This window comes from Pezoporus wallicus, unplaced genomic scaffold, assembly GCF_028554395.1.
Source record: "Pezoporus wallicus isolate ANWC-B61680 ecotype Strahan unplaced genomic scaffold, APGP_CSIRO_Pwel_v1 contig_8047, whole genome shotgun sequence".
NCBI classification, from domain to species: Eukaryota; Metazoa; Chordata; class Aves; order Psittaciformes; family Psittacidae; genus Pezoporus; species Pezoporus wallicus.
The window spans coordinates 2,803,145-2,875,233 of NW_026639548.1; the positions used below are offsets into that span (position 1 = coordinate 2,803,145).

Here is a 72,089-nt window from a genome sequence, read left to right on the forward strand (position 1 = left end):
AGTTCAAGCTCCTTTAATACAGTGAAAGTGTCCATTGTGGTTAGAAAGAATAAAAAAATAACACCATAAAATCACTACTACTTCTTAAATTCTGGAGAATGCACCTACCCATGAGAAAGTGCTAAATGCAAACAACCCTCAATAAACAACAGAAAGTGTAGAAAAATGCAGTTTAATCTAAATCTTCTTGGTGATAAACCCTTCATCTCACTTCATACACAAAAGGGAGTAAGAGGAAAGAAAAAAGACAAAAAAGGCTTGCTCAGAGGGAGGGATAATATTTTAAGAAGTCATTAAAGTAACAACCTTCTCAAAGAGAATAAATCTGCAAAGCAGCAGCAAAACAAGCTGCCCAGTCTATTTTATCAAAGAGTTGGGCTTTTTTCCTATTACATGACAAACAACTGGCATCCAATCTGCCAATTATTTAACTATGGTGAGACTTTTAACTCCATTTAGAAGGGGAAAATATAGCTGCTGTAAATTTAACACTGCAAAACAATCCACAGCAGCTGCCTGCGTAATTTACTTTATGTCCTTTTTTTACCTCTGTCTCTACTAGTACCGTTTCGTCAACACATACAGAGAAAATGCTACCTTTCTTGCACTGGTTGAAAGTTATTTTTGTCAGTCAAAACATTACAAATAACCTTGAAATAATTAGGTAAATGGCAGATAACATGATTCCACATTACCATTTAGATGGCTTTTTTTCATCGTCATTTACGTGGACAATGAAATTTCTCTGCATCAGACGCAGTATTATATTCTTTGTAAGAGTGTAAACTGCTAATTATGACTGGCCAAAAATTGAAAAGAAACCCGATTATTGTTTCAATGGTTTAAATCTCTTGCATTCCAAGTGAGTGAGTGGCATACCGACAGCCATTTTGACCATCGTGTTACACAAAGCTTGAGTTACATGAAAACACTGGTTTTCATCCCCTTGCTTTGAACGAGATTATGCATTGGAGTTATTAATCTGTGCAGTTAAATTACCAACTAGTCTGTAAGAATAAACTTCACCACATTAATTTCTCTAATCCATCTCCAACCTCCACCTACTCTCTATAAAATTTGAGAAAATTAGGACATGAGTCACTATAACCATAATATTTCTGATGACAGATCAGAGTTTTTCAGAGGTCATTAAAAGCTCTGATTCAACTCACTGTGGAATTGGTAACTGCCAATGAGAGCACCACTGAATATACCAACTATTATAAATTCTCACAGTTAAAGCAGGCTTGGGGAAAAGTTCACACATGCCTTTCTGCACTCATTTTAAGATCATTTAAATTAAAAAGAAATAATTGTCTTGGTGTACAACAAAGAACGTACAATAAACAAACATTCAATTACAGTGAGGCCACAAGCCTTCTGAAAAGTGTTAACTGGTATATGTCAGTAAAGCATAAGCTAGTAAACATCTTTCTCAACTGTATGAAAGATGTTAAACAAGAAGAATGCCGGATTTCTGTAAAGTATGTCATTAAATGACCACAAAATATATTGTCTTTTCTGTAGCTAACTAGGGAGAATAAGGCACATTAAGACAAACAGGCCACTGACCATTAGTGACTGGCTTCAAAGGATCAACTCCTGAAACAGGGGCTCAGAGATCTTTCTAAATGATGCACAGAAAATCATGTCCCTTGTCCCCAAACTATCCACTACTAATATCCAAGCAAACAAAGCATTTTTCTTAAGATCATTCCAAGCATGAAGGAAGATGAAAAGTATTTGGTCAAGCAGGCTAGACCAGCTGTTACTTTAAAAAGCAGAAATTACTGAAGGAAATTCATTTGTAACAGAAGTCAACTGCAAACAGTTAAGGACTCCACAAAAACTCTAGCTAATGAAAGAGGTTTCCTTCTTTATTATTGTGTAATACTTCTTTCACAGAAACATGGTATTTACAAATATACACATATAGACTGCTGATCATAAAATGTTACTGAAGAATTAGTCAAAAAATCAATTTACAAAAACCAAAAACTTCCCAAAGATATTCTGGCTGAAAAAGTTTAATGAAATTTCAAGGAGACGCGTCTGTACAGAAAGATAGGTTTTAGCTCCCCAAGTTCTGGTAATAGTAGACGAGTTGTGAACCGAGTGAGCTAAGCTCAGGTGTACATTTGAGATGAGGCAGTTTTTTCAATATTGTTTTTCAAACAATTCTTTAATGGTCAGTTCAACAGGTCTCAGGAGGCACTAGTTTGTATGTTTTTGGAAGCTGCAAGCATTGCTCTCACTTTGGCCATAAGATCCTGTAGAAAATAAAAGGAAAATGATCAGACATGTCTGAGCTTCAAACAGAGCTAAAGCATGTGATAGCAAAAAACATGAATGAAAAGGTTAGCTTACACTCCATATTCTAACATAGAACAGTTAAAGTCATGATCATCAGATATTAACGGCTCCTAGGCTGAATCAGTGAAATAATCAGAGAAAAGTTCCTATGCCAGCAACTGAAGTCTGGGTTTACTACGATGCTACAAAGTGCTCTACATAAATATTTAGAGCAGTTCCCCTACAATGAAACACAGAAATGGAAGGAAACTATGACTGTATCTTTGCAAAACCTGTAGTGAACACACAGCTACTAAGGTTTAAAGAAAAGGAGAAAGAGCCAGTAAGAAGAGAGTGCTAACAATTACTCTGTAACAGAAAGCTTTTTACTGTTTGTTTTGCAAACCTGCATAAAAAATTTACATAGCAGCAGTATTTTTGCATTTGACAGACTGACTGAAATATCAAGTCTGCTGTGAAACCAAATAGCAAGTCTCAGTCTTGTCTGCGTATCCAGTGGAAACAGCATTACAAAAGGAAATGAAATTTCATGTAAATGGCACCGAATAATTGGGCTGCAGAAAACGATCACAAAATGAAGTGTATTGGTAATGAATTAAAGTTACTTAAAACATTTCTTCACAAATGCAGTATGAAAGAATTAGAATCCTTAGGTCCTTTAAAGCATTTAAAGCTCTCAAAAGTCTTCATAGGGGAATTCAGCATCATTATTCCACTTTACAGATAGAAGGATCTGAATGAAAAATAGATACTAAATTGATTATGGTCAGCCAGCACACTGACAGCAAAATGATCTTAGTAATGATTAGGTAAATTGCATTTGTTTGGGCCCTTAAAGATAAAAAGATGCTTAACTACTCTATGTTGGAAAATATCTTGCAGATTCACAAGAATGTCATTCTTCTTACTTTTTGCAAGTAGTAACTAAGAACTGCATTTTAATATCGTAATCTTTCCTCCTCTTACAGCTGTACTTCAAGCAAGCCAACTAATATCGAACTAGGAAATGCTATGCCATAAGCACTATTTAATCCAAGAAATGCATGAATCAGTTACCTTTGTCTGAAAGGTATATATTTTTAAAGGGTGAAGTGTTTACTCTACTTTGAAGACCATAAAGTAGTTCATATCCCACTTCTCACAGCAAGAATTCCCATGAATTCGTTTGGTAGCCTAAGAAGTGCTCTGGAATTAGTACTTCATTTTCTTTCTCTATTGCCTATACTTGGTATTTTTCTATCTTCCTGAATATGCTTGGTTTGGGTTTCTCATTAAAAAAAATGGATCAAATACGGTATATAAGATACTAGTCTACCAGTTTAGTTCACTAGTGGAACTAAAAGCTTGAACAATATTATTTTATTTAAAGAATAATCTATCCATTGGAAAAAATAAGAATATAAAAAACATTTCTTGATTTGATATTGTAAAGTTTCCAAAGCTTAATTAAGAGCTTTCCGCCTCTAAACTTGGCATACTCTATTGAAAAAAAGTTAAATATATGCATGAAGGCTCTAAGAGGATGAGTGAAATTAAAAATTTTAAAGAGTGGTACCATGTGGTAGCTTTTAAAATAGGAATGGAATTCTTTTGACGGAGGCTGGGTATCTTAAAACTGCATTAGGGAAGCTGAATGAGCTGAATGCACTTAGATTGCTATACAGCATATACAGGCACTTACTTATTATGCCATGATTCACAGCAAACTTGAATATATCAACAAAATCATAACAATTGTTCAGAGACATAAACAGCAACAAGGGTGAGATAAGTGAGTTGAAGATGCTGCTTAAACGTAGCCTTTGCCAAGTTATTCCTCCTTCCTTCCTTCTTCCATGAAACTTGTTAAGAGCCCTACATGGTAAGATGGGGTATTGTAGCATAATGCGACTTTCATAACAGTGGATATACTGTGGCATAATGAATTAAGCTTGGTCTTCAGAGGCTTGATTAAATTTGAAAGGACAGCAGCTACAGAAGCAACAAAATTGTTCTTCCCATAAGCAAACAGATTAAGAATGACAATGAACATGTCTCTACATCACATGCAAAGCTCGGAATGGTAGAAGGTAGTAAGAAAACAACATGATGGACACACTTAATTAGGTAACATACTCTGAATTTTTTATTTGTACCTGAGTGATTTTACTCTGCACTGAAGACACAATTGCTGAAGAGATTTGGCCATCTTTTTCCTGAGAAACTCCCCTAAAAATAAAGTAAAATTAGAATTAAGAATTCATAGTAAACATTTAAAAAATACATTTTACTCATGATTTTTATACGAGAGACACTTCATACAAGTATCTCATAAGTCAACAGTTCTCCCATTCAACTAGAAGCCATGACAAGCCACGGTCAGAAAAGCCACTCACACAACTGATGCAGAGAAGTCTGGGTAACAGCCTAGGAATTTAACACGACTGTTCCATATTGTGTAAGAATAATCTAATTATGAATCTCGCACAGACATCACAATTCCATTAAAACTCTACTTCTCCAATCCCAATTTCTAACTTGGAATTCAGTTGCACAATTTTATGCACCAGTTTTACTGTAAGAGTATGTAGAGCATTTACTCTAGTAAGCAACAGAAATCCAATGTCTTCATTAGACTGATGCACATAGTGCTGTCCTCCCAGAGTCTTCCACTTTTAATAGGCATACATTACACACAGACAAAGCTCCTCACCATGTTAGATCAAAAGACACAGAAAAGAAATATCAGCATTGCTGTAATACAGTTGAGGAGTATATTACCTGGAGCGTTCCTGGCTGGATTCCCTGCTCTCCACAGGAGAGACACTAGTTGAATGTACAGAATTTTTGTGTGTGGATGGTTTGCCTGGTGACATGGATGGTGAAGGAGACCTAGCTTTGGACTTGGTACGTGATCTAGACCGCCTCTTCTTCTTCTTTTCATGGGGACTTCTGCAAGAAGAAAATATTCTATTGAAGGATATTTTAGCAATAGTACACTTGCCCAATTGAAGTCACTTGTCGCCCTTCTAAAAGCTTACCTAGCCCTTTTCCACACAATACTTCTCATGCATTCAGCAAGCATTAGTTTTACCCCAATACTTCTATGGTTGTGCAAAATACTCTCTCAGAAGCTCTTTTTAACATATTACATTAGGCAACTACTAACACCTCAGGCTCTCACTTGGAATGGTGCTTCATGGATACACAGGAATTACTGGACAGTATTTGACAATTTGAAGGATGACAATGAAAAATGTTTCATTGGAGATTTGCAGAATAACTTTGCTAGAGGGAATTTCTTTTCCAAACAACATCAGACACTTAAAATATAATGAGTAATGTAAGAATTTATATCCCTTATGATTTTCCTAGCTCATAAATGAGCTAAACCATGGAATCATAACCATGCAAAAGTTATACAAGGCAAATCCATGGTTTGTTTGTTAAAAGAAATGGCCTCCTTGTGATCCAATCTAATGTAGCCAATGGCAGGCTCAAAATTAAAAACAAGGTATTGTATGCCACTCAAACAAACCTGGACCTAGCAACACGTCTTAAGTGCAAACAGTTTATGAACTCGAAAGTAGACAGATGTTTGTCATGATGAGAGCTGTAACAAAGGGCTTATGGGTATCTGATGTTTTCATTATTGATAGAAGAGGAAAACAGAGGTAGCCTCTTCACATGCAGTATTAAGCTCAAAGAGAACTCAATTAGTAATATACTAGAGACAGAACTATCAAAATCTTTATACATGGTTATGAATTTACAGCCATCTGATTTACACACCAATATTGATATTACTGTAATTAGAACTACTGGAGTAATGACTTAATTAGAGTTAGGCAACACCTCATTGTAGATATATCTCTCTAGCATGTACTGCTAGAAGTCTCTTCAGAAAAATGCTGAAGCTTCTAGAACCTCTTAAAAGACGGTAAAACTCTGAGCCATCTTTTAAGCATCACATTATTGCTTCCTTTATTTTGATTTTATTTGGAATTTGCTACTTTAAAAGCAGCTACACTGTAACATTAAATTCCCGTATCAATATTCAACACCTCTGATGCTTAGAATTTATCATACAAAAATCTGGTCTTTATATAGTATTAAATGTTCAAGACCTATAATTGAAAAACCTCCTTAAACTTTTCTTGCAAAAATAATCATTAAGTGGCAAAAGAAAAACCCCACAGCTCCACTGGCCTCAACATTTTTACAACTATACAAAAAACATCAGTTACAAAGTCAGTTTTTCCTTGGCAAGCAGATTACATACTGTAATTGTCCAGTTCTTAAAACATTACAATGTAATCAAGCTGTGAACATATTTCATAATTAACTCTTGAAAATCTCAAACATGCATCATGCAAGAATATTTTACAGTTGCCTTTTTCAGTATTTTTCATCTCAGATTATGAAGAACAAATGTGGTAACAGCTGAATGAATGTGTCCACCCATTTTTCTATTTTTAGAACATCCCATTTGCTAAAATCAGGCTTATCTTTTAAATATCTTTCTAGGTACAAAAGCTAGCATGAAAGAACTGTGCATATTCCCTGTGGAAAGTAATTCACTGCAGTCAGATTAAAACACTCATTTACACTGGACTTCTTTTTAAAGTGACTGTGATAGCAACTGAGGTACAGGATAAGCAGAACAAAAGACAATTGTATTTATTCTGAAGCACACCTCACTCTACAAGCAGTGAGCCAGTAATTCCCAAACAAGACAAAGCATAGCTTCCTAGTTCTTACATATTTCCTTCTGGAAACATACCTAAGGGTTTACAAGCAATGCTAGCTATTCAGCACCATGACTGACATCAGATTAATGTCCCAAGCAAACTTATAACATTGCAGTATTCAGGAATTCTAACTTTCAGTCCTCTTGACAGTACCGGATTCTAAAGCTTGCCTACTACTTAGTGTAATGATGGTTAATAAAACCCACTCAGCTGACTGCTGCCATGTAAAACTGAAATCTGCTCTCACCTACTAGGCAAAATATACACTATTCACTCATAGAAAGCTCAAATAAACCAATTAGCTTCTAACAGACCTCGAACCCAACCTCTGCTTCCATCACACCATTGTGAAGAATCTGTTCCATAACTGAACAAGTCCACCACGTTTTTGCACAAAAAAAATTAACATGTCAGTCATAAGAGGGCTAAAACAGTAGGTTTTCTGAAGTCAGAGCTGCAAAATATTCTCATCCATGTGTAACTACAATATTCTTTCTTCAGTCCATGATTTTTTGCACTTACTGTCATATTTTGTTGTGAAGTGTAGGCCTAACAGAAGTTTACCATTTCCACTTCCATAAACTTATACAAGCTTTCCACCTATACAAACAATTTCCACTTTATACAAATATTGTTTAAGGAGGAATCCAGTTTGTTTCACAATTACCATCATAATTTATCATTAGTGGCATAACTGTAAAGATAATTTATAGCTTAAGATGCTCAATGGTCAAGCAGCAGAAACACCAACACTGCACTGAAAATAGCACAGGGCTGGGAAAAAATTCCTGTGTGTGTTTATAGGAAAACATTTTAAACCTCCATATATTTTCTGCTTAACCAAATCTGCATGCTGAATTCCACAGAAGCCTTTATTATCTCTAGTTGATGAATGTGAAAAACGGAATCAGTTGAAGTATACTGATGAAGCTCTCAATTATGCATACCATGCATCAATTAATTAGAAACTGTCAAGACATGGAAAGTTACCTCAGGAAACAATAGACATTTTAAAATAATTGTAAGGTTGGAAGTGTTTGCTTCTTATTCCACAGGAAATAGGGAGAAACAGGTTAAGACTTAATCTTCGCCAATTAGAAGAAAAAATTGGTATGCTCAGTTTAGTAATTCAGCGTGCTGGGGTTTGTGTACACTTTAGGTGGACATATACAAGCATGAAAAATTTTCACTTCCTTGCATGTTGAAGGTGTAACATGCCACAAAATAGTAGAGACACAAAACATTTCAGAGCCTTCTGGGCACACACTTTCCTTCTGCAACTGGTTAGCTTAAATAATATTTGGTATGCCATTTTGATTACAATAGGTTCAGAGATACCATATGCAAGGTGCTCTCAAGAAGACACCTCTTGATTCATGTTTCACATTCCACTTTGTTAGTAAAATAATTGCTAAATGTAAAGCATACTGTTTGCTAAACTGGAGTTTCCCCTTATTTGTGCAGGTATGACGAGATGTCAAGCAATGCCAGTAGGAATAACATAAAACCACTATATGACCTCTCTGCAGAGGCCATTTGGTTCACACAGGCAGAGCATATGAAAATAACTCAAAAAGAGGGAAATACAAGAATCCAAATAAAAGATGAACTCTCACAGCTAGGAGACAGTAGCATATTAAAGTTCACTGGTTGGGTTGTACATTTAGTGTTTAAATATATGCAAGAATTCGAGAAGGACAATGAGAGTTTCTATTATTTTTTTTTCTCCCCAGAAATATCTGTTTATTAGAATAAAGCCCAGAACATAAGGAAATGTGAAGTTCTACCCAGAGAGGTTACAACACATCAGGCAATGTGTATGGTCCTTATGATGCCAGGACGTAACCTTTTCCAGGAGCAGGTATACTTACTTGGAACGTGGGCGTTTCCTACTATTTCCAGGACTGTTACTAATGCGATAAGCTGTTGGAACGCTTCTTTCATCTCTCCGCCTTTCTGGTGTGTGAGCCCTTCTCCTAGGTGACCTTGATCGCGACCTGAGCAGGAAAAAAGAATACATAAGTTTGCTTTTTGCTACTTCTTTCACTACTTTTATTTCAGTGGAATTGTGCTGTCAGCAATTGCAAATAGAACACCTTTCAAATACCTATTTTACATCAACATGGGGTATTTAGTGTCCAAGACTTGTCAGCTGCATAAAAATTTCTTACCCGTTCAAGGCATTTAGGATGTAGTTATCCATTGCTTTTCACTCCCAACAGGCGGGGAACCGTTCATTTTTTGCTATAGCAAAAACATTTATATTTTGCTATTTTATGTCAACTTCTGCAGTAGTAGGTGGAAAGGTTTTACTTTAGCCCTGTCACCTTTTGTGGCAACAGAATTTGTTAACATTGGTATGCAGAAGACCAATTTGGCTCAAAGCCTGAGACTGTCAGGCCTGACCCTGTCTTCTCAAATTAGTGGTATGTTTTTAGAACTGCTGCATCACTAAGATAAATACAAGTTTTTGTTTTTGGCACATCTCCATCACTGACAAGTCCAGGAAATTTTATCCCAGATGCTGCAGAATGATCCTAGCACAGCCAGTATTTTCACTTGTGCAAGTGACCAACAACCCATGATCAGTGTTGTTTGGCACTAGCAATTTGACTTGAAATACTTTTCCTAGAAAAGTGAGAAAAAGAGATCAAGAGAGGAAAGAATAAAGCATGCCCAGTTAAGATCAGAGATCAACTTAAGCGCTTAACTCCTTTTCTCTATGATTTGGTATTAAGTGGATGTGCAAGTAAAATCCAAGTATTTCTTAACAAAATAAATGGAGTGAGAAAAGTCCGGACAGATGCAGGGGAAGGGGAGATCATAAAGAGGGTGACTCAGGGACCCAGCTTAGAATAAAAGAAAAAAAATCCCAAACCAACCCCAAATCTACCCCCAAATTCCTGACAGTAACAGTTAGTCTTGTTCTCACTAAAATATATAGTTCTAATAATTTTACTTCTATTTGCTTAAAGTCTTTCTTTTTTATTTACTATAGGCATGTCATTCCATGTATACAAGCACTGATGTTCTCGAAAATACCTAATTTGCTGTGATGACTAAAAGATAAGTCATTTGTGAAATCACTGCTCTTTTGCAGACCCACACCATATATATAACATATATACATACACACACTCCTGAACCATTTCTCTTACACCTACAACAAAAGAGATCAACTGAAAATGAAAAAAATTAATCACAATGACAGTTAAAGTGTTGCAAATTAACTGCTTTGTCACTTAGAAATCTGATCTTTACCAGGCCATTCAGAAGAATTAAAAAGGAAAAAACCAACAGATGATAAAGTTTGGGGTCAGTCAGACACCTTGACATTTTACCAGGATTTCCCTCAAAAGAGCTCCAGCAGTCAAATCTTTTCGCTGTCGAAGTTGCCTGATAATTTTCCCGCTCTGTTGCTGCTGCCACTGATGAGCTGCTCAGAGTCGGCTCCATGCTCAGTGTCCCTGTGGATGCTGTGAGTCTGTGATACGGAGGCACACACTTCACATTGAGAATAAAATATCCTAGTTTTGGTATTAACTAGACTCCTGAAAAGGCTCGGTCCCTTAACCAAAAGCTGAACGTTAGTGAAACATGCCTATATGGACCAGCCTAAAAAAAAGTCCAATCAGAAAGAAAAAGTCATTAGCTTCATTTTCATGAACTGAAGTTTGTGGTTCTACAACATCACCAAATGTTAAGAACTGTGGCCATTAGGTTCAAACAATTAAAAGCAGCTTAACAATTTTACCGCAATACATCAGTTATTGCTTTCATTAGACTGTTATTTCAAAAGGCACTCTATTCCTTTTAAAGCCAGTATCACTTCTGTTTAGTAGGGTCCCAACAGTTCAAGGGGCTACAAAGCTTGGCATGTCTCATTACAAAACAGGAATTAAACTACGTTAATGGACACTGCCTCAGCAATGACAAAATCAGCTTGGAAGGAGAAAAAAACCCAAACAACCTTTTTTTTTCTTTTACAAACCGCAAGTACTTCCAAGTCTCTTAAACACCTAACATTGAGGCAAAAAGTAGCACACAAACACACACACACACTTGTACTCTATCCAAACCTACTGAACAGTAACCAGTTAATAAAGTATGCAACTACTAAGTACTGCTTATAACTCACTGACTGGATAAATTCTGTGGCTTAGTACTCCTGTAGTACTAGACAGTGTAAACTAAAAAACAGTATCAAAGAGAAGTTTAAATGTTCTGTCTCTATCAAGTTTCATTTAATTAAATCACTACGTAACGAGTACCTCTGCTTCCCCTCCACTCCTCTTACATACACAAATCATACTCACACAAATACATAATTAGCTTAGATCATGTAGCACAAAGATCTACTTGTAGTTCAGATGAATATCATAATTCTTTGCATTTACTGCCAGCCAACTGTGAAACCTCACTTCTCAGCCAGAATATCATTACTGAAGACTCCAGTGACTGACAACCTACACCAAGAGCATCACTCTCAGGTGCATTTCACAAACTTTTTAGTGGTGCTTTGAAATCAATTAGGAACAAAGATACTGGTAAAACATTTACTAGAGGTGACCGAAAGGTTCCAAAGACTGCTTGCTTTCCAATCAGATTTAACAAATGTGCCCCATCTTTGACGCTGAGTACTTATTTGTAATAACTAATTATCTCTTTGAGACTAACAGCTCCACAGCAATCCACGCTGCAACACCTTACAGCACTTCTGGGCATGGTTTACTGTTTCCATGACTTTTGTTAAGCTTTAATCTGTCAAGTTGGTCTAGAATTCAAACTGCACAATACTAGGTGCTGGATGGGACTAACTTTGGTATAGAAACTTTGTTCCAGGCAAATAACATGCAGATATAAAGAGAAATGCTGTTAGCACACCACATGCCGCAATTAAGACAATTTATCTAGGTTCCTTATGTAGCTGCAGTGTTTTAAACTTGTTGCTGCAAAACAGGTTTGGTTGTGCTACCCAGAAACATGCTTTGAATCAACTTCATGTTATTGGAACAGAATTTTTCTACAATAGAGCTGAAAAGGCATTAGAAAGAATTTAAAAAGAAAATGCAACAGTACAAATATTGCATCTTACCACAAAAGACTATTTTTAAATGAAGCGGAGCCTCTAGACCTCTAACAATGCAAAAACAAGTGATAAACTGTATAAAATGGTATATAGACAAGTATATTGCAACGTTCATCTGCAGGATTTCTATGCAAAATAAGCATTTTGGAGAAAAGACAGTATTAGGATACACAGTCCAAAAATGAAGAGCTTGAAAAGTATACTGAACAGCCCCTAAATAGAGAGCAAAGAAAGTTATTGCAAATTTCTACATTTATCTTCACTTCCCACTTCTCATTCTCTGTTAACTTGTCATGATAAGTTATATGGTAAAGGTGCTTTTTAATCTTACTTTTTGAGGGAATTTATACCATTAAATAGTAATTACTCAAAAGTCTTTTAAAAGAGAAGCTCTACTAATGTTTATATGGAAACCTCACAAAATCTAAGGCTTCAAGACAGTTCCCCAAATACAGGGTATGCGTTGAGTAGTCATTATTACAATTTAGAGATAATTCATTATAATCTAAATATAAGATAGTCTAATGAAAAATTATTAAATAAACATAACTCCTCTTTTGGCTGTCACAGTTCATTCAAATCTAATAGTTTAAATAACTTCCAATGCGAAATACTTATCTTCACTGTGCAGGTACTTCAAACCTAATAAGCTACTCTCTAATAAAGTTATGAAAGTTTATTAAAAAAAAAAGATCCTGTGTTTATTTATTTCCAGGAACTGGAGCAGTAATTACCACAGAAATGGAAAATCCTTTTTTTTTTATTTCAGTCCACTCCTGAGGTAAAATAAAGCAGCATTAATCACTTTATACTGAGATTCATAGGTTAGAATATACATTTTGAACAGAATAAAATAAGGCAATAAAATCTCAAACATACAACATGAGACTAAGATACTCAAATAAAGCAGTTACTCAAAAGAGGGTGTTCCAGTATTATTTAGCATCAATATCCACACAATGAAGACTATCTCTTATCACCATTCATTTAATACCGGATGAACATATAGACCTCTACAAATAGTTTACACTTTATCCCAGGAAGGTATGTCCTTTTACATAACCATTCAATAGTAAGCTGTAACATCCAACGTTTTTGGGAATCTAGGGAAAAAGATACTGGTTTAGGTGAAGCACTGGGGAAACTGAAGAGGAAAGAAATGTGAAAGGCGTCATGTTTTGAGCGAGACAAGACAATCCATGGAAATAATTTTCTCTGAATCCACACTAAATATATAAATACATAGAAAAAAGAAAGGAAACCAGTCATATCTTCTAGCTAGACAACAACTTTGACCTTTTCTGGCAATTACTAAGACAAGGCATTATTTTTGTCTAAACACATGTGAGACAAAACATGTCCGTATCTAACTAGGTTATGAATCAGCCTCCCACTCGTGATTACTCTCCAAATTCTCTGGTTTCAGGAGCAAGAGCTTTAATTTCAGAAATACAGTGAGTAAGTTAAGGCGTAGCAAACACCTTCAATAAAGCAAGCCTTCAATCATCACCATTTCTTGTACAATGTGAGACCATGTGGGCCCTAATTAGAAAGTCAGGGCTAGAAAAGACCTCAAGAAATAAAGACTATTCAATGTTCTCCAAACTATAATTCTTCAGACAGAAATTTCCCACAATGGAGTGTTCCGAGCTGTATTAACTGCCTTTACCACTGAGACACTATGAAAAGCTTTCTAGTCTGTTAGCAATTTAAATCCATTACTTATTGTCCAAACTCCAAGGACTGAAGAAGAACGTTCATTTCCCTCTTTTTTGGTATACATGAAGATTTATTTCATCTTCCTTCAGTCTTTCCAAACAGTCATTCCAATTCTCTCAATTCTCTCAATTCTTGATGATTCCCTCTAAACATCCTCCAGCTGGTCTAATTCCTTCTAAAGGATGCACAAAACTGGACACAGTACTCTAGCTGAAGCCAAATAGAACATCTTCCAGATGAGGAGACACTTGACGCATCCCGCCTTAGACTTGATTGTCTTTACTGACTACATTAAACCAATACAGTCACTGTATTAAGTATCAGTTGCAGGAGAAAGATATTCTTTACAGTTGAACTATAAGAGCTCCTTGGTCAAAGTTTAGATTTAGCCATGTTCTTGTGAAATGCTATAGAGAGGAAGGTACATTTAGATTTCTAACAGGTCTCCCACCTAATATAATTACCACTAATTGCATTTCTTATGGCCTGCAAAAAGCTCAAAGGGAACAGGCACTCATTCAGCACTGATGATACTGTCTTAAGTTCCCAGAAACAACAGGTTTCTGAATGGGAGAGACACCCTCCAGACACCTCCATTTCAACCAGTACTTACAGAACAGAAAGGCTGAATGGAAAGCCCTTTCCCATTCAGGTCTAACTTCTGTCAAGTTTTAAAATGTGCAAAATATGTGCAAGACGTGCCGAGTTTTTCTGAAGCAATTTCAAAACACAGCTACCCAGCATGAAGCTTTATTGGATTCTCAGGTTGTAGAATTCAAGAGCTGCTCAAGGAAATACCCAATCAGGCTTAATCAGGTGCTCACAATGTTAAGGCTTTTATACGTCTGTTGTTTGGCCTGTGCTAGAAGGCACGCTCAAGGTGGCACATGAAAATTAGCTCCAGTTGATTAACTGTTCTTGGAGATTTTTGTGTACTTTTTTCACCAGCTGGGCAGCAAAAGAACCCAAAACTCAAACCCATCTATAATGAGACTATCCACTGTGTACACGATAGACTTCAGAAGACTGTTGTCTTTTCACCAGCAGAACCAAATGTACACAAGCTGGTGGAAATACTCAGGCTTCTAAAGGACCATACATCTTACCTCCCTGAAGTCACTGAAAACATATCAATCTGAACTTAAAAGTTCCCATTAATCTGGTCACTGCCCAATGCAGACTCATGCAACATGCAGGATTATCTTTATCCTGTTGAGCTGGATACCCAGTTATTAATAAGCATCTTCTCAGGTGATTCTTTCCCTTTTTCAAGGTACCACAGAAGATTACTGTTCGATTTGGGGTTTTCTTGCATTACAATGAATGATGCTTCTCTTTACTTTTACCATGTATTAGTAAAATCATGGATAAATATATGCAATATAGTTTAGATGAAGTGACATGGGGGAGAATTAAGTGAAAATACGGCTTGACTGGAAATTGAAAAGATGAGTGATTCACCTGAGGAGACTTTTTTTCTAAGGAATCCTTAACTCTGAGAAGACTTACATTCACTACTTAAACAAGGAAAGCTTCGTTCAGTGTCATTCCCTTTATACAGTGGTAAGCACAGAAGAGAATGACACAGTACTTTGGAATGTGCCTTATAACAGAGCATCATGATAATCTATTGTCAAAGGCAGTCAAATAAGCGGCACGCCCAACTGATCTTTTCAGCCCAAGTTATGTTCATTTAATTCCCTGAATCTCTAAACAGCCGAGATGTTTTCTGCAACAGTACTGTATTTAACCTTAAAATAAAGGGTTGTAATGCATTAACACCTACTCATATTAGTGTAGTTAGAAACTTCATCAACAAACAAAAAATGCACAAGATGAGAAGTTCTGTCACATCACCATAAAGGGCTAGAAGCTGTTTTTCAGGAAGCAGCATATGTCAGGCATGGCTACAAAGATAAAGAAACGTATGATTTTGCCTACATCACATGCATATATAACTGCAGCCATATTTATATACACAACTCATTTGAACAAGTTACTTCAACACTGCTCTGTAGCATGATCCAGAGAATACAACCTCAACAATAAGCCCTTCCTACTGACCACAGTAATTGCTGTATAGCAGGGATTCAGATATGACAATTTTACCCACAATAAACTCTAAGTTGCCTAGACTCAAATGTCTTAGATGTAATTAACAGTATTAATGTGACACAATATATATCGTTTTATAGCTGGTTAACTACTATAGTGCATTTAATCTCAATAAAGATTAAATACAGTTAACTGCACTGGGCTACATTCATTCTACGGTCTCCCTTACTCATAAACTCTGTTTTCACTCTTCTTGGATTCTTGTCATCTCTCTCCAGCCATTCATCCATCATTTTTCACATGCTGCCCAAATGCTTGCTTTCCTTCCAAGCTTTGCTGTTCAACCACGCTGTTCTCTACCTCTATTTCTTACTTTAATAATGTCTGGTTACTTTACTCCAGCAAAAGCCACAGACTTATTAGCAAGTTCTCTTAATGCTGTAATTGCATTCCTACACATTATTGCCAGGTATTTCACAGACCAGAGTGAAAAAGCATTTACTGGTACAAATTTCACACTATGTAATTAGAAATCAATGACTCATTATCTCATTAAAACTATTTTCAAAGACCTTCCACATCTGATGATATTTACATACTGTCTTCAAGGTGACTAGACCCTTTGTAATGGGCAAGAAGACACACAAATAATGGAAGAAGTGAAAATAAAATTGTGTTAGCCCACAGAGAACTTGAAAGAATATGTTTGGTTTCCAAACCCACCTTGAATGCCTGACAGTTCTATAGGCAGTGGGAAGTGAGTGCTTTGCTTTTGAATGTGATCTAGATCTGGACTTAGACGATGAATGATACTTGAATGGTGATCGAGATCTTGTCCGAGATCTTTTCTTGTGTTTTTTCCTTTTCTTTTCTTTTTCTTCATCCCTAGGAAGATCTCTGCTTTTGCTTGAAGGCCTTTCTGCTTGTTTAACTTCGAAGGTGGGTAATGTTCTGACTGCAGTCACAGGACATGGTATACTGTTGACACTCTGAAATCAAAGGAAAACAAAGAACAGTGTTCAGTTTTCAAAGCTGCACACATATTTTTAACCTGAGAAAGTCCTGTAAGTGTTGACAACACGTAACCATCTCTAGTCCTTTATACAGGGGCTACATCTACTCCTGTGCATGCCAAATACATGCATGTTCTGGCAAAGAAAGAAAGATATCCTGCTTGGTAGTAGTTGGTAGGTAGAAATGTCGGGTAACGAGTACAACAGCAAGGAAAATAACTAAACTATCACATTATATTTTTTGACTCATGAAAGTGAGAAACGCATCCATCTTAAGAACATAGTTGCTAAATCAATAACAATCTAACCTCCTACAGATGCTATAAAACCTCACAATGCTGCATCAGTATCACGTAAAATATGCGTAAATAAGGCTGATGCATTCAAAAATGTGCGTCTAGTAGTATTTAATGGAGGCCTACACAGTTCCCTAAAGATACATATACAAAGTGGGATATGCATGCTGAGACTGTCAGCTTAACTAGGACATAGTTCTGAAGTTTTCATCTTTAGTTTTTGGAAGAAATGTATTCTAAAAATGGGTACTATCAGATACATTTGCATCTATTTATCCTGTTTATTTAAAAATGCTAAACCTGAAGATACAATCAGAACCTCCTGACATTCAAAGTTAAGTTTTCATGTCACTCACATGCCTGAACTGTGCTGTTTAGATGACAAGCTCAAGGAAAACAGCAAAATTAATTCACGTTGATACGAACTGCTTCTGCACTTGCTGAAATAAGTATTTTGAATGTAAAGGGTTGGGAAGATTTCAAAACCAGGTCCATGCACAATTCATGCTCAGTAATTCTGACTGCAGTCAGTTAAGCAAAACATACCATACTCCAAAGCATTTTCAAATTATCAGCTTTTACTGGAGAGGATTCTGCTCAATGCCTTGTTTAGAACAATTCAAGTCAGGTACTACAGATACGCTCATTTCCAAGCCTGTCATTCCCACAGCTGCCATTTCAAGGCAACTGGAGAAATCAGTTTCTCTCTGTCATCGTTTCTGCTCCACCTGTCTGACACTTTCACCGTTTGATATGAGGATGCGTAGTGTGATCAGAATAAAAAGTGATACACTAAAACCTGAAATAACCAGATTCGAAACAGGTGATCTTTTCCTTTCCTTTTACCATTCTCTTACTGTGAATACGTCAAGGCAATAACTGACCACATCTGACTAGTTGGAAATCCACCTTTGCTGCAAGTTAAGAGAGCCAGGACACTTTTCTGAGCTGTAACCAGTAACTGCTATCACAAAATTTACAAAAATAGAAATAAAGCACTATACTAAAGTAGTTTACTTGAAGGATTATACACACTTCATAGCATGATCATAGAGGCCCGTTTCCTGTTTCACTAACCTCACAACCCATGTGTAATCCAGACCTCTCATTTTCAAACTTCAGTTTCCTAAGGACCACTGCAGCTGACTTTTCTTCCTTCACAATGTTATTCACCTCTTTATACAATATCCTGGTCTTCACTCCGAACACTACTGAATATGTAATAGACCAGTTTGCCCTGAAGTAGACACCCCTAATAGCTTGAAACAAAATAGCTGTAGGCAAAGTGAAGTTAAGAGGAAAACAAGAGAGAGAAGAAAAAAACGCAACGGTTTTCAGTGCCCAAGTTCATTTGGCTGCATAAAACAGAAGTTATCATACCACTGCCAGAAAGGAAAATAATAAATGAGTGACACGTTTACTTTCAGCTCACATACGGAGATTCTCTCAGCAATCAGAACAAAGGACCCCACCGTGCTAAGCTCCCCTGTGTATCCACCAAAAGCACTGGATGCTGAACTCGTGGGCCCTCTTTGACTTTCATGATGCTTACACTGAAGAGTGACAGCACTGTCCAGATACCCCTGAGAAAAGTATAGCTGCAGACTGGCTGGCTGTAGATTCAGACTTCACTATTTCAGGTTACCAATGAATCAGGTTTGGAAAGCCATACAGAAGTAACTTCATCTCCAGGTGAGCATGCAGATTCTGGAGCGAGATACAACAACTACAACACAGGGAAGTCACCTACCTGTCTAAACCTACTCAACACACTACTGAGACCAGGAGCTCAGGTGAGAGTTGTCAGGTTGCAACTGTGAACAAATGCGCCGATTCCTGCAATGACAACTCTGGTTGCCTTTAAGCAAAAACCAAATCGCCACCAAAACGATCCACCACCAGAGCACAGCACAGAGCTCAATGAGAGAACTTAACCTCAGGGAGTTGCCAAGCCACAGAGAAATTTCCAGGTGTATAAATAATAGTGCTGAATACAAATACTTGGGAAAAAATAAATTTGTCTTACTCTCTGGCAAACAGAAGGAGCTGCAAGTGGTTTGTGTTTTACTAGTGAAAGCTGATCTAGGCAAGCTAAGGGAATGGGAATTCAATTGGAGGCATGAATGCAGGGTGGAAGGGGCGGGGAATAAGAAATAAAGAAAATGAAAGCAAGCAGAGATACTGGGAGATTACTGAGCATTTCCAAAAGGCAGAAAGACTGTGTTCCTGACCAGGGTCTGCAAGTCTGCAGGCCAGCAGGGACACATTTTTGGAAAGCATGGCAATATTCTGGTTACCTGCTGGATTTTATTATGCATTGCAAGGGATGAGAGATTTAAATATTTTGAGAGCTCTTCTAGGAAGTTGCACTGCAAACATTCAGTTAGCATTTACTGAATCACACTTCTTTGTCCATTTTAGGTAACAGCACATTTTTTTTGGCCCTTATTAAATGCTACACTGTCAGACAATTTCACTGGCAGAGTTGTTCTCCAGCATTTTGTTCGCATGACTGAAGCAAACCCCGTTAAAATAATGCTTCCTACAGTAAACACTTGGTATAAAAAATGTTTCAGAGATACCCTTTTGGAAAACAAAGATGATTCCACAGTGCCTGTTTAGCAGGAATGGGTTATGAAAGAGCTCTATCAGGATGAATTTATAGCTATATGAGAACAGAAATGAGCACTTCAGTTCATTAAAAGGTATTTGCATATTCACGGTATTCATAAGACCAGAAAACACATTAGTTATTCTGGGGTTACACTACTTAATCAATACACAAAGCCAACACTAGAAGTGAACCAAAAGACACTTACTGCAATAGAACAAAACACAACCTTTGTTCCTGGTCCAAATAAAATCTACTGGTAAAGAACATTATCAATAACATTACTAACACTTCTACAACTGGCCAGTATTGCTTTTGTTCTGAACAGCTGAACTTTGCAGAAATTTGAATCCTGTGTGAGATCAAAACTGGATAGAGTGAAGGATGTCAGAACTGAGTTAATCAACAATTCTTTTACTTTCCTAAAACCGGAAAATACTCCAGATTCTTTTCTACCACTGCAAGTTTTTTACCACAGGTTCCCCAAAGCTTATGGTGAAGTGTTCCCTGGCTCAGCATTAATAAGCAATTCTCTACCAGCAATGGAAATGTATGATTGCTCTGTGCATGAAAACAAACAGTTACTGTTTTTAGAAGAGTTTGTCAGTCCTAACCTCAAAAATCAGCACAAAGTGATTAAACAGAAGCGATGAAAATGTTTCCTATACACAAAGTTCTTACAGAACAAATGCAATACTCAAAGGCTCAACAGTTACATCAGGGTTTAGCTGATGCACTGGAACACAGCTATTAGCAGTACAGGGACTACAGTAAATTCTTCAAAACCAGAGAGAATTCTGCATTCTTGCTTTTGAAGGGCCAACTGTAAAGAAATTAGTGCCTGTGAATCTGTTTGCTGTATGGATCCATATACCTTTGTATCTTGAGTACTCTGAAGACTAAACACCAAGGTATAGGATACTCTTAGCACCCTCATCTATATAAATTAAGATGGCAGTTCCTGACATTTACCTTTTTTCCTCCCTATTAAATATTAAAGTATTTACAGTATGAGGAATGCCAGTGAGCTATCCCCCTCAAACACCCCATTAGTATGTGACGTTTCATGTTTTTATCTGCTTTTGAAAAGCAAGATAAAGGAAATTTAAGAACACACACACACCCTTCCATGCTAAACAGATGGTACAGACACCTGTACCTTAAAAAAAGTAAAATAGAAACTAAATGGCCCTGAAATATTCTAAAGGAGCTTTTTTCTTTAAATCCTTAGTGGATGGTTTTCATTAGACAATTACATTTTGCTCACAAATTAACATTAACAGAATATGCAATTGTGAAATTCTGTTATACACTATAGAAGAGATTCAGAGCAGCCCTGCAGAGAAGGACTTGGGGGTGTTGGTCAATGAGAAACTGAACACGAGCCAGCAGCGTGCGCTTGCAGCCCAGAAAGCCAACCATATCCTGGGCTGCATCAAAAGGAGCGTGACCAGCAGGTCGAAGGAGGTGATCCTGCCCCTCTACTCTGCTCTCTGAGACCTCACCTGGAGTATTGTGTGCAGTTCTGGTGTCCTCAACATAAAAAGGACATGGAACTGTTGGAACAAGTCCAGAGAAGGGCCACAAGGATGATCAGGGGACTGGAGCACCTCCTGTATGAAGACAGGCTGAGGAAGTTGGGGCTGTTCAGCCTGGAGAAGAGAAGGCTGCGTGGAGACCTCATAGCAGCCTTCCAGTATCTGAAGGGGGCCTATAGGGATGCTGGGGAGGGACTCTTCATTAGGGACTGTAGTGATAGGACAAGGGGTAATGGGTTAAAACTTAAACAGGGGAAGTTCAGATTGGATATAAGGAGGAAGTTCTTTCCTGTTAGGGTGGTGAGGCACTGGAATGAGGCACTAGGGAAGTTGTGAATGCTCCATCCCTGGCAGTGTTCAAGGCCAGGTTGGACAGAGCCTTGGGTGATATAGTTTACCGTGAGGTGTCCCTGCCCATGGCAGGGGGATTGGAACTAGATGATCTTGAGGTCCTTTCCAACCCTAACTATTCTATGATTCTATGATTATCCCAGAGGCATGCAGCAATATTTACAGTCCACTGCTAAAAAAGTAGGATCAATTACAGCTGTGAGAATGAAAGCCGTACACTACCTATAGCTGTTGATAACCCCGTTATGCTTGCCAAAACTTGAATAGCATCTCATTTTTAAACATGGCACACTTCTATTTCACTTGTAAACAGACTGCTTTCCACAGAGAAAAATAACTTGTTATATACAGGACAAAAGTAAGGGCAAGTCATCTAAAGAAACAATGAAATAGGACTTCAGAAGAGGGAAGATGAAAGAGACAAAATAAGGGAAGTTTTGGTTTGCGCTATATTCAGAAGCACAATAGCAGATGACATTTGGAACAAGCCATTAAAATAAGAGTTACTTTCAAATCATGTGCTTGTCTGTTCTTGCAGCATTGTGATTGAGGATTTCTCTCCTTGTTTAAATTGGATACTAAGGTTTATACAGGTAACAGTTTGGGTATAACCAATTGTCCTCTACATGCATACCAAAGTACCCTCGCTCCTAAAGCATTTCTGACACAGGCTAAAATATGAGAGATGAGCACAATAACCTGTATTAGAAACCCATCAGACACACTATTAGTTAAATCATGCCCTATAGACAAAAATTGAACTGTACTATGGTTACAGAACACTTGCCACTACAACAGCTTCTCTAAAGAAGTTGAACAGACTGTGCCTTGTCTGGCCAGCCACCACTGATGGCACCTTCTCCCATTTCTGGCAGGTATTACCAGCACCAGTAGATTCTGGGAGACACTTTATCAATTAAATCCATTTAATGGTCACTGAGGACCAACTTCTTTGACAAAAAATGCATGTCTGCAGGCCTTCCTGTGACAGGGGCAGCAGGGAGGAGACTTCACCTACACAAATGACACTTGCCAAAACTTTTTGCTGGAAGCAATGATTTTGCAGCTTAGATTTTCCCTTTGCGAGACTCCTATAACCTGCTACCATTATCAAGCACTTGATGTGTTAACAAAAACATTAAGTGTTCACCAGCAAGACATTGAACCACGCCAATTTCCTTCTGTGAGGCTTGGCTGCGCACAGATGGAGAAACACTGCTCTGTAACAGATTCTTTTCCTTTCTCTTTTCAACCTTTTTCTCTCAGATGCACCTAAGAACAACACTGCTCAGATGGACATGGTTGGGGATAACTAAAAGATCTGAACTGGCACATCTGCAGACAAACAACATTTTAAGTCCTGAAAAAGGTGGCAAAAATGTGACATGCCTACAATACCAAGTGTACCGTACCTAGGATGACAACCAAGCGTGATGCTTGTATTTAGAACTCAACTCATGCCAATAGCCAATGATATGCTGAAAAAACCTAACAAACAACCCCACTCCCCAAAACAAACTCAAATCCCAAACATACCATCTTAACATGAGATCTCCCAGTATCTGGTCTACTTAAATCAAGGTTTGGTATATATATATATAAGAATGTGCAAAACTAGCCCTTATTCTACTTATATAATAGGTAAAAACATATATCTTATTTTTTTATTTTAAATTTAATAATTTTGGAATAAGAGTTTAATTTCATATTAAGAAAACACCTTATCTGTTTAAAAATAAGAAGGCACTTTGACGCAGCACTCCAGATAACCTGGTGTACTCCAGCTCTGCAGATCTACAACTTCAGTTGTTAAAACTACAGGTTGATTGCTGCTGTAGGACAAAGAACCTATGCTCACTGCAGAGGGACTGAAACTTCCCTTTACTGACACTACCTGATAGATATCCCAGTTGGTGTGATTCTCTTGTTACAAGACTGTCTATGTGAATTATACATGTAAATGCAAGAAGTGAGATGCCACCCAAGTACCGCTTACCCGTATCCTGTAAAAGGGCAGACTTCACAAGCTAAAATGTTACCGGAACAGCATCTCTTTTGGAAACTGAGCTAAGCTATGTGTTTCCCAAGTCTTTCCACATTTTCCAAGTTTTGAGGAAATACTACGCAGAAAACTGTACAATTGCAATGCAAGTAAGAACAGTGAGAAACTATTTGTGAAAAGTTATGCTGCTCCATTGCTCAAGCTCATTTTTCAACCTTTTGTTCCTCTTGCTTGATTTCACTTCAAGGAAAAGCAGGAAACCATACAGAAGAAGCAATTCAGCTATGGAAAAAGTAGACCTGACTATTTTTAAGATTCAGCTGAAGCCAAAAAAGCTTAAAAGCACTACAGTCTGTGGTACTGTCTTTACATATAGTTAGTGGAATCAATTTTGCTCAAAGGTATAATGTGTACCCAGCACCAGCATTTCTTTCAAGAAATGCCTGGTATCAGGAAAATCTGACAGAGGTCAGAAAAGCTTTGCTCATTTAATGCATTCCTACATAGTGTGGTAAGCAGGTTTTCAGCACGAACATACACTGTCTGTACACATAAACAGCATTACTAGTCTTTACACAGCTATTAGGCAGGGGCAATGTCATGGGAATTACGCATCTCCCATGGAAATTTTCAGCTCCAATTCAAGCTTTATTACACACCTCCTTCATTATTCCACATTCGTTAGGGTTGGAAAGGCCCTTAGAATCATCAAGTTAAAACTCCCCTGCCATGGGCAGGGACGCCTCACCCTAGACCATGTCACCCAAGACTCCATCCAACCTGGCCCTGAACACTGCCAGGGATGGAGCATTCACAGCTTCCTTGGGCAACCCATTCCAGTGCCCACCACCCTCACAGTGAAAAACTTCTTCCATATATCTAACCTGGACTTCCCTTGTTCCACTACATTAAGTTTATGACCACTGTATATCAATCTTTGTTTCCTGGATTCCTCATTGGTTGCTCCTTCCCCCAAAACAGGAGATGAAACAGATTAAGTGACATTTTTGGTGAACTTAAATATTTAATTTTATTTGTCTTCTGCAATTTCCCCATTTAGTTCCATTGACCAAACTACAAAACTCATTTTACATCTCTCTCTCGACTTAATATACATATTTATTTTTTCTAATTACAGCCGTTGTAGTTACCTCTTGTTACTTTTGCAATCAGTGTTTCTAAATAGATTTCTCTTTCTAAAACATGACTGAAAATAGCTTAGAAAACCCCTGTGCTACCTGTTCATATATAAACTGATTTAGACAGCATGATGCAGCTTACTAGATCCTCACTGTATATAAAACAGAGGTTAACAAATACACAATATGATTTCACTTGTCTTTTTCCAATAAAATTCTTGACTCAAATGGGCTGTTACAAATAGGCAAACGAGGCAAGTAGAGCAAAAGGCAGATCACTCATTGGAACAAACACGGATGGAAGCTTTATATATATGGCAAATGAAGAAATAACCACATGAAAAACATTCACGTTTCAAAATAAACTTTTATATGCAAAATCTATCCACATGTATCTATATAAACGTATGTAAGTGTGTCAATAAACTAACTACACTTAGAAGGAATATTACTTCCAAAGACATTATGGTATCTCTGACTGTTCATTAAGATAGTTCTACCATTTCCTATACAAAAGTCAATTTCATTTTGAAACAGATGATCACTTCTGTGACATTTAAACATACATTTGAAATTCTAACTAAACCCTTTTATAAAGGAAGGACCCTCCAAACCATCTCTATTGGTAAGAAGTAATGGAACTGGTTACTTTAGAATTCTTATATACATCTTCTTATATACATCATTCTTATATATATCTTCTGAAAACTTACATTACCCTAGCATTATCTATTGTTGTTGATTGTAATGAAAATGGGTGCAAATGGACAGGAGAACTACAAGGCAGAAGAAAGACAGAAAGTCTGCCTCTGCCACATGACTATTTCCTTGTAGTTTTCTAGAAAGAAGCAGAGGGTTAGGATTTCTATCACAGCTATCAGAAACTGTTCTTCAAAAGTAGTGCAGGAATACTAACACTCCAATTTGATGTGCTACACAAAGACACTTGTTTATACTCTTCAAAGATCCTGCTGAACAAACCCAATGGATCAGGTCATTTCATGAGCAAGTAGGCATACTCAGTGTGCACACACTTCCAGTTCTCTGGGAGACAGCTAGCAGAATAATTAGCCTCCTCAATTATTTCACTGAGTTTGTTTTGACTCTTCACTGACTTTGCATTGAATAACATGCATACACGTATTTGTTTGAATTTTATACCGCTATCTGTAGGTTCAGCTTTATCTTAAAAATCCTACCCTTATAATATACCAAAATCTTTCGGAACTCCCATACTAAACTTAGACCTAAAAAAATAGAGGAAAACATCCTAACACTCCAAACTTTTAAGAAGCTTACATTAAATACTCAACTAACACAAAGATGACAAAGAACAACCATTATATAGCCTATCTTTCTGCCTCATATATATGGTTTTTCTTATGGATGTCTCAACTAGAAATCACACTGACTGGTTTACTAACTATTCATCTGTTTATACCAGTTAATAAAGTCAAACAACATACCACAGCAGAACAGTGCAAAGTAAGTGTTAACGTAAGCTGAGTTGCCTGTGAACTGTTTCCAAACTTGAAGATGTCTACTCACATCAAAATACACATTAAATAAGTAAATATCACAACAGATACGCAAATACTCTTGAAAGGAAAGCATTCTCATTCATTGACCCCTATTAGAGTTAAGCTTACAAGCTCATTTTCCTTTCTGTAACTGGCTGACCTCTGAATTGTGCATAATTCCTCTACCAGGTTTTTAATGACAAATGAGAGACATTTGTAAGATAACTAAAAAAAGATTATCAGTGGTTAGAATTAAAGTTTCTCTCCATTTAGAAAAGCTTCTGTAGCTCTTCAATTTTGTAACATACTATGAGAGTCACAATTTGTAGGTAAGATTTTTGCTAGCTCTACCATAAACAGAAATTTATTTCGTACTTACCTCATTACTGAAGGAATTCTCCTCAATTTTCTCAGTTTCTGCCTCTGCCAGAGGGTTTTTCAAGGTCTGCAGGAACAGCGCAGCTTTCCTTTTGCGCTCTGCCTGTAGCTGCTTTTCTTTTGATTCTTTGGAGGCCTGTGCAAGCTTCTCTCTTGCTGCAGCTGCTAATCTATCCTCTAGTTTCTGCTTTGCTAAGAAACATAATTAAGCACAAAGTTTAGAGTGAGTAATGCTTGGGGAACTTAAGTTTCCTCGAACTAAACACAACAAAACACCCCCTCCAACCATTTTCAAATGTAATACAGCCAAAGACATAAGGATCTACCAGCCTGAAACTGCAAAATTCCAAGCACCTTAATTCAACATGCCTGTTGAAAAGCAGTACAAGTAAAGTAAAACTATTTAAGCTTAAGGAAAATGACATGAAAGCCCAACCCTAAAAATTCAGGATACTCATCCTTTTGCATTTACAAAAGCTACGTAAAAAAGGAGCACTCTAAATTCAGAACCTTTTCCTTGTACTTGTTAAAGCGATGCAAACTCTCTATTTGCTCTTTCCACAGATCTGATCTTTACCTTACATTTTCCAGCCCTATTTATATACATCTTAAAATGGTTACATAAAGGCCTGCTCCCAAACTTTTCAGAACCTGTTTCACCATTGTTACAACCAAAAGCTATTGTGTGATTAGAGCAAATTAGCCATTTGATTTAAATGTGTACCTAACAGATAACGTGTCTAATCCTTTGAATCTTCCACTTCTGTTTTCTGTGCATGCACAAGACGACTGGTTTTGCTGTTCAACTGCAGTTTTTCTAACACACTTTTTCCAAGTACGTTTTACACTTCATTCTTATTATCACACAAAGTGTTTCATATTTGCTTTAGATATACGTATCACCATAGTATACTTTGTGTTACTGAAGTTTACAAAGGAACTACTACTTAGGAACACAAACCCCAATTTGAAATGAAAAATTGAATTCCTGTGGTATACACATAACTGTATAAGAAGTATTAAGTTTTTAAGCAGGTGAACACTGACAGCACCTCCACTTTATTAAACACTCTTTGCTGTGAAACAGCCTTGGGAAGGTATGAGGGAAATTTGATCTCTCTGAAAGATGGTTTCATTCAAATTCACACAGCATACCCTTCTGCTTTTACACATGTAAACACAGTAACAGGAAAAACCCATACAAAGACTTAATGGCCTTGCATTGTAAGTATAACAAAACATCAACAGGGTGATATTAGTCTCATAACAGAGTGCTGTGTAACTGAAAAACAGCTTGAAGCGTTTCATTCCTCTCTGAAGAAAATGAGAAATAGACATGCCTTTTTCTAGGTTATGTTAATGCAATCTGAAAACTAAAACTTTAGTGTTTTACTTGGACATTGTAACGGAAAAACAAAAATTCAGGAAGTTCATGCATTAGGGCAAAGTGCTCAGTTTCAATGTGTTGTAAGTTTGATTTTAGCTGATCAACCAGCGAAGTTTTCGTTCTTAACAATAAGCAGAAAACCATGGAAAAAGATTTCCGATTCTATTAACATGACACAGTGAATATTTAATATATCATACTTATTCACATGACAGTTTTGTAGTTTGCCTGAAAGACTCGATCTTTCCTTTTGTTGTCAGTGTAACATGGGATACCTTGCTTAGCTTCCAACTCCTCCTGTGTCAGTTGAGGTTTTCTTTCTTCAGTAGCAGTACAAGGAGTGGCAACAGCTGGAGTATGGTTTGAAGCATTATTAGCATTCTCTTGGCCTTCCTTGCCCTCTTCTTCCTCCTCATCACTGTCATCATCTAATTTTACACGGTTTTTCTCCAAAGGAAGAAGGTCATTTTCTTTGGCCTTGATTGCAAAGCTTATTGGAGCAAATGATGCTGTGAATGAACAAGTGAGATTTCATGCATCACTGACTACAACAGAAAGCAGGTTGGATTTCTTGACTTTAAAAGAGACTTGTATCATCCTTACATGATGCTAATTATTTTGGGGAAAAGAACAACACAATCTGTTAATTTCTTTTTTTCCTTATAAGAAACGCTGGGAACTTCCTTTGTCCTGTAAAGATCTATCTCGGCCTTTTTCTAATACTTCACTAGCAGCAGGAAAAAAAAAGCAAAGTGCTCTAAACCATCTCAGGAATTAAATTTCCTGAAACATGATATTTTCATATTCTGTCCCAAATAAATTTTAGTTTCAATACTACTACTTTTCCCAAATGAACAATCTACTCTTCCAGGCTTAAGATGAAAACGCTACCTGACACACTACAGTATGATATGGTCCCTTATGTGTCCTTCACACTAAACCAATAGTTTGTACAACAATAGCATTTGGCAGGCTCACTGAACAGTATTTAAAGACTTATTTCCATCTATATGAAAATTAATTACTTTGGGGAGTTAACAACATTTCATTACAAGAGATATAAATGCAAAAGCTAGGTAGTTTTCCCAAAATGTCTTAGCTAGTCTTGCTGTAGCACGACTGGTAGCCAACTATTCCTTTCAAGCAGCCCCTATTACTCCAACACAAAAAGATAGCACAACACATTCACACCAGCACAAAAGAAAATTAATGCATGTAAAAAAACGTGGAATACCACAATAAAAAGGAAATTGTGGATCATTTCAAGCTATGCTGTATTAATGGATCTTAAAAAAATATACATTAAGTATATCTAATATATAGCTATTATATAAAACACAGAATTAATCTCTAAACCATTTATCCAAAATGCAACTTCTCAGAATAAAGAATGGGATTTCTCACACATCTCAAAAAGAAGCAACCTACTATCATGTGGTCTGCTGCAATATTCATCTGCCTCAGGATGCCTTTTGCATGTATATCCTACAAGATTTCAATCAGGAAATTTAAATACAGTAAATTTCACACCAAGGTTTATAAAATATTAAGCTTTGCATCCTGTAATTCTGGGGTAAGGAAATAGGCTCAGAAATCAAGAACTCGAGAATTCCAAGAGAAGAGGTATTATAATGGGGATTTTCCAACTTTTCCATTATGACAAAACAAATCCTAAAATGAGATTTTACGGCTCAGAAGCAGAAGGAAAAAAAAATAAATCTGGTGCAAATGTTATGCCTATCTTGCAGCCAAGTACAGTATTTAGGTTACAAGTATGTGGGATTTGTACCATATTAGAGGAAAATAAGTTTATAGGAATAGGACTGTCAGGAAAAGATTCAATGGTTACATTCCATCATCTAAACTTGAGCAGATTACTATCATTAAAGCACGGGCTCCAATTTGCCACTTGTTAACCCAACAAGAAAGAGTATCATTCTGTGTTGTACATTACAGTCTCTTAATAGGGCATCTTTGAAGATAGGGAAGATTGTTCTTTCCCTGTGGACACTAATCAAGCTGCCCAGAGAAGAAACTGAAGAGTAGAGACAGCCAGACAACCACAGCAAAGATCCTGGAGCTTGCAACCCATGCAGAGAAAGAAATTGCAGAGAGAAGCAGGAAGAGAGAAAGATTCCAAAGGACCACAGGGAGCAGATAAACTTATCTGCAACTAAGAAAGCGACTGAAGCGGCAGGAAGGCAGTACCCATCCATGGGAACACAGGTCAAGACTGTTTTTTATGTTTCATGTTTTTTTTTCCAGCAGCTTTCAGTTGTAGTTAAAAGATTTAAGTTTCTAATTTTTACTGAAAAGAAGAAATTTTAAGATATCTTTTCCCAGTAGCCCAGGACTCAGTTCCCAGGTATAAATAATTGCTTGTCCAACTCAGGACACCAACAGCGTGTTAACTGATTTTGCCTGACTGGCTCTTAAGGGATTCTCCAATTTTGTTCCTCTGCTGCTATGACTGTAAAAGAAAAACATTCCATTTAGACATAAAAAAGGGTCTTTTTTTTCCAGCATGACTAATGTCCAACACAGGAAGACTGAACAACTTGAGCAATAACCCGAGTGTACTTCCTCCATATGTACGGTTTCAAATAAGACACTGCTTTTATTCAGAAAGAATAACTTCTTGCACAGCTTGTAACTGTCAAGTTTAAAATGACAAAAATAAGATTCTACTGGGGTCACTAATGAAAGCCTTCAACTTTGCCCAAAACTGAAATAAAAGAATTTCTTCTGTTAGACCATAAATACCCGATAGTATGATAAGAAAAAAATATGAAAGCAATCAAATTACTTACTTCAGTCCTTTTTTGAGGCTTCCAGTAAAAATATTTTCTGCACAAATTCTTTTCCCTGCTTTCCCTCATCTCTCCCCCACTTTCTTTTCTCTTTTAAGTATATACTAACAAATATTCCCATGCATAACAAATCACATTAACATACCTTTCACCAATTTACCATCACTGACAGTTTTAGGAAGAACATCCTTTTTAGTTCCTGGAACTCCCTTAGCACTTGTCTCAGGTGCATCTTCAGGTGCATGCTCATCTGCAAACTGAGCCTCACTTGGTGCATCACTGGCGGTATCTGCTGGAACATCTTCAGATGAAGATACTCCCTTTTCAAAAGAAATGTGCAAGCTTACTAACTGGGGAGTGCATGAAGAATTAATGCAGTGTCTGTGGACCTGCAATTTTGCCAGCCATTTCAGAAGTCACATTATCAGCTAATCACATAACATCTAATTTTACATCAATAAGCACTCATGACCAAAAGTCTGCGCTGCTTCATGTAAATCCACAGGCTGCAAGAACTACAGACCTACAGTAAGAATGTGCTGTTATTTCACAACAAAGAAAATGTTCCTCAGCTGGTACACTTTTGCCAACAGCTGTTTTAGAAACTGTGGTTTTAAAATTGGACACTAAAAGCATATACTTCTTTTCCAAAGTATATTCTTTTAGGTCTTGATCTCCAGGGTCCAGGACAAAAATCCATTAAAGTTAATTCACAGTGACAGAATGAAAGCTTATGAAATTTTTCCCTAGTGTACAATTGCATGATAACTTTTTTACAGAATCAGGTTTTACAGGGATCAACCCAGGTTAACGTGTTAGATTTTTTTCACCATTTTGCTCAAGTACATTGTGCCTATCAATGGTCTTTGTGGCACTAAATTGATACAGTACAGACGTGCTGAGATTTTGAAGCAAATAAAGAATTGCTGGTTCTACTATTACATGACTGAATCATTCAAGCCTACTTCTAAACTCAGCATAAAAATTTTAAGAAAGATATCGTAGAACGTATCTACATGGTGAGTCAGGAGTGACATTAAGTAATTCAACATTTCAATGAGCCTCTCATTAAATAGCTGGTTGCTTTCCACTGGCTGCTGTTAAGCATACTTGATGTTGAAATACCAGGTACTGAAGACAATCTCTGCAGCCATTCCCTGACCAGCAGAACTAATTTCTGAAAATCCTTGAAGGGGAAAAACACAAGGAAATCAAGGACTTCATCCTGTATTTACTGAAGCCCATATTACAATTTCTTATTAACTTTAATGGCCAAAAGGAGAACAATCAATTGCATTAGTTGTGTGTATGTACAATACTAAAGCATAAAGATAATATTGAAATCATTATTCTAAAAAATTAAGGAGAATGCCATTATCTACCAAACCATGCAGTAGGAAAATAGGCGTTGCTACATATAACCTCAAGGGATTTAAGCCAGCTTCTGCTTGCTTCTTAGCTGTATTCATTCAAACACTAAAAATGAATCCTTTATTATTACACTTCGGTTAGAGTACAGTTTTCCCCCAAAATAAATGTTAACAAGTCCTTATTAATTATGTAAGTATTATGAAAATTCAACTCACTGGTTTGCAAATAAAAAATTCTAGAATAACAGCACTGTGGTACAGGACAATTTTGCAACTACGGTAGGTTGTACAAACAGTGTTTTCAAACATTTTTCACTATTAAAACAAAATATTAGACACAAGCGTTTCAAACAGCAACTAGTATTGAATTTCTTCATTTTCCACAAAGCAATTTTGAGGAGTTTACCCACAGGCCTACCTTCTTCAGTTTAAGGCTCCCCAATCTAAGCCTTGAGGTGACAAATGACATAGGGCCTAAAAAAAAAATAGCTCTTTCCCATGAAAAGTTAACATCAGATAATGTATTTTTGATACTATTTGCAATTTTATTTTCAGCAAGAGAACAATCTAATGAGATTAGCTAACATGAGAACGGTTGAAAACAAGGATGCCAAGTCTGGATACCATCTTCTACTAACACGGACTAGAAGAAGCAAAACGAGTAGGAAACTGATGTGAGATTCTAAAGCTCCAGTATTGTTTCAGTCAATCATGTGAGGACTCTTTAACAAAACCTCCCACAGAAAAAAAAGTATGTAAGAAAAGTAGTCTAGCTACTGTGTTCCCGTTCTACAAAGAACCATGAGACATGCGAGAAGGCATGGCTGTTAAAAAGCTATACATAACTCTTCGGACAACAGAACACTAATCCCAATCTAACAAAGCTCTAAACCTCCACAAAGCATATATTCCCTTATCTAGAAGGCCAGAAGATTTTCAGGTTGTCATTTTATATTACAACCACACTGAGTGGTTTATACTAAAAAGCAAAAACTAAATATCACACCACCTTACATATCCTTATTTAAATGCTACACAAAACCAAAAAGGAAAAAAAAGGTAAAAAAAAAAGTATTCACATACTTTGCTGAACTATTTCTCCATAATTCAGTGTTCCATTTTTAAAACATCTCACTGTAACACAGCAGAGAAGCAAGTCCTTGTCTCACATTGCATTTTTAATAATGTTTATACAAACACACATACCTGACAGTTGTCACTGTTCTCTTTTTGAAGGAAGAACTGTTTTTTAAATTCATAATAAGCATTATACTGGTGCCATGGTTGCAGGAACTCAAATCTGTTAAAAGAAAACCAAGTATATGAAAGCACACATGAACACTGTAAATATCAACCACCCTTTGCCATCTGATCTTCTCTAGCAAGTGAAACAATGTTTAGAAGCACTGTAACTAAGCCTGCACTTCCAGAGGATACACATTCAGAACATGCTCTTTAGAGACGTTTTTGTTAGGTTGGTTGTTTGAGGATTTGAGCAATAATGCTTTGGCATTACCTTTAAGGAGGTCCCTGAATTTCAACTAAAAAAGAAAAATACTACTTCATATCCTGGTAGTATATTTAAAAATTGAACCCTCAACTTTTAAGGCAGAAGTTAAAATAACGTTTTCTCTTACCTGAGATCATTCTTGGCACGAACACTGGTTTCGAATTTTATCCCATTCCTAGCAACATACTCAGCTAACTTATCAATAACAGGTTGGATATCTGGAGGTGGAGGTATAATGGCAACCACTGGAGCGATTGTGCTGAAAATATCAAGAGTACATCACTTTTATAAACGGAACGTACCTTTCAGACTCTTGCTTTAACAATAACAACAAAAAAATTACATAGAGGTTTGCTCTCCATTTCATTATCCAGTTAAAATAACTTCATTTTCCATCATGCAAAAACATCATAGTAGGTGAGTGACAATAACCATGGACAACATCAAAGACCAAAATGAAGATAATCAGAGTTGGATGAACATTGGCAAATGATACTGAGGAGTCACCAGCAATAGAACCCTTACTAAATACTTCATATTGAAGTGCAGGAAACAGACCCCTCCAACTAAGCAGCAAATCAGTATCTGGTACCTTGTAGATGTTGTGGTAGAAGTCAACGCACTGCTGCTATCAGTTGTGTCTGGGGGAGGTGGAGGTGTAGTACCAGGGGGTGGAGGTACTGTTGCTACCCCTGTGGTGCTTGATACAGTCACCCCTGCAGGCAGTGCACTGTAGTATGTAGCAACATCTATTCCTGGAGGTGGAGGTGCGAGGCAATAGGTTCCATCAGGCAACATATAGTAACTGTAATACATGGCTGCCACAGTTGCTGTGAAAAGACACATTGAAGAATCATGTTCTAATCAGAAAAAACTCAATTAAAATAAATAAATCCAGTTTCACACAACACCCTAAGAAATGGTATCTAATTTCTTGTGTAAAAAAAAACAAACCAAACAAATAAAACCCACATAATTAAAGCAATTAGGATGAATAAGAAATATGTAGATTAAGGAACAGAATCAGAACATACTAAAGGTCAACTGGAAGCCAGAAAGATAGGAATAAAGAAGTGAACCAGAGAAGGCCTATTAAAACCTGACCTTATATGCAATCATTCTTCCCAACCTAATTCACCTCTGGCAGTTTAACTGTTAGAACTATGTATGCATTAAGAAATGTGAATATATTCAAAACATTGAGAAATTAAACCACTAGTATCACTGTATATATATATATATATATTAAACCACTATATCATTGTAGACAGATAAGCACCTACTTACTGAAATCTCAAAAAGACAGGTTTTGCAATTCAACAGTACTACAATGAACAACAAATTGGAGCAAGTTTTCCACATGAGAGGCTTCTCTAAGTCTAAATATTTATTTCTTGAGTGTAAAGGCTTATGGCTTGCTTTCTTTCAGGACAATATTTTATAATGCTTTAATTTACTTAACACTTTTAAATGGCAGTTCTTGTAAATCTAAAGATTTTCTGCAGAAAGTCATATAAACAGCATTCTTGTAAAATATTTCAAAGGATTTACAGTAAGAATTTACATTTCTGGAGGCAAAGTTTAATCAATGCATTAAATTAAAATGAATTATCCGCTTAAAAGTTTCATAAACATTCCTGTGTGGCAGTATTTACTTTCTTCAAAGAATAAGTTATCCATAAGTAGAACAGAATAAAGATCTGTTAGGTTTTAAAGACAGGGAAAGGAGCTGCAAACTTGGCTTGAACTGCTACTAAATTATTAAGTCCTGGTCTGCATCACATACATTCAGATTCAAAGCTCACATGAAAGTAGCCAGAAAACCGATGAGCATTATTCTGCAGAGAGTTATTCTGATTTTAGTTTTTCTTGAAAGAACCAGTAATTTTTAATTTGTCCACAGAAATCTCATTTCAGTTTTAATAAGTTTCTCTTAAGGTTCAGTTTTAAATAAAAATTACTTCTATGGATATTCCTCTGTCTGTATTACAGACTGACAACACTTGTAATCATTTGGGTTTCTGAACCTATAGTGTATCAAAATCAACTCAGATCATTATGGTAATACTTACTTGCAACAACTTTACTAAAAAAAACCACAAATTACATCATCACCACTAACTTGAAGTAACACTACTCATCAACTACAAATATATAGTACCATGAAACCTCACTGTAGTGAAGGCTACAATATGAATTTTCTTGTATTTCAATAGTATCAAACAGTTAAGTCCTATACATGAAAGCTTAAGTTTCATCTCTGTATTTAAAGAATCAAGAACTTCCAGAATTCTGACACCTGAAAAGAATTAGAGGCACCTAAACCCAATTCAGTTTCACTTCACCTTGCTGAGTTTCAGAACTTACAGAATTTGAAGGAGCATTATACAAGGTCTGCATTAAGCAGCTTCAAAGACCATGGAAATCAGACACATCCAGAGAAGTTAGAATAATGTTGCTAAAAATTTCATAGCAAAGCTGATTCTTAAAAGAGATTATAGACAGGATAGTATTTACACTCATCTCAATTGGTTCAAATCTAAGATTAGAGATTTCATAACAATTTGGAAATAGGAGAAAAGCTTGGTATTTTATTACCAGGCATGGAAAAAAGCAATTGAGCACACAACTTTCCACACTGCTCACTTATATCATCGCTTTTGTTACTCTTCTTCTAAAAAAAAAAAAAAAAAGAAAGAAAAGAAATAGAATACCTACTCCTTTACTACAGACTGCCCTCTGTAGCTATAGAACTTCAGAGTTAGTACTCCCTTCTTGATATTGTAATGAGAAATAAAATTTAAAAGAGCAATTTTTTACTTTGAAATCTGCATGTTCCAGTGTTTTATTTTCAAGATATATATTTCTGTGCACCAGTGCACAGAATAAAAGGTAAACAATGAAAAAAAAACCTAGGAAGTGACTATATAATAAAACTTATTTATTTACCATAAAACTATTTCCATCTTTAGAGCAAAATAGCACACTAAAACCTGGGTTTAACACTTCAGTCAGATCCTTCAATTTATCTTTGCAGATTTTTCTCAGCGTTAGGCACTCCAGCAAAACTGTTCCAAGTACATTTACCATCTGCAGCTTGCTTAACATAGTAAGCTTCTTTCTATGGGAATCTCATGAATTACTTTATAGAACAGTTTCATATTCAACAGTAAGGCATTCGTCAGGCTTCATTAAGAGAAATTGCTTGAAGTTATCAAAATACATTATGCTAACCATACTCACAGACTGGAGACTTGGCCCTCTGCCCGCCCACCCCTCTCCACCCCATTTGGTTTCTTAAGCAGCTAACAATTGAGAGACACCCAGTGGAAGAACAAACCTTCAAAGACTGAGGAGACTGAAAAAGAATGAATACCAGTTACAAACGACCAAGTATGAAGCTAACGTACTTTCTTCCCACCAGTATCCACATAAAATTCACCAAGACACATCACCATCTGCCTAATCACAATGCACTTACAATCAGAAGAATATTCTGCTTGTGATGTCTGTACAGCTGCCCCATCTGTTGACTGTGGTGTAGAGGAGTTATTATCTGATTGCGCTTTGCGCACCAGTGCAGCAAGTGGATGATCAGGGTCTACCACCTTCAAAGGCTAAAAAATAAATATTTGAGAACAGTTAAAAAGACTAAAATTTGAAGTATGTACTTAAAACAAGAGAGGATCAACCCAATTTGGAAAGTGAACTCATTGAAATTAACAGGCATCAATGATATTGTCCAAATACTGAAGTTACTGGTTTTGTAGCTCTCACATCAGAACCATCTTCTTTGAAAATTAGTGGAAAACATGACAACACAAAAAAAATACTTTAACATGAACACAAATCCAGGACATAAAATCGGGTATTACTCTTACTCATTTATTGCCAAGGCTGGGATAAGACACAGAACCTGACCTGTCTAAACATCAGACAACACCACTGTGATTCCTCTGAAAGCCTCAAATGTGTACAACCATCTGTCATTCCCATTATTCCATCATTGATCAAACTCAGAAAATAACATCCAGCAAAATTTACATTTAATGAGTAGCACATTCTGCTGAAACATTAATTCCCTGAAACTATGACTTCATGTCAACATTTTATCTTCTAAAACCTAAAAAGAAAAAACTCTCTCTCCACTTGTATACAGAAAGCATTAAATATCTTAATCTTTTCAGCTTCAGTACAGGTTCTGGGGGATAAATCCTTAAGTGATGCCCTCAATACCAGAGGGCATCAAAAATAGAAATATAATTCCTTTCAAATGGAAAAATTATGATTTAGGCACCAGAGAAAAGGTAACTTGAAAGTTTACCAAAACAGACCTAAATTACAAAGACATAGTCAGGGAATGGGGTGGAAAAGAAAAGAAGCTGGTAACTAAAGATCTTAGCACCTGCATATTAGAATTTTTGTGCCTGTAAATTAGATGTATTACAAGGTAGAAAGCAATTTCAGTAGGATCAAGTACCTTCATGAGCTCTTCAAGCCTACTGCATTTTTTAGATGCAAAGAGACTTGGATGCAGGTAATTTCCATCATCATCATCATCGTCATCATCTTCTTCCTCAGATTTGACTCTTGAGTCTAAATAAAAGCAATGTCCAAATTTTATGTACGTTTGCTATGGATTTGTATTGGGAAAGAAAAACAGTACAGGACAAGCATGCTTAAGAAACTACCATTTTCATAAATCTGCTTGTTCACCAAATCATAGATACAAGATGATACTGCTGGCTATCATTAAAACTAACACCTAAATGCACAGACCAACTTCCCACTGGAGTAGAGCTATACAAGTCTTTCTGAAAGCTCAAAGATCACAGCAGCTCTTGGATCTGAAAGTTTCCCAAACCAAATCTTTTAAAGATCTCCATCAATTTAAGCAAGATGTTGACTCATGACATCAATCTCAACCGCAGGATAACAGCATTGCCACTGCAACGCACCAAAAAGACACGGCTATTTTACCAAAACAGACCAGTAAATGTTTCAGTGATTCACACCCATTTGACAAACAACAACTTACTTTTCTTCTCGTCCACTTTACTTTCAGAAGGAGCAGCGTATCGTCCCTCTTTCATAGCCTTCTGAATGAATTTGTAGTAGGGATTGAGGTAGTGATCAAATCGCAAGAAATCAAACTGGGAGTTGCGTGCTTGCTTGGCTTTTAGCATAATCTCAAACTGTGCTCCCTGCTTGCAGACAAAGTTTGCAGTTCGTTCTATAATGGCGTGCATTTTTGCTGTTGGTGGCTGTGGGAGCAAAATAACATATATTTGTATTTTCATAAGCAGCTTGTGAAGTGGGAGCTAGAAACAGCAGTGGTTCCCTGCCCCTCTTTCCAGCTTTCTCTAGCAACTCAGTTTCATAATCAATTTCAGCTAGTGAAAGCACACCAGTGCTAAAAAAAACAGTCCCAGTCTTGCCTAGCTGCTCATTCATTCCCTTTCGCAAAATCCTCTCCTATCAGCACAACTATTTTGCCATTGCACACCAAATTGAAGAAGAGAACAAATCCTGATTGAGTTTGATGTAGCAAAAAATTATTTCAAGCCAGGTACATTCCATAGCCATACAGCCACTTCTGCGGGCAAAAGACAGGAGACAGAGATGTTTCTTAACACAGCTGTATCAACTTAAAGCAGCCCTACCTGACAATATCCCCAGGTGCTCTGAAGACTCAACATGCATGGTCTTCTCCCCAACCACTATCCTTTATTCTGTTACCACTTACTGTGCAAATATACTTCTCTAACTAGAAAAACCTGTTACTATGCATTTGCTTGGAAGGATCATGTTGCATCTTAAGCCCAATGTAAGAATTGTGGTTCCCATTTGCTGTTATGTTCCCATAAACTCAGTGCTCTAGTTCTTTATTTGTTAAAGTCAGTTCTCTAGTTCTTTAGCAATAAAACAAAATAGAAAATTAGTAAGGTTAGGCAGCATCCATGAAATCCCACCTAAGGAGCACTGTCATATCAAACACAAGTGAGTAGGACAAGAATATAGTTACAGAATGAATGAATTTCATCACTCGCTGTGTTTAATTTCATACTCAGCTTTGTTTTGTCTTGTGCTCAATAAGCTGTAGAAAATACATCCTCTCTGACTATAAAGATTGTTTCAGTTTTGCATTTTTATGTGACATTTCAATTTTAATTGGTTTAGATACAGAAGTATGTTGCAAACCTCACAATCTTTTTCAGAAAATTGGAAGGATGCAAGTGCTGCTCTATTTAGGGGGAAAAAGTGAATATGATCAAACAGCACATTTTTAGGAATTATTTTCAGCCAATTGGATCCTTTACTAGAACATGTTTAATACGGAAAATAATCAGTTGTTTCAAATTTTACTTGTCCCTCTAAAACACCAACAAAGATTATTTTAATTAGAGGCAATGAAGTCCTCAACAAACTGGTTAACATTTTGTGCATCGCCAGTTTCACTATTTAATTGTACATCAAGTTTCTCATTTCTGCAGCTCTTACACAGAAATACAAAATACACTTAAGGCTGAAAGATTCCTAAACAAAGCTGCAAACCAGCAAACGAAGCTCAAAGCAGACTGTATCCGAAATTACTAGCTGGTCTTGAATTTGAAACCAATGCCACTGTAAGCTCTGACAAACAGGCACTATGAATAAGAATATGCTTTTAATTGATTTTCTAAGTTTTACAACACCACTGGTCTACAAAACTTTAGAAACTTCACAGAGTGAAAAACATTAAATGGCATAGACACAGACACCATAAAATAATAAAACTGCAAAAACTTTAAACTGAGAGCTGTTAAAAACTTCTGAAAGACTTTGCCAGAGCAAAGAGAGAAACCTTCTGAAAAATACCCTAAGTCCTATCATCTAGTAAGATATTCTACTGCAATCTTTAAAATAGTACTGCAATTAAAAGTTTTTCGTGTGCGAGTCTCCCTTACTCCCTAACTGATGGCTAAGCAACTATCCTCCAATTTTCAGCAAGCCACTGGCACTCCGATTGGTTTTCAAATTCTATCCTGTTCCCAAGCACTGCATTTTCCTCCCCCAAATGATTCAGCATTTACAAGTGTCGTCCAACTGCCATGACCATCAACAAGGGCCATGTCTTTCACTGACTTAATGAACTTAAATGTTCATTAGCAGTAAACTCAGGAGAGACCTAGACCACCACTCTGCCATTTCCACAGATCAGCAATATGTCTGGACACCTCTTCCAATCACTTGTGGACAGACATAATAGCGATGGAATTTACGATGCTTTTCTCTCTCCTTTTTTTTTTTTTAAGGTTCAGTGAAGAGTTTTTTTAGACAGACTTGTAAAACCTCAACAATAACATACCAGGCTTCTATCCTTCAGACCAACCAAAACAAAAAGATACAGAATAAACACATTCAGTGGTAAAAGTGAATGACTTGACTAGACCAACAAATCAAGGCTTGAAAAAAAAAAAAATAAGAAAAATCCCACAATTCACAATCCAAGGTCAAGTATACATTGCCTGAGCTGCTGCCTAGATGCTTTGTTTTTTCTTTAAAATCAAAACCAAATATGCCCACATACCCTTTCTGTTCATTTGTATACACTAAAGTTCAATAGCTGACTGAGAAATTACTTCAGTAAGCCTCACAGTGCATTCTGCAACTTACATATAAAACAGATCTGAAGTTACAGAATAAAATTTTAACAAAGCAGCTATCTAAAATACCAAACATTCTTTCACTGGCAGTTACATTTTGGAAACAGCGTGCAAATGTTAAATAAGCAGCTTCTCACTGAGAACTCAACATTCTTCAGTGTAACTCATAGTTTAAAGGCAGTAACATATAAAAATCTTCCCTGAACTCAGAAGTAGGCTTTTAAGTACTTCACTAATGAAATATTAGATTGTAAAGAAAAGCAGAGGAAGTAAAATCAGAGCAGATAAAGTTGCACATTAGATATGTTAAATAGCTCTTACTTCATTTAAAAAATGTAACAGGATAAAAATTTTCAATTAAAAGCTAATGAAGTAGAAAAACACTCCTACACAAATAGTCTTTGTTCACTATTAGTTATTCTAATAGAATGCTTTGAATTTTTACTGGCCCAGGTTATCAAGTTCAGAAGACAGCCCAAATATAAATTAACACTTTCATGACCACACAATAGGATGGAATGTTATCTGATTTTCCAGTATCTGTCATGGAATTTGAAGTAAATTGAAAATCCGCAGGGTTACAACTGTACTTAAGCAGGTGACTGCTCAACTCCCTTCAGGAAAAATACGTGAGTTGCAATGAAATTTAAACTTTAATATGTGGCAAATTCTGGTAACATCACATGGAGGAAAGAGCTTCTATATGCTAATACTTCCAAGTTATTTCAGAATTTGGTATAAATAAATTATTGCTTTTCTCCTTCATAGGCCAATCATAAACACAGCTTTTATATTTAAGCACTTTCTATTCCCTTCACACTGGGACTCAATTAAACAGAATCCAGAAGAAATCTTGAACAGAAGCAATATTTTGTTTTAATGATCCTTTACATTTGGTATGTCAAACTTGACATCTCAGTAAGCATCCATTCCAAGAACAATTGCCCTTTTTTCTGTATTATCTAAAATAATATCACAAGTGATAGTAAATGCACTTAGCATAAGCACTGCAATAATTTCAGTGTGAAAAAGAAGATTCAAGGGACTTGAGAGAACTCAGAAATTCAAGAAATAATATTTGAAATTCAGCTACTATTTTAGATTAATTTAAAATGTACCACACTAAAATTAATGGGAAAAAAAGCAATTCAGTAAAGCACCATAAACTCCTTGAAAATTGACAGAAACGTAGGTTGCATTAAACAGACATACATACCAATTCCACATCAGAAGGTACGTTCAGTCCCGGGGGAGCAACAAAAGGCTCTTCATTTTCTTCTGTGTTTTCTGCCTGAGCTGTTTCTACAAGAAAGGGCAGAATAAAATACTATAGGACAAACAATGTCAAAGTACTCACGTTAACAAAAAATTGTTAATGTAAAAAGATGTGCAATCAAGAAATTTATCAAATTCAAGTATAACCAGCATTTGCACTGAACACATTTTAGTATGATTACTCTTCCTGGTGTTGTGTGATTTATTACGATTATGTCTTAAGAGAGGTATTAGAAAAACTAAAACCCTATTAACCTTTGCCCTGACTATGGTATTGTAGACAAACAAGTGTCGAATCAAATAAGAAACTTTCATTTTCACCAATATTACTCTTTGGTTTTACAAGAAAACCCATGCAAATTTAAGGGGAACCATTTTCAATGCACTGTCTGGATCCTTTCCTAGCAACAACTAAAATATTAGATATCCAATATTTCTAAAGCTGTTAAAACTCATATATCTGGTCTGTTTAAATTCAGTTCTGTGTTTATCAACCATTTCAGCCCACACAAACAAACCTAAAGCACTTTCATCAGCTTCCTAAGCCTAATGGAAATTGTATAGGAATGCAATAGGGAGGCTAAAATCCACTTTCACCACCTACAGAGATAAACCAGCAGTTGTCTTACTGATTGATTAAAATAAACGTTGCCATTCATCTACAAGTTCAGTCTAAAGTTGGTATGGTTCATTTCCTATCAAGTTTAACATACCCACATATTTAACACATTTTTCACATGAACTACTCATCTAAAATAGTTACTCTTCTATAGAGACCAAATTGTATTACATTCTGCTCATTGGTATATCAGAAACATTCCTCTGAAAGGATTTTGCTTCACAAATTTTCATTATAACTGAAATGGAAACTTTACTTTTTAAATTAACTTTCGTATTATCTATTCTACTAGCTTTAAGAGAAATGTATTCTAGTTTTATCATAACATATGAGATAGCACAAACTGCATGAAAACCTGATTATGGAAACTGTGGACATAGCAAAACAGCCTAATCATCCATGAGATGTCACAGCAATTACTGCACACAGGGTCTTATCCATGCAAGAGAGTTAACTTTTATGTTGCTGTCTGGTGGCTTGTTGAGGACAGGGTTATTTTTTAAATGAACCCAAATAGTTCAACTCCATAAAGGCACACAGAGATTTTAGCATCAAGGATAGGAGGAAGAAGCAGCAGAAAAAGCAGAACAGGACTGTTGCTTTTGGCAGCAGCTCCAGCTAACACCTGAAGTGTTCACAGACCTACAGCCTGTAATTCACATTACTTTTATCTGCATCTTCCAATACTGGATTTTACTCTGCTGGGATTCATAAAAAAAAAAAAATATTAAGAACTTACAGCTCTGTATTATTGGAAATTATTACCACATAGCAAACTATAAAAAGCCTGTAGAGTTCAACGACAGAGAAAAAAAAAGAATCAATATTATTACTGATGTTTCCAACTCACTTCAACCCCAAGTACTTTTTCCCCAACACTATCAAGTGTTACAAGAAAATGCTCCATTTTTATCCACCACTACTAAAAATTTTCTAGAAGATAAAGAGTTTGGTAAAAAAAACCTCACACTGAGACAATCTTTCAATGACCCCCCCCATGAGGATCTCTACTTCTTATCAGCAGCACCAATTTTCACATTACACCACAAGAGTCGGTAATAGCTTAGCATGACACTTCTATGCTGCATCAAATATTAATTAATTAAATATTAAGTTGTTGGAAGACTGGATAGTTCTCTTTCTCCTAATGACTAATGCATTTTAGCATTATTCCTAAAAACTTGACTTTGTTAAGGCTGAAATACATTATTTTAGGTATCAGTCTAGGAAAGCAAAATAATGCTGAGCAACCCAGACACAGCTTGACCTCACAACAGCTCTCTTACTAAATGAAACTGAAATGGTTTGTTTTTCCTTATACACGTGATCAAAGGCAGATTCTGTAACATTATGCACATTTTCCATCAGTTTTGCAACGGCCTCCGACAATACAGACACCCAGTAAAGGTTCAACAGATTTGTCTTTTTAGTGACTGAGAGGGCATTTGCCTGTTTAGTCTCTAAACAGTAGAGAAAGATGGGGAAGCCAAATCACAAACATATTGTTCTCTACCACCTCCAAATTTTTATGAGGCTTTTCCCTATGTATATGTAGATCCACACAACACGAAAAACACCCATATCATAAGAATACTCAAAAGAAGTATTTTACACACAGAGAACTTGGAACCTATCTGGCTATGGAATCTACCAAACAAGTGTGAATAAAACAAATGAGATAAAGCCCAGAAAAGACAACACAATTCAACATCAGTATGAAGAACACAGGAGAAACCCTTGGTAGAACACACGTGGCATGGACACTGCCCTAACACCACCTCTCACGGCATAAAAAAAACAACACTAAATAAGCTTTAGCACCTGTAAAATGATCCTGCATTACAGCACTCAACTCAGTAAAAAGAGAGAGCACATCTAATACCACAGTAACTCACCAATACGTAATTAAGACAACCCAATTGTTAAATAAACAATCCTTACTTTAGTAAGACATAGTTCAATAACACTTGAAATCCTTAAGTCTTCATGTTAAAAATGTAAAGTTACTGTAATTAAAGATGGGAATATGAGAACCTGAATTCTGCACTTTTTAAGATCACAGAGAAGGGCACACTATGTTGAAGACAGACTCAACAGTAATTAGGATGGCAAAATCTAAACTTGCAAAAATACATATTCTTATCTCAAATACTTTCAGATTTCTACTTGCATTTTAATGAAACACATTTTCGACCTTCAGCTGCAGCTGTGACAGACACAGAGGTGCTATGTTCTTGCTCTCAATTAACCTTTGCTATTTTTTCCCCCCTTACCTCTTTGTTTTGCAGGCTGATGTTCCTCCTCCTCAGTGGGTTCTGAAGGGTCATAATAATCACTGCCATAATGGAATCCCACTGCATTATAGGTACCATCCTCTGCCAAAGCTTCACTCAGTCTTTTATATTCCTCCTCTTGAATAAAAATGAAATTACCAAGCATTAGAACATATTTAAAAGCCAATTCCTTAAAAAAAAAAAAAAAGGGAATTTTCCTACTTTAGTTTTTAAATGGGAAGTTTTCACCTAATTATTTTACCTTTTATGCTAAAAACCAAATAGAAAACACAGCATGTACATATGCTATTTATTTCTTCCTGAAGAGATAAAGGCTGCAGGTTAAAACATTCTAATGTAGTTATGCATACAAGAGCACAGAATTTCGTTTATACAACACTAAAAATGAAGCCGAATGTGCTTATTTTGGGGTTTTGGGGGTCTGAAATCCCAGTCTGCCCTCAGCATCTGGGCAATTTCTGTGTGGATCTATTATTAAACTATCCTGAGGTCCTCTCACATACGCAAAGACTCCCGTTTTTCGAATCCACTGGGTACTGTCAAGATAACATCAGAAAAAAGAGAGTATAAAAATTAGGAGTAAATTTAATTTCATAAATATTTATTTAAACATGTGCTAAACTCAGGAAGTTTCCTTGAGCAATACCTTGCCTCGCCTCCTCCTCAAGCAAGTCCGTATGCAAGGCTAAATACCTCTCTTCATCACAGAGGGCTTCTATTCTAGCTTCCTCCTCAGATAACTGATAATCTCTGTTCCATGTGGAATATTCAGCGTCATATTCAGAAAGGTCATGCAGGTGACCACGTCCATCGTACCTGCAGGATGAAACAGCTGGTCAATACAGAGAACTTAGGGCTTGAGTTTAGGTGACTACTTAAATACTTACCCATTAAAAATGAAACAAAAATACTTATATGTTAAAGTACATTTCCTTTTAGAAGTTAAGTTTAATTTTGCTAATCATTTGTCACCAACTATTGAAAATTTAATAGTCTAAATTCCTCTCAAAGAAACTAGTAAATTATTACAATTAAAGGCAAAGCTATCCTTTAATAGATTTACGTGGGATCCATTTCCTTAACAGCTCTTACCGTACGTGCTTCAACCAACCAATCAATGTCACTTGCAAAATACGTTTTTCTGGAAAGTCAAATAGCTTACATTCACACAAACCCGAGTACATAAATACCTATCCGTAAGAACCAAACGGTCGAAATTTCCTCGCTTCTTTCTGCTAGTCCCGAACTCTCAGGAGATATCTTCACCATAGAAACTTGCGTCCATTGGAGGTAAAATCATGGCTAGGCTCGGCCCCTAGCCATTTGGCTGAGGAAATAAGTTCTGGGTTATGTGATAGAGAGACACACATACATAGGAACAGTAACATATACATGCAATTTAAGGAGGTTCACCGTAAAAACGGCAAAGATCAATGATGTACAGTTCCTTTCTACTAAGCAGAAATCATTTTATTTGCAGGAAAAGCACTGCATTGGGATAATGTTTTCAGAGAAACTGATTGGAAAGTAAAGTGACAGTAAACTCGACTCCGCTGAGGTGTCTTCCCACACACAACTCTTGACTTGTGCCAACTTGCTAGACCAAAAACAAAGAAAGTAAATATTCTTATAGCAAAGAGTTAATGAAACACGTAGGTCTGGTTAATCAAGCTCTGTCCACAGGCAAACTTCAACCCATGTCTTCTCATAGCAATGTGCTTTTCTCAAAATGGTGAAAAAGAAAACTTCCTGCTGCTGGAGATAAAAGGACTCTAAGCCTCCAAAGGAGTCTGTAAGATTAGTAATTGCAAGCTACCTTAATTTACAGATTTGCGTTTAGATTTTTCAATATTATATGCACATACATGCACATACTTAGTTTTTGCTCCCAGCAATTTCTTTAACACCTGTAAATTGGGTTACTGTTGCACAGGATCACAAAAACAGCCTCTACCTACTAATGAAATTGGTCACAAAAGTGATTTTGCTTAGAAATGCGCATCATAACACTTCCACTCTCACCTACATAAGAAACTAAACATAGCTAAAAACATTTGTTTGCTTTTTCACATCTTTGTGTGCATTTCAACTTCACAAATTAATTTTAATCATAAACATCATTAATGGCATAAACTAATTTAGGGCCCTCTCTTTTTTCTCCAGTCTTACAGAAGGAAATGAAAAGATGTTCTCTTACTGATATCTAAACCAAATGTAATTGTTAATTCAAAAGAGTAAGAATCAGGTACAGCACCAAAGCAAGATGAAACTGAGGGAGCAAATATCTATAGTATGTCATGTGATCCTTTTCAAACCAAAATCCTTCCACCTTTCCCACTGAGGTTTTCAGGGTCTGCCACAACTCTTAACTTGTACTTTCAGTGCTCCATGCAAATATACCCAACCTGACTTCCAATTTTCCCCCTCTCCAGGAAAATACCCAGAAAATTCATTCTGAATTGATTTATTTCTAAGTCCCACCCTACATTGCTGAAACAACTTAAGGAAACCAGAAGAAACATCAAAGCAGATTCTGTTCCTCTCTGGCTCTGAACCTGCACCTACTGCAAAACAACAACAAACAAAAAAAGCCACTCCTGACAATAAATTTGTAAAACAAGCATCCAAAATCAGAGCTATTCTGCCCAAGTGCATCATGGCACATGGAAAAACTTACTAGGCCAAGAATTACTTTTCGGGCATCCCAACAACAGCCTCCAGCCGGATTACATAGGAGAAATAAGAAAACACCATTTCCCCACACAGGGATAAATACCTCTCTGCTCTTCATACTGCACTGTTCTCTCTTAGAGAACACTTAAAGTGCCTAAGATGTATTCCCATGCACTAAGGCTCCCTTGGTTTCCAAGTAAGAAGAGATGATGTGGTTTGCATTGAAAACGAAGAGACCATTCCTCCTCTCCACTCGGCCCTGCAAACCCTAGCCTAATCAGTGCAGCAGATAGGCCCAACACACACCATGTGTCAGGAAGGGACCTTCCCAACACTACCAAAGCAGGAACCCCGAGTTCCCACTGCCGAGGGACAGCCCTGCAGCGTTACCGAAGCAGCACTCGAAGCACTCTATCAGGAGGAGCTGCCCTCCACCTCTACAGTGAAGAAACTCTCCACAAGTTTGCCAGAGTGAGCCCTTTGTTCATCCCCCGCCCTCACTTGCCCAACAGCACAAGGGGAGGAACAGAAAGAGGCTATAACAGGAGATCTCGCAGCAGAGTCTGGGGGTTGTGTTACACCGACCTATCGATCATGATCTTGGGGTCTCCCATCCAAGGAATAAGGTGTCGCCCCTGCTCCTGGTACTGAGCCTTCTCATCATCTCGAAACAGCTTGCAGGCATAGCCGAACACCAGCAGCTCCACACGGCTATTCCCACATCCACCTCCTCCTCCACCTCCTCCGGGGGGCCCCGGCACCGCTCCCCCGCCTGACAACAACATTAGGGGCGGCGGGCCTGCTTCTTCTGCAGTCCGTCGAGAACCTCCGCCCCCTCCGTACATCAGCGGAGGCTGCGGCGAGGAGGAGGAAACCCGCAGCAACAGCGACTGTCCGAGAGGCGAGTCCCCCGCGACACCGGGCCCGCGCTAAACTCCCCAGCTCCACAGCACCACAGTCGCCATCACCCGAAACAAAATGGCGAAGCTTCCGCTTCCGCTGGTGGAGTAGAGCTCGGCCGGCTTCCAGCACCCCGCAGATTCGTCGCTTTTCACAGCCCAAGTGGAAAAATCGAAAGAAAAAAGCGGAGCGATGCGGAAAGACCTCCGCGCTGCTAGCAGTGCAGCGCGGCGTCTGGCACCAACACCCCTGTTGCTAGACAGCAGGGGTTCTAATTCCGCGTGTGTGACGAATGTGCGTGACGAAAGCGCGGAGTCAAGGGAGGGGAGGGGGCGGGCTCGTTGAGGCGCCTGTCGTGAGGCGGCCGGGGTGATGTCTTTGCCCCGGGGGTTGTTTCGGGTGATCGGGTCTTTCGTATCTTATCCCGGCTGCAAATGTGTGCACAGCGTTTAGAAAGAGAATGCGGGAGGCTGCAGGGCGTCTGAACGCGAGGCCTTCGCGGTGTCGGTCACGCTGTAGATAAGCACCACAGGGGACTGCCGGAGGGGAGCCAACGGCGAGGGGAGCAGTGCAAAGACAAAGGAGATGGCGGGGAGTTAACGGGGCTAGGCAGAAAGAGCTGATAGAGCGGGAGAGGGGTCTCGCAAGGTGGTTGTGGGAAGGTGGAGTAGAAAGTGGGAATCGCCTTAGGCCGCACTTGGGAATTCCAAGGGGAAAGTAGGCCTGGGAGTGTAAACTGGAAGGGGGAAAGCTCTGGCGCTGAGGAAAGTTCTAAATAAATAAATTGGACTGTTTTGGGCACATTTGTGTAATCTGGGGTGAGATTTTCAATATTTTTTACCTCAGGATTACTGCTTTCATCACTCTTCAGGAAGTACAATGCTTCCAGTACCTAAGGGAGGCCCATTGGATGTCTGGGGAAGGGTTTTTTACAAGGGCCTGCAGGGATGAGGGAGAATGGCTTTAAACTGACGAGGTTTCTATCAGATACAAGGGAGAAAGTATTCCCTGTGAGGGTGCTGAGGTGCTGGCACAGGGTGCCCAGAGAAGCTGTGTTTAAGGCCAGGTTGGACACACAGGCTTGGAGCAACCTGCTCAGTGGAAGGCATCCATGTCTGTGTCAGGATGGAACTGAATGAGCTTTAAGGCTCCTTTAACCCAAACCATTCTACCATAAGTATGAAGAAGCACAGTGGTTTGCATACTTCATAATAAAATTTTGTAAGGAAGCACATTGTGTTTTGCAGTTCACAATGAGAGTTAATCCACAGCTTTTGTTATGAGGGATTCTGGATGCCCATAAATACAGGCAGCGCTGCTGGGGTTTTCCTGTGTGAACAACTTACTGGTGTCATTGTGCATGAAGGACTTAAGCATGTAGAATCGTGTAAGAAGAGCAACTCTCAAGCACTGGAAAAGAGACAGCTTGCATCAGCATTTAGAAATGCCTGCTTACCTTGTCAGCTTACTGACAGAGGAATCTAGAAACTACCTTGGACACTGCTTTATTCATATGGAGTTATAAAATTGAACACAGTAATACATGGGATTTCCACAGTATCTTTCCAAGTGAATTACAAAATCTGAGTAGACCTTATCATGCTGCTTATATGTGTGATGCATATACAGTTTCACCTGCCATTCCATGTCCTACAAAAGATGCTTTAAAATCTCCTAAAGTTAACATCTGTGTCCTTTGCAATGAATATGTGAAAATTACCAGTAATTATCAGATACTTCGAAGTTGTCAGTGAACAAATCTTCTGAAGGTAAATGCTTCAGACATATCCTACTGCTTTGTAAAAAGAATGACTAAGTTGTTTTAGTGAAGGGAGAAGCTCTGAGTGTACCATGTGCCTTTGAGAAACAAAATACAACCTGAACAGCAAGGATACAAGTGGAATCATTGTCCAACAGTTTTATATAGCTGAAAAACATTTGGAGTAAAGAAAAGAGCAGGAAAAAACAATAAAAAGGAGTCCAGGAAAAGTCAAAGTTTTTGATGGGAAGTACAAGAAAGCAATATGTGGTGGAGAATTCTGTGACTTCCTTTTTGTGTCTTCTAGCAGTGCAGATGTTTCACCAAAAAGATAGTATGGCACAAAAATGGCTCTGTGCAGCTTAAGTTGCAGTGTAATAACTTCAAACCAATTTACTGGATATCAGCAGTTGAGACAAGGATGTGAACTGTGCATGAGTCAGATAAAGGACAAAAATTAAAATCTTAGTTACAAAGAGTGCAATTACAGAAAGACAGAGGGAGTATTTTAATGATCTTTTTATGGTGAAATGGATAAAGGCAAGCAAACAGCAATTTTCCAGCCAGCTGAGCCATTTGTGGAAGAACCAAGAGGCGAGCAGAACACCCAGGAATAATCGAGCACCAGGTGCTGATAATGTTCCCACTGAATTATTAAGAACAGGAGGGGATAGCACTTTAAAAACTAATCTGTGTTAGTTTGGTGGTGTGAAAATAACATAAAGAAATGGAAGAGGGGAACCATGTGTTTTTAAAAAGGTGACAAAGGGAAACCCAAAGCCTGGGGGAGCATTCTTCTCTTCATTACAGCATGTGATGTTTTAGGCTGTTTGTTCACATGTAATTAGCCAGTAAACAGAAGAGAGGTTTCCGGAAGAACAGGACTACAGCACAACAGTTTTCAGATCATTGAGTACCTGAGGAAAAGAATAGGAACATGAGCAGACTTTTCATACAGGGATCTGTTATGGATTTAAGAATGCATGTCATAGTGCATTATGAATTTGCATTGTAATAATGTGCCCATCCCTTTTTTCCTACTGGGGGGGGGGATATACTTTTTCCCATTTTTATATGTTTTTTACTATACATCATCATCAGGAAGGAATCTTGCTGCTAATCATAATATAGAGTAATTTTTTTTACCACATTTAAAGACACATATAACTTTAATATCTACTACTAAGAAAAAATACTCTGAAATTACTATAGGCTTCTGGTTTAAAGCATTTATGTGGTAGGATGCCCAGGTTATTTCAGTCAGACCTTGATTAGTCCCAGCTGTGATGAAGAAGGGCAAGCTGTGACAGGAGAAATACAATAAATTAAACCCTTTCGCTCTCATTCCATTTTGCTGTAGGCAGGAAAACAAGAATAAAGCAAGTAAGATCTAAGCCTTTCTTTCTTAGGCTGATACCAGTCTTTTTTTCTTATTAGAAGTGTAGTTACATAGTATTGTTTTGCAGTTTACTTTTACCTAAAATCGTATAATGGCACACTATTTCTTAGTTTTGAAAGAGTAGAGCGTTGTGCTGATTCTAAAGAAAAATACCATTTGCGTCCTGTTTCAGCGATACAAAGGACTCTTCAGCATACTAAAAGAGTGCATCTACTATTATTCCAAGCGCATGAATGGTATGAAGTCTGGAGCTCTGGAGTAGAGACACTGCAGAAACCAAAGCTCAGGATGGGTAAGCAGTTTTGTACAGAAACATGTACAATTTTTCAGTAATTAAGAATTTGGGAAGTGGGATTTAGTATAATTTGAAGAACAGGCTTGCAGTCTTTTATAAAGGTCATAAGGGGACAAAACATTAAGGATTTTGTTGATCAACACAAGCACAATATTTTTTATAGTAAAAATGGAAAGCTTGAACCTCATCATAACAATCTTGACATTGGCACTCTCAAACTTTTGAAGTAGGTTTGTTATTTTTGTAGAAACTGCTCTGCTTAATCAGGCTGGAGCCAAGATCCAAGTTTTTTCTTTTTTGGTCATCACTTTTATAGAGCTTGCATGAACGTGAGCTTTTGTCAGACTTCTTTATTCTACCTCAGTGGTGTCTTGTAATAAAAGCCTTCTTTAGGGAAGGGTGCACAGAACCTGCAAGGTTTCCTTGAACACTGAAATTGTGCATGATTATTCTCTGAAATAAGGTATTTTCTAAGTTATCATGACTTTGAGCAGATTTTGTTGTTACTTTTGCCATTACTGTAGCATCCATGTGGCAATTCCAGTCCAATTGAATTGGAATCCCATTTTAAATACAGAATTGCTATTTAACAATAATTGCTGTAAGCAATTTGTGGGTATGTTATTGACTGCAGTATGTAACCGGCTGTATTAATGAGTGAATGCAGTTGTGGTAAGGATTTCCAGCTCTTTTTAACTCTAAGTTTGCTGTAAATCATAGCTTAGTTGCTGGCTTTGTATTCAGAGAGTTACTTAACTCTTGTATGAATTGTATAAAGATTCTATTTACCTCTTACTAAAAATGATGAAATCTCACCATATTCTTTTTAGCACAGTGTTTTTATCTATGGACCTTTCTTATTTGGGCAAGTTACACGTGTGTCCTTCAATAGGGTTTTTTTTTCTTCTGCTTTGAGTTTGTGTATGTGTGACTATTTCACAGCCTGCCAATTTCTATGGTTAATTTATTTGGTTACTGTCTTTAGGTCAGAGGACTTCTTTCTTAAAGGACTTTGTAAGAAGCAGAGATGCACTTAAATGTAAACAGAAAACAAAATAAAAAGTTTGTCATTTTTCCCTTTCCTTTGTTCTCTTTTCTTCTTCTCTTGTATTCAAAACACTTCACTGGTATATTTTATAAGACGTTGTATTAGTGTGTTATTGAAAAAGGTACATTAAAGCTTATGAGTAGCACTAACAATCAATGTTGAATTTGCTCCTGAATTCTCTTATAGCAGTAGCTTTGTTTTCTTAGAGTCTGTCCCCAGAAAAGTGCTTGTGCATGAGGCATTTTCAGTTAAAATGTGCAACAAGCAATTTCTGTTACTGTACAGAAGATTCATAGAGAAAATGAAATGGCCTTAAAATATAATTAGTTTTTAATTAACCAAATTCTTTACATTGAGCTTTCATCATAGATTTGCTTTTGTTGTTACTGTGGAAACCCATGTCAAGTTTCATCAGGAATGTGTTGTGGTTTTGTTTGCAAAGCATAGTATCGCTGGATAGAAACTTACATTGTTTCGTGGTTTTGATTTTTTAAGTAATGTTCTGCCTTGCAATTAAAGGAATCAAAATGAACTGCTACTTCATAGACAACACTGATACGTTTAAGAGCAGCCTTCAAAGTTGATAGTGTATCTGTCGGAGGCTTTACCCTAAATTCATTGTACAACAAAGCAGCTAACCTTGTGTTACACTCTGGCCAATCGTATTTAATCTCCTCTTAGCCATTAAGAGGAATCCTCTCTTGCAAAATAGTGTCATAGCTGAGCAGGTTTACTGCATACAGAAAATAAACTCAATTTTTCAAAAGGTGTGATAACATTCCTAAGTACATCTTGACAGTCATTGATCTGCTGCTTGAAGAGAACCCCACTTGATACATAAATAAATGCTTTTTGATTTTTTTTGTTTGTTTGTATGTTACATTTTTGGGAATATAAACATATCAAAAGGTCAAAGTCTGCCCTTGTGTAAACCTGTATTAAAGTCACCATTATTATTTATAATAATAACATGCATAAAGAACCCAAAATAGACTCATTAGCTTTAATGGGTTGTGAGGCCATATTTATTACTAATAACAAGGAAATGCAGATTATTAATGGCTGTTGTTTTATATGCTAAAATGAATGTATAATCTAGGGAAAGGTTTAGTCACAAGTTTTGGGACTTTGGCGATTTAGTTGTGGGTTGTTTTGGTTGTTTTTTTTTTGTGTGCGTTCTGTCTGTTTGTTTTTTACAAATGAAGTAAATGTTTTTCAGCAGCCATTGCTTTTTTGAGGCTTCTCTTTCAAATGATGCTAAAGCACTCCTGCCCCCCTGTGTGCTTTAAATAAATCAATACTGTGCTTTGTGCAAATTACTGAAGATTTGGGCTGGGTAGACTAGTAATCATTCCTAGAGGAAAAAGGTGGAGCAGCAGCAGTTTGTATTGTTTATTAGCTTCTTAATGTTCTGTGATCTTCTAAAGAGTATTTTTTGAAGAGTTTAATCTTATTTGCACTTAATTTTTAAATGCTTTACCAAAGATTAGTCATTTAAGATAACAGGTTGAAAAGTTTCCTAGGTAAGAGATATCAGAGGAACCCTTAAGCTTCCCATGGTGGGGGCTATGCTGTGTGGTGATCTTGGTTTGTTTTTGATGCTGGTAGTTGAATGTCAACAAACTTTGTTCATTGGCTCCTTTAATCCATCAGCAGAGAATGTGTAAAAAGATAAACGACCAAAAATTATCCTCCTCCCACCCTTTGTTGTCATACTTTTTGTGAACAGTTTGGAGTATGGTTTACTATCTTTTAGTTTTGATTTTTCAGCTGTTGTTCATCTCACAATTACTTTCTGATTCCTGTGAATGTTCACAAATAGCAACTTCTTAAGTTTAGTAATATATCTGCAGTGAGTCATCTGGTGGAAAGCAGAACTTTAAGTCCATTTTGTAGTTGCAATCCTTGATTACAGTCATGGTTTGCTTAAGTTTGCTGGAAAATTAACTTAAAAGTTCCGGCTAGGTTGAGCTGTAATGTTTGTAATGATTGTTGCCACATAAAAATCACTGTGCCTTTCTTTGTGGGTGAAAAGGAGAGAAGTGTTCTGAAAGGTTGTCCTGGTTTAAGCCCTGTCGGCAAGCCAGCCACACAGTTTTTCTCTCCCCCTGCCTTTTTCGTCCCTTCCTCTGCTCCGGGAGGGATGGGGAGGAAAATCAAAAGAAAAGAATGCAACTCCCACGGGTTGAGATAAGAACAGTTTAGTAACTAAGGTATAACACAAATCACTGCTGCTACCACCAATAATAATAATGATAAGAGAAATAACAAGGGAAGAGAATACAACACCTCACCACCCGCCAACTGATAGCTCACCCCCCCCCAGCCCGTCCGAGCACCGACCAATACCTAGTCTAACCCCTCAGTCTACCACCCCTTCCGGGTAACTCCCAGTTACATCCTGGGCATAACATGCTGTGGTATGGAATACTTCTTTGGTCAGTTTGGGTCAGGTGTCCTTTCTCTGCTTCCTCCCAGCTTTCCCTCCTCCCTGGCAGAGCATGAGGCTCAGAAAGTCCTTGCCCAGACCAAACATTTGAGCAGTAACTAAAAACATCGGTGTTATCAGCACTGTTCCCAGGCCAAAAGTCAAAAACCCATCGCTGCACCAGCTACTAAGAAGGAGAAAAAATGACTGTTACTGCTGAACCCAGGACAAATTTTTACATTCAGAATTGCTGATGGAGACTGCCTGGACATGGACAGTTTGCCTGACAAGCTTGTAGGCAGAAATGTTGCTATCAAGCCCCTGATAGTGTGTGTGAAATGATGTAATTGTATGGACTTGTGAGTAAAAGTTTGTTTGTGTGAGGTCCTTGGTAAGTAACTGCTGTAACTGTGATATTTCATACATGTGTTTTCATTAGCTCTTACTGTGTCAAAATTTGCGAGTCTTAAAACGTGAAAAATGCTTCTCGAAGTAAACATTTCTTTGAGTTGGAACATAACTTTAGAAATGGTAACTTCAGGGTAGACAGCTTACAAATCAAAGCTGACTACAATTGACCTATCAGTTATGTAGCTGAGTAGCTGAGTAATAGCTTGTCAGGAGCATGAAAGAAGGCACTGATAGACACATTAGCCTAGTGCAAGCTGGCACAATGGGACAAGACTTCATGATACTGTTGCTTATGGCTCTTTGCATGCTGAAGTTGGCTACTGTGCAAAGACCTCCAGCAACACTGGCTTTTGAAAAGAGTGCTGCTCTTTTCAAAAGAGATGAAAAGTAAGAAGGCTGAACAGCCTTCATATTGATATTGTCAGTTTGATTCTTCCCTCTGAGGCTTCAGATTTTCTTGGATTGAAAGTTCCTTAAGTTTCTCTTTCAGTGTTCGATGTTTAGCTTCCAAATGTCGCAGCAGTGTCAAGTGTTTTACACTCAACAGCTGGTGCTTTCAGAGTGTGCTACACACTGCGCCTTCAAATCAGTCAGTGTAAAGCCATATGTAATTTGCCACTTTCCTGATGTGTGCTTTCTCTAGTGCAAAACTCTCGTCTTTCTCATTATCACACTGACTGGGATCAAGAGAAGGACTTGGGAAGCAAGTGGAGCTGTTGTCCCTTCATGGTGGATCTGCTGTTAGTATTTCCATAATGGCAATATGCGAGGACTTGAATCCAAAACAAAAAAAAGCTCACTGCTACTTTTCATTGAAATGTGCTTAAATATCTTAGCCTGTACTATGTATGATAACATCCATTTCTGAAGGTGGTTGAAGTTGGAAAAGATACCCATAGTTAAAGGCGTGTACTTCCAATGATTTATTTCAAGTATTTCAATCTGAGATACATCTGAGTGGAAAATGCTAATAAGGTGATGCAAGTGACATCCTATGTTAGAATTATTATCCTGGATTTCACCGACAAGTTGTGCTTGCTGTGCTGTCTTCCTCTATTGATGTAAAGTCCCACAGCTGCTTTCTTTTTGGATGCTGTTTTTCGTAATACATAATTCCATGTGCAAGGCTCAGAACATTATTGCTCTGAGGGCGGGTAAAAAGTGAGCTACCTAATCTGTTAGCAAACTGCTCCAAGATCTCTTGATGCTTCATAAAGATGCCTTTCTGTCTAATGCAATGGTTATGTTTTTCTTAGCTTGAAAGTCTGAACTGCATAATACATTTCAGTTAACATGACTTGCCTGTACAGGAAAAGCCCAAACAAAAGCATCATAGTGCTGAGTAAGTTAATAAAATCTGCTATGATTATAAAGGCATTAGTAAAGGCAAGGTGTATTTGCCATCTTCATACTGTATGCAGCTTTGACATGAAAAGAAAGCACACACACAGTAAAGAGACAATATTGATCAGCATGATAAGCTGAAGTCTGCATAGAAGGAATCCAAGCCTTGTGCTGTTTTCTCTATTTCTGTAGGCTTGATAATATAGGAAAACTTCAAAGATCTCAACCTAGTATCTGCCTCAATATTGCTAAAATTATCTGTCTATCCATTCAGCTGCTCAGACATGTCTGTGTGCCTATGCTGATCCAGTCATAGGATGAGACTTCTGGTATTGTTTTCTTCTTGGTTTGCTACTGTTTGCAATCCTAAATCTTTATTCCTTCACATCTTGTATGGGAGCATATTGGTGCTGAAGACATTAAATCATGTCTCAGAATAACTCAGTTATACAGGCACTGTAATTCTTGAATACTCTGATGGGTCAAAGATAAACTTCATAAGCAATAGATGTGTTAAAGATCACTGTGTGTTAACCTCTTCAGTAAGCCCAGGGATTTCTACTGCTATGGACTGGAGGCAGAAAGACTTGATTAATTATCGTTGTATTGCTTCTGTTCTGATCTATACAATCTTTGTTGAATCTTACTGAGTTAAAGAAGTGTCAGGCTGAAGGAAAGTGCACCTAAACGTGTTAACATGGAAAGGAAATAAATGCTGCTCAGCAGTCAGTCATTCCTGAAGTTCCAGTAGAAGTAATTTATGTTCAATACCTTGGTGGCTTCTGCTTAACAACTTAAGGGTTTGAAATATTGGATCAGACAGCTAGTTCATGTTTCAAAGGAAAATAAAGCAATAACATCATATAGGGTTTTAATATGTCTTGGGAAACAGAATTAATATTTTGGAGATCTCATTTATGGCATAAGCAGTAATATTTTGTTGACAGGAACTTGAGTTAGAGTGAACAACAATAACATGCAAACTGAAATTAGAGTGTTAATTGTGAACGTAATAGACTACTTCATGTCTTTGTCCTAGTGATAAAAGCAAGGAAAAACTGAATCAGCCACACACAGTGATCCCTAAAATCTGGAGTAATGAAACCCCCCCATGAGGCTCAGGTTGATATTTCATTTCCAACTTATTATTTTCCAGGGCACTTTACAGGCAAGTTGATTTCTTCAAGCTTCATATCATGCAGTTTCCATAAATTCAGTTTCTGGAAGGGGAAGCATCTTCAGAAGAAATCTGAAATCTGAAAGACATAAAATAGCCAGCCCAAGGATTTGATTTAAACCCTGAGTAATCTTGTCTGACTTCAGAATGACCCTGCTTTGAATGGGAGGTTGGACTGATGGCCCCTCCTGAGGCTCTTTCTAATCGGAATGATCCAGTAAATCCATATACATCTTCCACTGACACATACTCAGACTGAGAAATAGATGATGCCATTAATTTCAAGAGGGTCTGTGTCTCCTTTAAGGATGCAGGCAGTGATGGGTAGAGAGTGGGGAGTATGCTGTGGTAAAACCAAAATGTGGATTTTATTCACTTTTAAGTTTTCCTCTCTAGTCACTGTTCTACTTGTTCTCCAGGATTTTGGCTTGGGTTGCATTGCTGTCTACCAAGGTGTCTGAACATCACATGTCATGCAGGAAGCTGCTTCTGCTGGAAGGTCCTCACTTTTTTTTCCATTTTTTTCAGTGGAGTTTGTTGCTCATTCCCTGGGAACTCATGCTTGCAGCAGGCAAGTTGACTATCTTCAAGAAAAGACTAGTGGTATTTCATTGAGCAAGGCAGGCAATCATACAGCTGTGTGAATCACACTTTTACTTTTCTGTCAAGAAGTGGATCAGTTAAAAGCTTTTAATTTTAAATAGCTTGTATGGATGTGTACCTGTGTGTGCATGAGGGTGTGACTCCTTGCTAGCTACAGGAGAAGGGAGAGCACTTACTTCCTTGAATTTCTGGTCTTGTGTCATCATCTGAGAGCAGATTTAAAGGACCTTGACAAGGAGTGCTTAGAAGGGGTTACACCCTATTAATTATTGACTGTTTGAACTGTGCTTGACTTCTGTTCCAGTGTGGAGATTAGGGAATGGACAGAGTTTGAGCTAAATGAACATCAGACAGCCTTGATCACTGAACTGAGGGTTAGAGGTATGAACAAGGCACAGCACAGAACTACTAGATGCAAACTTTAAGCAAGATACAGCCTTTGTTCTGAAAAATTAAAAAATATTTCCTTTTAAAACACAGAGGCTGACTAAAAAAGCTTTGAAAGCCTTTGTGAGGGAACACTGACAAGAATAGATGTCTCAATTTACGTAAAGAGGACATAAGGATTAGGGAAATCCTAGAACACCTCCAAAGGTAAAATCTGCATTTCGAGCTAAGACACCAGCCAGACAACTCATACTGGAAAAAGACCTTAATGCTGTCAGACCTAGCGTGTTCTTAGCGAAGCTGAAGGAACCCAAATTTACTGTGCTCAAAAAATCTACATGGCTAAGCAGAGATGGAATAGGATCCTCTTTGTACTGCAGCAGGGCACAGACATGTCTTGCTTTTTCAGCTGTTAATTATCTGGGTGACTCTTGACAGCCTGCCTCTTTATAAGATTTGTTTCTGGATCATGCTACATTAATTAATTATTGGCCTAATTTGCATCTGCAAAATGTCAGTGTAGTTTTGGAATGTGTTCTGGGAATGGAGGGCTTTATTTGCAGTGTTAGTCCTCACAACTAGAAGAAAATCTATGGGTGACTGTCTTGTTCCTACCTAGTTACTGAGTGCTTGTTTGGGAAAAGAAACAGTGCTTATCAAAGGAAACTCAGACTTTCAACCATGTTAGAAATACTTGAAGCACTTCAGTGTTATTTTCTTTCCTGTTTTCTGTGGGCACTGTTACTGCAGTAAGAAGCTTGAGAAGGTCTAACACAGTGTTTCAGAAATGCAAGAAGCAAATACCATTGTATTTTCAAATTGATAGTTGTCTGCAGAAACACTTTATCTAAGAAACCACTGCACAGAATTTTGCCTTTAGACAGGATCTGACCACACAAACCTTTCCAAAATTCATACTTTGAGCAGGGTTATTTAATGCTGGCTTTTTCTGGGGTTGCTTCTGTTGTGGCAGGCTATTGAAGAAGTGCTTTCATTTCTCCCTAAACAACCTGTTATTCATACAGCTTCCCCAAAGTTCACTTCCTTGTTGTTTTTGTTGGTAAATTTGTTAACCCAAAGGAAGATATCTTTTTTTTTTTTTTTAGTATTAAAATTCAGGCTGCCAGAAATGTAATGCCAAAAATGACTCTGCTCTGTGCCTTTCTTGTGTCTTTTCTTGTGCCCTAACCACTTTTAGTGAAGTGTGGTAGGTTTATACTTTCTTTGAGACCTGATCATGTCACAAGACACAGAAAATTATAGTCTTTCATCCCCCAATCAACCCCAATCAACATTAGCCCCACACTGCATCTGATATTAGTCTTTCCTTATAATCAGTTTATTTTTATTGACAAAACAGACTAGAAGTCTTAAAATACATCTTTCTTTCGCTGGCCTCTTTTTTTTTTTTGTTTTTGCTTGTAGTGTTCTGCTATAAATCCAGTACCACTCACTCTTGTAAGACCATAACTTACTCAGGTGTAATGAAGCCCACTCACAATACATAAAAATCAAATTCCCAAATGATTTAATGTATTGAACCAGCAAAGTGCAATACTTAGTGTGAGACTGCAGTGTGGGGTTGAAGTTTTTTCTATGCAATCATTTTGGCATTTTTACCTGGCTCCTTCCTTAGGCAAAAATCTCTGTTATTGAGGTACTGCTGAGAGAAGCCTGTGTACAATATAAGTAACACCAGCTCTGGCCAAAATTCCAAAACCATTAAAAAGTATTAAATTTGCCTTGTGGTAGTTCTGCTTCTGAGGTTACCTAAAAATTTCTCCTGAAAAATAATTTTCAGCTTCAAAAAGCTGTAACTTTATCAAGCTTTAAGTGTTGGCCATGAAATTTTCCTGTCCTCAATGAATTACGAGCCTGAATCTTCGTTACCAGAAAAGTGGTTTCAAAAGGGGCATGGAGCATAGTTTGGCTCCCCAGGACAGGGGTTCTTTTATGTTAAAATTTTGGGTAGTAATACCCCTGGGTTTTGGAAGAAGTACAACTTAGGATTTGGCAGTGGTGTTTGAAAGTGGTAAAATGTTTTGCTGTGATAGTCATGCATTCTTGCTACTAGAAACCTTTGAAAAGCACTTGTTGGCAAAATTGCCTCAATATCCTATGAGCATCTACCATGTGCCAATCCCTGCTCCAGGCTGAAGGGAACATAAACTACATGACGGCATTTTGGGCAGGCTTTAGGAAAAGGACAGGGAGCCTGGTGGTATCAGAAGTACTGAATAATGAAGTCCTGTGATTGGAAATCTATTGCACGTTTAGATCTGTTATAAAGTAAGTTGCTGCTTGACAGTACTCGGGGCTAACAGCACAAGCTGATGAGAAGATCAATGGCACTGATGCTTTCATGAGCAGTGATAGTAGAAGGGAAAATCTGTCTTCTAGAACTATGGAAGAGGGATTATCCTCTAGCATAGTTTCTGATGTGTTCAAAAGTATGATTTAGTTCTCCTATGCTATTTTTTCACATGCTTGGTGCCCAGAAAGTTCTGCTGCTCTGGACAGCAGGCTGCAATGTTCCCGAGACTTCATTTATGCCTTCTTGGCAAATAACCTGTTAGCAGCTCAGCTGTGTTAGTTTATACACAGCACATTGGGCTGTGGGATTTTCACTCCTGTTTCCTGAGTAAGGAAGGGCAGAAGTTAGCTAGTCGGGGAAGAGGAAAAAGCATACAGACTGGGAAGACTAGCCTGTAAATTTGGATCTCTAAGATGCATCTTGACTACTGTATTTTTAGCACAACACAATGCCTCATCTGTTCCAAAATTCCCTGGGAAGCTGCTCAGTAATCAGCTAACAAAAAGTTTAAACTTTCATACTGATTATCTGCATTTCCCATGTGAAACAAATACTTGGTTTTCCTTCTGTGCTTAGTATAGAAATCCTAAGAATGTTTGTTTCTTCCAAAGTGGTTGGTAATATGTGCTTCTGTGATGATCAAAGCGTGATGGCTTTAATCCACTGTTTGGGGAGGTGGAAAACTTGGCTGGATTATCAGAAAAATAAGAAGCTGTGGCTAGTAGCTGCCAACTGTTAACACGTTATTTCCCCCCCCCTCTCAAACTATTATGTTGTAGAAATGCTGCTGTAATTTTGTAGGACTTTATGTGGGATTATTTATAGAAGTCAGTATTTTAATTTGTTCTTGGGTCAAAAGGCCATTGAAAAGATAAACTGTGATTTCAACTTAACCGCAGAAAGCCCCGGAAAAAAAAGGCCAAAATTGTTTACTAAATTCTACCATTTATAAAGAATATTCAGCGTATTGTGCTTTTCTGATAACTTTCCAAGTTACATCTGATTGCTGAAGTCCTTCTCCTCAACTGTTTCTGCCAAAAGCCTTGGTCTGAGAAGTATTTTGTCAGCTTCAATAAGAGAAGAATCCAGATGTATTTTCGTCATATAATTTCAGAAGAAAGGGAAAAGCCCCAGACAAAAATTAAAGATTTAGGGATTCCTCCCCACCACCTCTTTCTTTCTTTGTTTCCCAGGCAAAAGTTATTAAACTTTTATGAGAGCTTCAGTTTCTGTTAACTGAGGGTAACACTGTAGTCTTCAGGTTAAAGAAAGTGCTGCTACCGGAGGGTTTTCTCTGTATCAAGGAAGCTGTTGCTACTTATATTTCTTTTTGACTGTTAAAAGAAGTTCTTAAGTAGCACCCGTTCACCTTTCAAGTTTGTGATGGTAATTTTTACTTCAGAAGGAGAAAAGCTATTAAGGAAACATTTCCTCTGTGTCACAAGGTTAAGTATGTAAGAGCTTGCCATTATTTTTCTGGTTTTGGTGGAGTTTCAAACAGCCTGTTTGATTTCTGGCTTGTGTAGGCTCCTAAAGAGAGAAAAAGAGAAAGCAGCTGACTTACAGGGTTGAAGTAGTCTGCTTTGACTGTTAGCTGATCATTGATGCTTCAGAGGGCAGAAAAAACATTAGCTGGATCCAACTTTCTTGTCCCTCAAGCATACAAATATCAGGATTGCAGAGGCTAAAAAAAACCAAACCAAAGCCCAAACACAATACCCCAAAATAGACAAAAAAAAAAAAACAACCAACCAAACAAAAGAAATCCGAACCAAAACCCAAACCAAGAAATGCACAGAAAATACCAGGAAAGTAATGTAATTTACAGCATTTTGCTGTTCTTCCTGGGTTTCTTTGATGAGGTCTGTTGATTTTTTTGGGTAGGTCCCAAACAAATGTGTCTCCATAATTAGTTTCTTCATTCTTTATTGTGTTTTCCATTAAATGTACATTTGAGGACTGAATCAACTGTTTTCAAACGAATTAACATTTGTACAACAAATACTTCAATGATTACAATTTATGTATATTGTAGAGTAAAGTTTCTGCTGAAAAACTAGGTAGAAGTTCCTCACAAGGAAGAGGAGATACTTTACTAGCCAACTGGGGCCTCTTCTAATTTTGGAGGAATGGAACTGAATTTCATCTAAGTTTCTCCTCCATTTGTTAATATAGAGCTGTCCTGTAATTAAATGTTTGTGTTTGAGGAACATAAAACCTTAACTAAAAAGATAGAGCCTCTCTCTTGTACATGTGATGTGAAAAGTTTCCACTGTTGAGGATTACTCCCTTGTAAATGCAATATGTGAAAATTACTCTTCCTTGTATTTCTAAAAGCCTCTTTTTTACGGCCAGCTACCTATAGAAGCACTGGCCATTATGAAGAGATTCAGCACAAGCCCACACTGCAGAGCTTCTGGAGTTAGTGGGTTTACATGCCCCCCCACTGGGAACTGCTGTTTATGACTTGAGACCTGGCCTCACAAATGCTTGTGGTCAGCACCTACCTGATTGCTGAAAGTGGCGCTGTAGGATTCTGCTCCCTCCTCTCTGTGGGAATTTGTAGGACAAAATCTCTCTCTTCAAATTACACTTAATGTGCTCTTAATCACCCTGTCAGTGAAAAAGAGTGAACTAATCAGTAGTTATTTTGAAACTACTCTGTTCCTTGGCAGCTTTAAACATACAAAAAGAATTGAAGGTTTCCCTGAAATTTTCAGCAATGTCTGCCAAAGAGGTAAATTCTGCCAAGCAGCAACATCCCTATTATATGTAAGGGTCTAGGCAGGATCTGGTCAATCAGAAACTCCCCAGTCCATACTCTTTTGTCTCTAATCACAAGATTAATTGTCAGAAAATTGCAGTGAATGGCTCTGAGCACCAGCTGGAACCTTGTTGTCTGGGGAAATAAAAGCCAAACAAAGTGAATTTGTATATCCTGGTTTGGGGCAGGAGGATGGTTTGGAAATGTGCATAGCCAAGACTGCAAGTGTATCTGAAAATGGGCTGAGCTTTTCAAGTTTTAGTCTATGCAGTTATTGGAGAGATTGAGAAAGGTTTAAATTATAATGAAGTAGTATTTTCATGGGAAAAGAAGTAGTAGGTCCTAAATAGTGTTTTGTAAGAATCAGCAGATGGAATCAAGCTAGACATATGCCAATTAAAAAACATCAGACATACATCACAACTGCTGCAATAAATCCAGTTTTCTGCCCTGAAATGTCCTGAAATACCCTGAAATGCCTTTGAACTAAGCTGAAGTACCTTTTTTTGAAGACTTTTTTGAAGACTAAGTTTAGCAAAGTATGTGTTAAGCTTTAGTCAAATGTAAATAATTGCACTAGGTCTAACAGTGATGCTTGCCCATAAAGCCATTTGATTAGACCTTCTGTGTGGCTGGCTCAGGATGGAGTGTGACTGCCTCCAAGGGGCCTGAGAGTGGAGTTGAGGAGTTGTGGTGTTAGGCAGACATGATTCTTAATGAACAGCATGTTTCCTATTAGATTTGAGTAAAATGTGAGTGGAAGATGGTGATTGGGCCCAGGATGGTATTGTGTATATGGAAATAACTACTCAAAGAGCATTTTGGGGAGGCTGAGCAGTATACGTATTGCACACTGTGCAGAAACAGTGTTAGTACAGCTACTAGGCTAATAACCTACTGTGAAAGCATCTTGAACATGATGGGAGATGGGAATATTGCAGCTTCACATTTGTGTAAGCTAATGCAGTCTCCAAAACAGGATGTTTCCCCATCAGTCGCTGATGATGAAGAGGGATCATACTGTTCTAGAGACTCCTTTCCCCTTACAAATGGTAGTAATTGAATGGCAGGCGGTTGGAAGATGCATAAGGAATTTTTACAGATTTATCTGTGAACCAGAGCATTTGCTCAGCTCCTCCTCTGGTTTTGTGTGCAGGCTGATCCAGAGTATACATATGACTTGCCTCCATAATAAGGCATAACCTCTGCTACCTCTTCACTGCTTGGGTTTGACTTCTGTGTCCATAGATCCAAATGTGTCAAGTATATCACTGAATGCTATTTATTGACAATGCATTAGTTTTCATTCACAAAGCTGTGCTTGAGAAACAGACAGCATAAATGTAATAAAGGATCTTAGGGTGTCCACTGACGCAATTCAAATGCTTCTATGCTCGCATATAGTAGATATGATGCTGTGCAAACACCCATTGTTTTGTTTTCATTAAAATGTATTCTTGTGATCTGAGCTACTTGTTATTGTCTTCAGTGCTGATAGCACAGGGAAAAAAATGGCACATTTACTATAAATCAGCACATGGTGCTGGCTTTCTGCTGAGAGAAATACTGTTTATTAGAGCAGCAGTTGCCAGCAACTTACTGGCAACTTTTCTCATCTATTTAAGTGATAGATAGTAGCAGCCTTACTGCGTGGCCAGATGCAACTTCGGTCGCATGCTGGTTTGTTCTTCCTGTATGCATAATGTGTGGTTTTAGCCACTAAGGAATGTGTTGTAGTCTTCTATAAAACATGAATTTCCCAATAGCTGACATGCAGTACCAAACCTTAGAAGAATTTACATACAACTTGTAGGGATTAAGCCCTTGTAAAAAGCGTGCTGATGCTTTGTACAGAGAAATCTGATTGTACTGTGAAAATACAAAGAGGCAAATATGTTATCTTGGATAATTCCCACCTAGTACTATTAGCGATGCACCAAATGAAGAGACTTCTTGTTCTGCATAAACAGGGCAGGGTCTAAACAGGAGAAAGCAGTTCTTTTGTTGTTTTCGTTGGTCAGAAGATGACATTTGGCAATGCATTAAGAGCATAGCAAAACTGAGGACAGATTTTCTGTCCTAGCCCTGTACTTGGAGTGCAGGCCCAATATTTTAAACTATTCAAAGCTAGCTGCCCATCAGTGGAGTCCACATAAAGGTTTTGTCCTAGGAAGGTTTTGAAGCTGAACTAACGTTGGTCACTACCAAGTTGAAGAATATGTCACATACCTAATTTTCTGAAGAAAGCTAAAGCTGAGTGATGAAAATTGGATCCTAGTCAAAGCTAAATTATACCCAAAAGTTTTTTCCAATAATTCTGGCCTGATCCTTTAGTGCAGTGAAAGGCTAGGCACAAGCTTGACCACAGGGCCCACCTGGGTGTCTCCTCATGTAAAACTTGGACCTAGTTGTGATTCTATTTCAAATCCTCATGGTGTCTTGGATTTTTTTGTGTGCCATTCAAATTCCTTGCTGGGAACACCTACATGTCAAGCATTCTCCAGATTAGTTATAACTGTGTTAGCAGGTGAGTGATGATTAGTTGTGAAGAACAGATTGCTGTATTCACTTGAGTCTTGCCCCAGTAGTCATTAATTATTCTAGTCCTTATTTTGCTTAGACAAGTAAGACGAGCTTAGACATAAGGGGTAGGTCTTCTAGTTTTCTGTCTTAGAGGCTTCCTGTTCCTTTGGCAGTGTATACTGAGGAATAGCATCTCTGCAGGTGTTCAGGTCAAAAGAGCTAGATTCTATATGACTTCCAGACTAAAAGTAGTAAGGTCCAGGCCTGCTCATACCTATGTTAGTAGTAACTAATAAATGCAGGACAGATGTACCTAATTATCTACCATTTACTCTATTGCCTTAGCATCCTTAGCAGAAACAAGAAAACAAAATCTTTTAGAAAATCTTATTTTCTTGTTTTAGCTAAAACAAGATAACTAAGAGCTTACAGCTCTTGACTGCAGCAAGTAGTAGTGTTGTAAGAAAAAAGGCACAAAAATATGTACCAAACCTATGATTTTGCTCAAATTATAATGAGTTAAAAAAAAAAGGAAGCTTGTTATTCTTCTCCCAAGAAGCTGCTGTGACTGGTAATTAGGAAAAGAAATGAAAAGCCATCAGTTCATTTCTACACTTGGCTTTTAATGCACCAGAGGAGAAGCAGACATACCAGAGCCTGTGAGAGGTTTCTTGCCTGATCTCCAAAAGGGCGGGTGAGTTCTCTGCTGAGCAAAGTAATGCTGCTTGTAATAACAGTGTGAACTTTGAAAATCTGTTGCGAATCTACTCATTTTCTCCTTAAGTTACCTAGTTTTGGGATACCTCCAAAACAAATAAACCTAAAGGGTAGTCTATTTGCCTTATTCTCCTTCATCCTGTAACACAGACATTAAAGCATCAGACATGCTTGACATTATGTGAGTTTACCTAAAACAAGATAAAAATTGAACTTGGTGATTTATAAGACTGAGTTTACAAGACTCTTCTGAGGGCCAGAATAATTCATACTCTCTTTAGCCATGAATGCAGACACACATACCCACTTCTGTTAGTCTGTACTGCTGAGAAGTGGTACAGATGCCTGTATGTTGCAGCTCAAAGGATAGCATAATCTGTGGCCATCACTCCTATTTATTATTGTGTCTTGCTTTACCACTTCATGCAGCACAGTGGGTTCTGAAGGTATGTATGTGCCTGAATAAGACTGGGTTTATAGGCTTTCTGGAGGAATACCTCTGGCTTTGCAAGATTTCAGTAGAGGCTTTTTTGTGCAGTGTACTCACATCTGTATTTTTAACCATCTATTATCTGAAACATTTTCCAAACAGTTTGGGAGCCTTTTTTCCCCCTTCCCTTCTCTGAATAATCAAACAGCCCTCAGTTTATAAGCACTTGGTGAGACTTCCCCCACTAATAGTTGGGAATTCTTTTCTACTTTACTAAATAGAAGAGCACGGAAAATATGCCATTGATTTTATGTAATTGTACTGCTTTAATTGCTGGTATGTGTGTGAAGGGGCAGAGTACAAAGAAAGAAAACTGTCTCAGAGACCTTACCTGCCGAGAGCTGTAAGGGTAACTGACAATAATGGTTTTTGTTGTCACTGATGTGTGTTGCCTCTTTCTCTCCCATTCCGCAGCTGCTGCAGGTGTAATTGCTAACTAGGCTTTGTAACTAGGGAGGAGGCTGGGACACATGCTACTTGTCTGGTTTTGCAGAGACACATTCTAATGGCTTGGATAACTGAGGAGGGAATTAGGAGGGGTAGAAAGTCTTTGTAGACAGGGTGAAAAGTCATTAACAGTTTTTCTGTGAATTTTAATGGCCATTAAAAGAGAATCAGTTGTTCCATTCATATCAAAGTGAGCACTGCTGGCTGTCAGGTCTGCACTGGTCTTCTGGTTGTGTAGGACTGGTCTTTATGGTTGATTCAGAAGGTTTGCCTTTAGATGAACTAAAGGCTTGGACAAAACCGGTTATCGCAGTCATTATTTACATCCTGATGACTCTGTGGCATAGGTAAATGACTTCTGAACTGTGCGTTTTAAGAAAGCATCTATGCTAACTGGGGATTGCAGATTGTGCAGATTACAAGGTAAGTAAAATAATAGAAGTTCCTAAGCACTGCCTGTAGCGTGCAAAGCTCTTTGGCAAAATTAATATCTGCACTGACCCACTTGGTCTTTATCTCTCCCAGTTTTCTTGAGCGACAGAATTGGCTGCCATCGGAGACAACTTTTATGTCCCTCTGCCATGTAACAGCAGCTCTTTTCTAGGAAGTGGGGAGACATACAAACGGCATGAACAGAAGTTCAGAAAGGGTCATTGTAAAAGCCAATATCTTTCAATTTTTGGATCCGCACAAAGGGAGCCTTCTGAAACATGAGTTTTGTGTCCTTTGCCACCTCTTCTCAGTAAACAAAAAAATGCAAGCCTTCAAGACAACAATACTGAAAGAGACTTGAAGCAGATGCTTATTTACAATTATAGGGAGCTGGACAGGTAAAAACATGTTAAGATTGAGTCTCCTTAACAATGTGAAGTCCTGCATTCGCTAGACACTTGTATAAAGTTTGCTCAGTAGCACTATTAAATTTTGGGAGGACTGAGTCCAGTCCCATTTACAGATGTGAGGTATGTGGGTGGAAATTGCTGCACGTGGACTGCAGTGTGTTCTCCCGATTAGGCTAACAACATCTCTTTTTGTTTGCATAATGTTTGTTCGAGTCCCTTGATAAATGCTTGTTTGGTCAGTATTCCACTCCTGTAAGAGGATGAGGTGAAGGAGATGAGCTAGCAAATGACAAGCATTAAAATGCTTGAGTTATGTAAAACAGAATTAACTGAGAAAGTTAGTTTTTGAGTCTGCATCAAGAACGCACAACTCCCTGGAAACTAGAGTGTGGGATTTTCTGCTGGCTGTAGAAGTCCTCTGGGAGGAAGCTGCTACTAATGAACATTGTGTTTCTTATTAGCTATGGATTTTTTGTTTGGCACAATACTTTAGTTGTGCATCTTTTACAGTCTTCCAGTCAGCCAAATTATGATCACACCGAACTCCCAATTGTAAGCATTATAGAAACAGAGTAGTAGAAATGTGCATAGCTGCTGTATGCAGTGGATCAGGAAAAGATTTTGTTATTTGAAGTACTAGTTGAGGTACATAACTTTATGTAATCATAAAGAAAAGCCTTTGTGATAGGTGTAATCTCTTTCTTTGTACGCATTATATGCTTATATAACAGTAACTTTTCTGTAGGAATTAATTGAAAATATTCTGATTATATCAGCGTGTTTATCTGCAAGAATGTATTATTCTATCCCTGCAGATTACATAATAAGTGACTTAAATTCAAGAAGATAGATTAATCTGGAAATTCGTGCAGATTAACACCATTACATGGATGACACAGTATTTTACCTGTGACCCTCTTTCACAACTGTGTTTGTTGTTCTTACTCCAGCCTGATTGTTGTGTTAGCAATTCTACAACAGGGGCAGAAATCAGTGATAGCTTCAAACTACTCCAAATACTGATGTGAATTATCAGAGTTACATATAGTACGATCCAAGTCCTGATTTCATTAAAGTTGATGGCAAAATTCCCATTGACTGCAGTGGAACCTGATTTCTGATTCCAAATAGGAAATGAGCTGTCCTAAGTGCGTGTACTATAAATATTCAAAGCAGCCTGAATAACTCAAATGGCACAGGATTGCAAATAAAATACCTCTTTAATATCTCTCAAAAAAAATTACTTGAGTAATACATACTTTCTAAAGAACATCAGTTGATGACTTCTCAGGAGTGCTTGGCATGTTTACTTTCTGCTGTGTATTAGGTTAAATAACCTTGATGACAATCCAGTCACAATTCCTTGCAAATAAATGGCTTGAAAATACAAGGTATATTTAATCTCATTAAGAGTGACCACATGGGAAAAAAAATTAGCATCCCATGTAATGAAGCTGTCAGTGATGTCACATAGAGTGTGAATATTGTGAATCAATACAAGTTGTTCTGCTTGTCAGTATTCAGGAAACCAGTATGTTAAAACCTGGCAATGAAATCTTAAAACACAGACAGAAATGAATTTAATTTTAAAACTGTTAATTTCCCTGTTTTATAGTTACTTGATTTAGCTAGATTTGTACCAAGCCTATTACAGCTGCAGAGGGGAGAGCTATTGAACAGGGACGCAGAGTGTCACAGATTAACACAAATAGGAACAAAATTGAAATTTCATTAAGGCATTTAAACTTCACACTGCCAAGAGTCAGTGGTAGATCTGTTCTACTTCTAGGTACCTGTATTGTGTACAGAGTAATTATCAGCTGAGCTGTTCACAGCTGTGTATAGTACTCAAATAAAAAAGGCCCAGAAAAGTGACATCAAAGAAATTAATGTAAGTTTGTAG

General features: G+C 37.6%; 1 protein-coding gene across 5 annotated transcripts; it reads right to left on the reverse strand.

The window, feature by feature from the left end:
• Positions 1-1,856: 1,856 nt before the first annotated feature.
• SFSWAP (splicing factor SWAP) lies at positions 1,857-49,245 on the reverse strand. Of its 5 annotated transcripts, none has more exons than XM_057415010.1 (19): positions 48,924-49,245; positions 46,312-46,481; positions 45,645-45,782; positions 42,694-42,779; positions 38,870-39,095; positions 38,312-38,427; positions 37,313-37,448; positions 34,424-34,661; positions 33,959-34,090; positions 33,528-33,621; positions 31,097-31,271; positions 28,417-28,650; positions 26,756-26,946; positions 16,630-16,895; positions 10,385-10,527; positions 8,915-9,040; positions 5,074-5,244; positions 4,449-4,521; positions 1,857-2,270 (listed from the first exon to the last, which is right to left on the reverse strand). In XM_057415010.1, exons 1-19 carry the CDS (start codon positions 49,181-49,183, stop codon positions 2,252-2,254), a joined length of 2,994 nt encoding a protein of 997 aa, XP_057270993.1. In that variant the 5' UTR covers positions 49,184-49,245; the 3' UTR covers positions 1,857-2,251. The 5 variants fall into 5 exon arrangements, with proteins under 5 accessions (XP_057270993.1, XP_057270992.1, XP_057270995.1 ...); XM_057415009.1 differs by having other exon boundaries at positions 10,372-10,527; XM_057415012.1 differs by having other exon boundaries at positions 10,372-10,527; positions 46,359-46,992; positions 48,924-49,059.
• Between the last annotated feature and the right edge of the window lie 22,844 nt (positions 49,246-72,089).

Coding starts and splice junctions, on each gene's coding strand:
- SFSWAP (XM_057415009.1), bottom strand. CDS start 49,183: ATGTACGGAGGGGGCGGAGGTTCTCGACGGACTGCAGAAGAAGCAGGC. Junction 39,096..42,693: donor TACCTTCTGATGTGGAATTG/GTATGTATGTCT, acceptor TTGCTCCCACAG/CCACCAACAGCAAAAATGCA. Junction 9,041..10,371: donor AATCCTGGTAAAATGTCAAG/GTGTCTGACTGA, acceptor TTTCCTGCTCAG/GTCGCGATCAAGGTCACCTA.